A 71,043-nucleotide genomic window follows, 5' to 3' on the forward strand; every position below is an offset into this window, starting at 1 on the left:
GTACGCCGGTAATTACGTCGCAGAACTATTCACATGTGACCTTGCATCCATTTAGATGTTTTCCTTCTTCTTCCTCCCTCTTTCCTCTTCCTCCTCTTTCTCTTCTCTTGTTCTTGAGAAAAACATCAAATTTTTTCTCATAATTTCTTAAGTAGGTAGTTAGATCTAGTTAGATGATGCATTAATTAAGCTTGCTAGCCTTCACTCTCTCACTCACTAAGCTAGTTCTCTTCTTCACCCAGTCAAACACGTACACACACTTGCATTAAAATTTCCACCACACTCCATTAATGGCGCATCCAACTTAGGTACGGTTGGTCGACCCCCTCTCTCTCGCACCTTGGATGAGGTAAAATAGATTGAACTTCTCGTTAATTTATGTGCATATATATGATGCATGCGCATATGGATGGATTTGTGTGTGTGTGTGTGTGTGTGTGTGTGTGTGTGTGTCATTAGTTGTCTCGTGCAATGTTTCATATTGCATGCAATGTCTAGAGAGTTGCTAATGTCCTGGCGAAACGTTGACTCATTTCCGTTTCGTAAAATTTCTGGCACTCAATATGTCACTTTTTTAGCATTGGTCATGCCGAATTTTTTTATGTCGTCATTGGTACTATATTTAATTTATTTTTTACTTTTACCTTTGTAACATGGATCAAAATGTGATGGGCTTTCTTAATTTCGCGGTGGCAAATATGATACAAAAGGGTGAAGTGCAGATATTATGTCCATGTTTGAGATGCGAAAATGGTGTTTTTCCACAACCCGTTCGAAGGCAGCGTGCTGGCGCACTTGCTCTGTCGAGATTTTGTTGCAGGTTATACATAGTGGACAATGCATGGTGAGGAGGATGTTAGCGATGATGAAGGAGGAAACAATGATGCGGAAAACTCTGGCGATGAAGCAGAGCCGCCAAAAGGAGGAAACAATGAACATGCGCATGAAGAAAATGATGAAATGCCACCGGAACATGAAGAGGATCATGAGACTGTCACGCAGGATATGTCGTTGGCTACAATGCTACAAGATCCTCATGTCAAATATCTGCTTCGGAAGAAGACGACAACCGAGAGAGATGCTATTAAAGAGGCTCTAAAGTTGGCGCAATTGGAATTAGATGCAAAAATTCCACTGTATGAAGGCTGCGATCCCGAGCACACCCACGTGCACGTCACGCTCAAACTTCTGGACATCAAGGCAAGTTTCAAGAGCACAGATGCAAGTCTGGATGCTATGGAATATTTACACAAAGTTTTGCCCAAGGGGAATTTGTTGCCTCGTAGTGTTGATGAGGCGAAGAAGATCGTGTGCCCGCTTGATTTACCGCATGTAAGATATCATGCATGCATAAATGATTGCATCTTATATCGGAATGAGTATGAGAATAAAACAGTGTCCAACTTGCAACGAACCCTGATACAAGCCTGGGAACAAGGAACCTCGAAAGGTTGTATGGTATCTTCCATTGATTCCTCGCTTGCAGCGTTATTTCGCTGACCCGAAGAAGCAAAGAACATGACTTGGTACAAGACTAGAACATCAAAAGGTGATGGCATTCTGAGACATATTGCAGATGGTTGTCAGTGGAAAGCACTGGATAGTTTAGAACCAAAATTCGCAACAGAACCAAGAAACCCCAGGTTGGGTGTCAGTAGTGATGAACTAAATCCATTTGGCAACCAGAGGAGCACACATAGTACATAGATCGCATTTGTATGAATGTATAACCTCCCTCCCTGGCTCTGCATAAAACAAAAGTACATACACATGATTATGCTAATCAAGGGCCAGTCCAGCCTGACAATGATATCAACACATATGTAGAGTTGTTGAAGGAGGAGTTAGAAATATTATGAAGGCCTGAAGGGGTCAAAACAATGTGTATTCATGCAAATATCTTATCAAAATCAATGTGGGACAAAAACGTGTTTATATAAATTGATAATATATTCCGATTTTCTGTTGCTGTGGCAGCAATTTTTTACTGCTTTTCAAAACACTAGTAATGGCGTTCGGACAATGCGCAACGCCAGTGAAGATTTATCTTAGTACTGTCGTAACACCATGTCACAACCCCATAGCTATATGTGATATTGGCGTCGTGTAGCTAAATCCAATGTCATAGGTATCTAAAATAGTGTTGGTGTAGGCTCCAACGCCACCACTATATTTTAACAATGACGCCACAATAGTGACGTCGTTCGTCCACGCCAGCAAAGCCCTTTGGCACGGCATAGCTATGATTTTCTGCACTAGTGTGGGCACCACCTCCCAGTTTCGGAGGTGGGCGACAACCTCGATGCTGAGGGAGCCCAAGCTTGGGGATGGCCTGTTGCGGGTAGGGTGGGCGGTCGGCAAGGGCCTGGTTGCCTTTTCCTATTCTAATTGAAGGGTGCCTATGCAAAAATACCAGGGACTATTTGGTAATTTCATATCACACTTTGTCTAGTGCCTTCTGGGACCAACAGTTAGGCCACGTCAGCTTTTGCGGGACCCACCTATCATAATCAAGGTCAAAATGCCCAAAGAGACCGATCAGTGTCTTTTCGGCAAAAGATTAGGCCAAGAATCAATGCTTTCCAGCAAAAATCCGTAAACCAATGTCATCTGCAAATGTAGGCGTCAATGTGTGGTTTTCTGCAATTAACTCCGGCTACAGAGACCATGGATGCCGAGGACAGTGAAGGCGCCTCCATGGAGGTCGATCAAGAAATGACTGACCAGCCGCTCTAGACGCACCAATGGTTTTTGCTTGCGCCGCTGCACTTTATTGCCTTGCTCCACCTGCAAAAAAAGTCAGATCGGTGGCAGGACAAGGGCAAAATGAAGAAAACTGACCTCGAGGCGTAACTATTTCACAAACTAAACTATAGATGAAACAAATGCACCTGACTAACCATTTTGTGTAGCGTTCGACTGGTCGGCACTGCACTACACTGAGTAGCGTCTGACTGACAGGCGACACACTCATCGCCATCGTGGCAACCTGGGGCCATACAGGGCCCCACCCCTGGTTTGGTCTGCAGCGATGTACAACCAGGAGGACAAGAGGTGAAAGAACCTGCAGCGCTGCACAACCAAATGTTGGGAATCGTAGCATAATTTAAAATTTTCCTACGCTCACCAAGATGCATCTATGGAGTATACTAGCAACGAGGGGAAGGGAGTGCATCTACATACCCTTGTAGATCGCGAGCGGAAGCGTTCCAATGAACGTGGATGACGGAGTCGTACTCGCCGTGATCCAAATCACCGATGACCGAGTGCCGAACGGACGGCACCTCCGCGTTCAACACACGTACGGTGCAGCGACGTCTCCTCCTTCTTGATCCAGCAAGGGGGGAGGAGAGGTTGATGGAGATCCAACAGCACGACGGCGTGGTGGTGGATGTAGCGGGTCTCGGCAGGGCTTTGCCAAGCTTCTGCGAGAGAGAGAGAGAGAGAGGTGTTGCAGGGGAGGAGGGAGGCGCCCAAGGCTGTGTTTTGCTGCCCTCCCTCCCCCCCCCCACTATTTATAGGACCCCTGGGGGGGCGCCAGCCCTTGGGAGAACAGATCTCCAAGGGGGGCGGCGGCCAAGTGGCGGGAAGGGGTGCCTTGCCCCCCAAGGCAAGGGGGAAGCTCCCCCCCCCCTAGGGTTCCCAACCCTAGGCGCATGGGGGGAGGCCCAAGGGGGGCGCCCCAGCCCACTAAGGGCTGGTTCCCTTCCACTTTCAGCCCACGGGGCCCTCCGGGATAGGTGGCCCCACCCGGTGGACCCCCGGGACCCTTCCGGTGGTCCCGGTACAATACCGGTAACCCCCGAAACTTTCCCGGTGGCCGAAACTTGACTTCCTATATATAATTCTTCACCTTCGGACCATTCCGAAGCCTCTCGTGACGTCCGGGATCTCATCCGGGACTCCGAACAACTTTCGGGTTTCCGCATACATATATCTCTACAACCCTAGCGTCACCGAACCTTAAGTGTGTAGACCCTACGGGTTCGGGAGACATGCAGACATGACCGAGACGCCTCTCCGGTCAATAACCAACAGCGGGATCTGGATACCCATGTTGGCTCCCACATGTTCCACGATGATCTCATCGGATGAACCACGGTGTCGAGGATTCAATCAATCCGTATGCAATTCCCTTTGTCAATCGGTATGTTACTTGCCCGAGATTCGATCGTCGGTATCCCAATACCTTGTTCAATATCGTTACCGGCAAGTCTCTTTACTCGTACCGCAATGCATGATCCCGTGACTAACGCCTTAGTCACATTGAGCTCATTATGATGATGCATTACCGAGTGGGCCCAGAGATACCTCTCCGTCACACGGAGTGACAAATCCCAGTCTCGATCCGTGCCAACCCAACAGACACTTTCGGAGATACCCGTAGTGCACCTTTATAGTCACCCAGTTACGTTGTGACGTTTGGCACACCCAAAGCACTCCTACGGTATCCGGGAGTTGCACGATCTCATGGTCTAAGGAAAAGATACTTAACATTGGAAAAGCTCTAGCAAACGAAACTACACGATCTTTTATGCTATGCTTAGGATTGGGTCTTGTCCATCACATCATTCTCCTAATGATGTGATCCCGTTATCAATGACATCCAATGTCCATAGTCAAGAAACCATGACTATCTGTTGATCAACGAGCTAGTCAACTAGAGGCTTACTAGGGACACGTTGTGGTCTATGTATTCACACATGTATTACGATTTCCGGACAATACAATTATAGCATGAATAATAGACAATTACCATGAACAAAGAAATATAATAATAACCATTTATTATTGCCTCTAGGGCATATTTCCAACAGTCTCCCACTTGCACTAGAGTCAATAATCTAGTTACATTGTGATGAATCGAACACCCATTGCGTCCTGGTGTTGATCATGTTTTGCCCTAGGGAGAGGTTTAGTCAACGGATCTGCTACATTCAGGTCCGTATGTACTTTACAAATATCTATGTCTCCATTTTGAACACTTTCACGAATGGAGTTGAAGCGACGCTTGATATGCCTGGTCTTCCTGTGAAACCTGGGCTCCTTCACAAGGGCAATAGCTCCAGTGTTGTCACAGAAGAGAGCCATCGGGCCCGACGCATTGGGAATCACCCCTAGGTTGGTAATGAACTCCTTCATCCAGACTGCTTCCTGTGCTGCCTCCGAGGCTGCCATGTACTCCGCTTCACATGTAGATCCCGCCACGACGCTTTGCTTGCAACTGCACCAGCTTACTGCTCCTCCATTCAAAATATACACGTATCCGGTTTGTGACTTCGAGTCATCCAGATCTGTGTCGAAGCTAGCGCCGACGTAACCCTTTACGACGAGCTCTTCGTCACCTCCATAAACGAGAAACATATCCTTAGTCCTCTTCAGGTACTTCAGGATATTCTTGACCATTGTCCAGTGTTCCATGCCGGGATTACTTTGGTACCTTCCTACCAAACTTACGGCAAGGTTTACATCAGGTCTGGTACACAGCATGGCATACATAATAGACCCTATGGCCGAGGCATAGGGGATGACACTCATCTTTTCTATATCTTCTGCCGTGGTCGGGCATTGAGAATTGCTCAATTGCACACCTTGCAATACAGGCAAGAACCCCTTCTTGGACTAATCCATACTGAACTTCTTCAATATCTTGTCAAGGTATGTACTCTGTGAAAGACCAATGAGGCGTCTTGATCTATCTCTATAGATCTTGATGCCTAATATATAAGCAGCTTCTCCAAGGTCCTTCATTGAAAAACACTTACTCAAATAGGCCTTTATACTTTCCAAGAATTCTATATCATCTCCCATCAACAGTATGTCATCCACATATAATATGAGAAATGCTACAGAGCTCCCACTCACTTTCTTGTAAACACAGGCTTCTCCATAAGTCTGTGTGAACCCAAACGCTTTGATCATCTCATCAAAGCGAATGTTCCAACTCCGAGATGCTTGCACCAGCCCATAGATTGAGCGCTGGAGCTTGCATACTTTGTTAGCATTCTTAGGATCGACAAAACCTTCCGGCTGCATCATATACAACTCTTCCTTAAGGAAGCCATTAAGGAATGCCGTTTTGACGTCCATCTGCCATATCTCATAATCATAGTATGCGGCAATTGCTAACATGATTCGGACGGACTTCAGCTTCGCTACGGGTGAGAAAGTCTCATCGTAGTCAACCCCTTGAACTTGTCGATAACCCTTAGCGACAAGTCGAGCTTTGTAGATGGTCACATTACCATCTGCGTCCGTCTTCTTCTTAAAGATCCATTTGTTTTCTATGGCTCGCCGCTCATCGGGCAAGTCAGTCAAAGTCCATACTTTGTTTTCATACATGGATTCTATCTCGGATTTCATGGCTTCTAGCCATTTGTCGGAATCCGGGCCCGCCATCGCTTCTTCATAGTTCGAAGGTTCACCGTTGTCTAACAACATGATTTCCAGGACAGGGTTGCCGTACCACTCTGGTGTGGAACGTGTCCTTGTGGACCTACGAAGTTCAGTAACTTGATCCGAAGCTTCATGATCATCATCATTAACTTCCTCCCCAGTCGGTGTAGGCACCACAGGAACATTTTCCCGCGCTGCGCTACTTTCCGGTTCGGAAGGGGTGACTATCACCTCATCAAGTTCCACTTTCCTCCCACTAAATTCTTTCGAGAGAAACTCCTTCTCTAGAAAGGACCCGTTCTTGGCAACGAAGATCTTGCCCTCGGATCTGAGGTAGAAGGTATACCCAATAGTTTCCTTAGGGTATCCTATGAAGACGCATTTTTCCGACTTGGGTTCGAGCTTTTCAGGTTGAAGTTTCTTGACATAAGCATCGCATCCCCAAACTTTTAGAAACGACAGCTTAGGTTTCTTCCCAAACCATAATTCATACGGTGTCGTCTCAACGGATTTCGACGGAGCCCTATTTAAAGTGAATGCAGCAGTCTCTAAAGCATAGCCCCAAAATGAGAGCGGTAAATCGGTAAGAGACATCATAGATCGCACCATATCCAATAGAGTGCAATTACGACGTTCGGACACACCGTTTCTCTGAGGTGTTCCAGGCGGCGTGAGTTGTGAAACTATTCCACATTTCCTTAAGTGTGTACCAAATTCGTGACTTAAATATTCTCCACCACGATCTGATCGTAAGAATTTTATTTTCCTGTCACGTTGATTCTCGACTTCACTCTGAAATTCCTTGAACTTTTCAAAGGTTTCAGACTTGTGTTTCATTAGGTAGACATACCCATATCTACTTAAATCATCAGTGAGAGTGAGAACATAACGATATCCTCCGCGAGCCTCAACACTCATTGGACCGCACACATCGATATGTATGATTTCCAATAAGTTGGTTGCTCGCTCCATTGTTCCGGAGAACGGAGTCTTGGTCATCTTACCCATGAGGCATGGTTCGCACGTGTCAAATGATTCGTAATCAAGAGACTCCAAAAGTCCATCTGCATGGAGCTTCTTCATGCGCTTGACACCAATGTGACCAAGGCGGCAGTGCCACAAGTATGTGGGACTATCGTTATCAACTTTACATCTTTTGGTATTCACACTATGAACATGTGTAACATCACGTTCGAGATTTATCAAAAATAAACCATTGACCAGCGGGGCATGACCATAAAACATATCTCTCAAATAAATAGAACAACCATTATTCTCGGATTTAAATGAGTAGCCATCTCGAATTAAACGAGATCCAGATACAATGTTCATGCTCAAAGCTGGCACTAAATAACAATTATTGAGGTTTAAAACTAATCCCGTAGGTAGATGCAGAGGTAGCGTGCCGACGGCGATCACATCGACCTTGGAACCATTCCCGACGCGCATCGTCACCTCGTCCTTTGCCAGTCTCCGTTTATTCCGTAGTTCCTGCTTTGAGTTACAAATATGAGCAACCGCACCGGTATAAAATACCCAGGAGCTACTACGAGTACTGGTAAGGTACACATCAGTCTCGGGCTTGGGTCCATTCTTTGACTTCTTCCCGGTAACTGGTTTACCGGGCGCGGCAACTCCCTTGCCGTCCTTCTTGAAGTTCTTCTTACCCTTGCCCTTCTTGAACTTAGTGGTTTTATTCACCATCAACACTTGATGTTCTTTTCTGATCTCTACCTCAGCTGATTTCAGCATTGAATATACCTCAGGAATGGTCTTTTCCATCCCCTGCATATTGAAGTTCATCACAAAGCTCTTGTAGCTTGGTGGAAGCGACTGGAGGATTCTGTCAATGACCGCGTCATCCGGGAGATTGACTCCCAGCTGAGACAAGCGGTTATGCAACCCAGACATTCTGAGTATGTGCTCACTAACAGAACTGTTCTCCTCCATTTTACAGCTGAAGAACTTGTCGGAGACATCATATCTCTCGACCCGGGCATGAGCTTGAAAAACCAGTTTCAGCTCCTCGAACATCTCGTATGCTCCATGTTTCTCAAAACGCTTTTGGAGACCCGGTTCTAAGCTGTAAAGCATGCCGCACTGAACGAGGGAGTAATCATCAGCACGTGATTGCCAAGCGTTCATAACGTCTTGGTTCTCTGGGATTGGTGCTTCATCTAGCGGTGCTTCTAAGACATAATCTTTCTTGGCTACTATGAGAATGATCCTCAGGTTCCGGACCCAGTCCGTATAGTTGCTGCCATCATCTTTCAGCTTGGTTTTCTCTAGGAACGCGTTGAAATTGAGGACAACGTTGGCCATTAGATCTACAAGACATAGTGTAAAGATTTTAGACTAAGTTCATGATAATTAAGTTCATCTAATCAAATTATTTAATGAACTCCCACTCAGATAGACATCCCTCTCGTCATCTAAGCAAAACATGATCCGAGTTTAACTAGGCCGTGTCCGATCATCACGTGAGACGGACTAGTCAAGATCGGTGAACATCTCCATGTTGATCGTATCTTCTATACGACTCATGCTCGACCTTTCGGTCCTCCGTGTTCCGAGGCCATGTCTGTACATGCTAGGCTCGTCAAGTCAACCTAAGTGTATTGCGTGTGTTCCGAGGCCATGTCTGTACATGCTAGGCTCGTCAACACCCGTTGTATTCGAACGTTAGAATCTATCACACCCGATCATCACGTGGTGCTTCGAAACAATGAACCTTCGCAACGGTGCACAGTTAGGGTGAACACTTTCTTGAAATTATTATAAGGGATCATCCTACTTGCTACCGTCGTTCTAAGCAAATAAGATGCAAAAACATGCAATCAAATAGTGACATGATATGGCCAATATCATCATGCTCCTTTGATCTCCATCTTCGAGGCACCATGATCATCTTCGTCACCGGCATGACACCATGATCTCCATCATCATGATCTCCATCATTGTGTCTTCATGAAGTCGTCACGCCAACGATTACTTCTACTTGTATGGCTAACACGTTTAGCAACAAAGTAAAGTAAATTACATGGCGTTATTCAATGACACGCAGGTCATGCAAAATAATAAAGACAACTCCTATGGATCCTGCCGGTTGTCATACTCATCGACATGCAAGTCGTGATTCCTATTACAAGAATATGATCAATCTCATACATCACATATATCATTCATCACATCTTCTGGCCATATCACATCACATAGCACTTGCTGCAAAAACAAGTTAGACGTCCTCTAATTGTTGTTGCATGTTTTTACGTGGTTTGTAGGTTTCTAGCAAGAACGTTTTCTTACCTACGTATGACCACAACGTGATTTGCCAATTTCTATTTACCCTTCATAAGGACCCTTTTCATCGAATCCGTTCCGACTAAAGTAGGAGAGACAGACACCCGCTAGCCACCTTATGCAACTAGTGCATGTCAATCGGTGGAACCTGTCTCACGTAAACGCACGTGTAAGGTTGGTCCGGGCCGCTTCATCCTACAATGCCGCCGAAACAAGAAACGACTAGTAGCGGCAAGAAGAATTGGCAAACTCAACGCCCACAACTGCTTTGTGTTCTACTCGTGCATAGTAACTACGCATAGGCCTGGCTCATGATGCCACTGTTGGGAATCGTAGCATAATTTAAAATTTTCCTACGCTCACCAAGATGCATCTATGGAGTATACTAGCAACGAGGGGAAGGGAGTGCATCTACATACCCTTGTAGATCGCGAGCGGAAGCGTTCCAATGAACGTGGATGACGGAGTCGTACTCGCCGTGATCCAAATCACCGATGACCGAGTGCCGAACGGACGGCACCTCCGCGTTCAACACACGTACGGTGCAGCGACGTCTCCTCCTTCTTGATCCAGCAAGGGGGGAGAAGAGGTTGATGGAGATCCAACAGCACGACGGCGTGGTGGTGGATGTAGCGGGTCTTGGCAGGGCTTTGCCAAGCTTCTGCGAGAGAGAGAGAGAGGTGTTGCAGGGGAGGAGGGAGGCGCCCAAGGCTGTGTTTTGCTGCCCTCCCTCCCCCCCACTATTTATAGGACCCCTGGGGGGGCGCCAGCCCTTGGGAGAACAGATCTCCAAGGGGGGCGACGGCCAAGTGGGGGGAAGGGGTGCCTTGCCCCCCAAGGCAAGGGGGAAGCTCCCCCCCCCCCCCCTAGGGTTCCCAACCCTAGGCGCATGGGGGGAGGCCCAAGGGGGGCGCCCCAGCCCACTAAGGGCTGGTTCCCTTCCACTTTCAGCCCACGGGGCCCTCCGGGATAGGTGGCCCCACCCGGTGGACCCCCGGGACCCTTCCGGTGGTCCCGGTACAATACCGGTAACCCCCGAAACTTTCCCGGTGGCCGAAACTTGACTTCCTATATATAATTCTTCACCTCCGGACCATTCCGGAGCCTCTCGTGACGTCCGGGATCTCATCCGGGACTCCGAACAACTTTCGGGTTTCCGCATACATATATCTCTACAACCCTAGCGTCACTGAACCTTAAGTGTGTAGACCCTACGGGTTCGGGAGACATGCAGACATGACCGAGACGCCTCTCCGGTCAATAACCAACAGCGGGATCTGGATACCCATGTTGGCTCCCACATGTTCCACGATGATCTCATCGGATGAACCACGGTGTCGAGGATTCAATCAATCCGTATGCAATTCCCTTTGTCAATCGGTATGTTACTTGCCCGAGATTCGATCGTCGGTATCCCAATACCTTGTTCAATCTCGTTACCGGAAAGTCTCTTTACTCGTACCGCAATGCATGATCCCGTGACTAACGCCTTAGTCACATTGAGCTCATTATGATGATGCATTACCGAGTGGGCCCAGAGATACCTCTCCGTCACACGGAGTGACAAATCCCAGTCTCGATCCGTGCCAACCCAACAGACACTTTCGGAGATACCCGTAGTGCACCTTTATAGTCACCCAGTTACGTTGTGACGTTTGGCACACCCAAAGCACTCCTACGGTATCCGGGAGTTGCACGATCTCATGGTCTAAGGAAAAGATACTTAACATTGGAAAAGCTCTAGCAAACGAAACTACACGATCTTTTATGCTATGCTTAGGATTGGGTCTTGTCCATCACATCATTCTCCTAATGATGTGATCCCGTTATCAATGACATCCAATGTCCATAGTCAAGAAACCATGACTATCTGTTGATCAACGAGCTAGTCAACTAGAGGCTTACTAGGGACACGTTGTGGTCTATGTATTCACACATGTATTACGATTTCCGGACAATACAATTATAGCATGAATAATAGACAATTACCATGAACAAAGAAATATAATAATAACTATTTATTATTGCCTCTAGGGCATATTTCTAACACCAAAAGTGGGGCCCGGTTTGGCCCCAGGGTGCCACGTTGATCAGGAATATAGCGCATGTCAGTCATGTGCTAGTGGAGCGCTCAAAAGGGTTAGCTGGGTAAATTTGTTTCGCCTACAATTTAGTTTGTGAAATAGTTACGCCTTGAGGTCAGTTTGTCCATTTTGCCCCGGATAAGGTTGTACGCCAGTCAACCACATAGCACGGGTTTGAGAAGCAACACCAGCACACAAAAGATGTAAGAGTATGAGAAGGTACAATCGCAAGGACAGAACTCGATTTGAGCTACAATGAATTAGCCAAGAGGAAAAACTTCGGATGCTTGAACTTTAATGATCTCAAAGGCGTACAACCCATGCCGACAGAAAGCACCATCTGCTTCGTAAATAGTATAGCGTAAGATTTATTTTACCTTGTTTTATGCTTCAATTTGATCATGTACTGTTCATGAGGCTCAAGCAATATAACAATTATCGATTTCATCGATTTTTTCTCTATTCTCTCTACATGGTATCAGCCTAACCCCGATCCAAATCATAGCCGCCGTCGCTTCCGCACTGCACCGTCCCGGGGGCAGTCAATCCCCATGATCGCCACCGAGGGCAGTGTCATCCGTACCTCAGGTTCGTCCGCTGGTTGTGTTGATCGACTGCCCTAGAGAGTCTTTTTTCCGATCCATTGATCCGAATTTTCTCTCACGCGTTGGTCGTTTTCATCACCGTTTTCAATTTTGTTTTTGATCTAAGATAGGTTTAAGTCGCCCACCTCCGCCCGTCGACCCCCACGCGCCTCTATTCCAACACTGGCCCGACTATCCGGCCTCTTAGCCGAATAGGCGACCTCGCGCGGCGTGGTGGCCCGCGACCATCGCCGCACATCCGTCCGCCCATCGTTCTGCGCCATCCGTCATTGCCTTCATCCAATCAGGATCCTGCACAAACCACGCCTCCATCCCGCTCAACCGTATCAGGCCGCTAGGCCATAGCGCCGCCATGCACGCGATGCGTCGACCGGTTGCATTGTGTTGCCTCGCTCCGCGCCCGGTCGGACGTGGGTCGTGCGCGCACGCATTGGTTGTACGCACGTTCGTTCGGGCATCGCCTCGGCCGCCCAACTCCTTCATCACCAAGAGGCATCCCCGACCTCGCAAGCGATCAGATTGATCACCGCCTGCCCACGCTCTGGCCCATCCGTGTCGGGCGACCGACCTAGCCAGTCGCTTGCGCGCTCCTCCGCAGGTCTCGTGAAGATCATTCCCAAGTACAACGCGCCTCTCCACTGATCAAGCAACGGGTTGGCACTGTGTCGTCTCGCCGGTCCGCAGCGCCACTGCCCCGTGGTTGAACCGACTCGCGCGCCGTCGTTGCGTCGCCCCTTTGGACAATAGCATTGTGGCACACGGTCCACGCCGCCGCCCCGAGGGTGTCCCCAAAGTGCACTGACCCGTGTGCTGCTGTTGCATCACCCCTTCGGGGCATAACGCAGCGGCCCGCGGTCCATGCTGCCACCCTGGCCGTCCCCACGGCTGCACCGGCCTGTGCGTTGTCGCTGTGTCGCCCCTTCAGACTTATCGAGGACATCAGACTTACTTCTAATACTTATTTCTTCTTATCTTTCATTAATACGAGTAATTGTTAAGAATTAGCCCCACTTTTTCCTTCCTTTTACTCATTGGTACTTCTTACTTTCTTTGATTTAAGTTTTCGCTGTGCTCTCAAAAAAGGGGAAAATCGTGATTTTTTTTGCATGTTTTTATTTGCTTCCACAGGAATATGTGCTTCTAAAGGAGGCACAGGTTTGCTTCCATGAGAAGCATAATGCTTCTCAGAAAGGGAAATTTTTCTTTAAAAAATCTTTTTTGCACAAGTTGTGCGTCTCGGAAAAGGGGAAAATCATGATTTTTTGTGTGCTTCCATTAGAAGCACAGAATTGCATGTTTTGGAGACATAGATATGTGCTTCTCAAAAAGGGAGAAAAAGGTGGGAAAAACAGTGCTTCCGGCTACGGCTTTTTTCTTCCGGTTTTTTTTCATAAAAAATTAATCCAAAACCTATTAACATGGGATGTACTTTCGAAGATCTTGATGCAAGAAATCCAATGGTTTAAATGGTTCGGTATTTGGATGTATGGTTCCAGAGATAAAATACTTTCAAAGCAGCAAATACAAGACTTTTTCTTGGTTTAGCGATGAATCGCTATTTGTAGACCGCGGGTGGATTGTACGGAGTATTAGGGGAGTTTTCTGCAAAATTACTGGACGGGCCAGCTGGAAAAAGTTGCTTGAATAGTTGGAGGTTCACTAGTAGAAAAGGAGGCTTTTGTCCCGGTTGGTAAGGGCCTTTAGTCCCGGTTTTTGAACCGGGACTAAAGGGTCGTTACTAACGCCTCCCCCCTTTAGTCCCGGTTCTTACACGAACCCCTTTAGTCCCGGTTGGGTGTTACCAACCGGGACTAAAGGAAATTTTATGATTTTTTTTTTGAATTTTTTTTTTGCGAATTTTTTTTATTTTTTTTTATTTTCAAATTTCTGAATTATTTTAACCTCTAATCTCTAATCACCACCCCTCATCACTGCTCAATTTATCCTCTAATCTCTAATCATCCCTCATCATTCCAAATCATCTAACTTCCCGGACGGTCACCCATCCTCTCACTACTCCAGCCTGAGCACGCTTAACTTCCGGGTTCTATTCTCCCTCGTTTCCAAGTCTGCACTTGTTGTTTTCCTGACAATAGTAAGATGTCAATTCTATTAACCCTCAGGAATTTAGCTTGAGCATGAAGTGACACATTTCACTGTTTGAGTTTGAAACTATTGTTTTAAAAAATAATAATTATTTAGTAACACTAATATTTCTGGAACAATTAGTTTGACCATTGTTTGACCACAGTTTGACCAGATTAGACCAAAATTCAAAAAAACTGAAATAATTATTTAGTAACACTAATATTCTAGAATAATTAGTTTGACCATTGTTTGACCATAGTTTGACCACAATTTGAATTTTTTAGAATTTTTTTGCCTCTCCAGATCTTAAAAGCCCCATATCTTTTTTCTGTTAGGTTTTTGAGGATTTTGAAAATGTTTAACGGGGTTCCCCAGTTAAATTCGGATGTAACTTTTCGAGTAGATGATTTTTCATATAAAAAACTTTTTCATCCGAGTTCGTATGCAAAAGTTATGCCCATTTTAAGAAATTCCAGAGAGATTTTGCAAATAAAGTCGAAATTCATATTTGTTAATTTTCTCAACAACTAGACCACATATCACATGGGAAACTTATTTTATTTTATTTTTTTGACATTTCCATCATTTTCTTTTGTTTTTTCTAAAACTGAAAAGGCGGTCCAGGGGGAGTTTGAAAATGGGACCTTTAGTACCGGTTCGTGCCATGAACCGGTACTAATGCCTCAAAGCCCATTAGTACTGGTTGGTGGCACCAACCGAGACTAAAGGACTAACCTTTAGTCCCGGTTGGCACCAACCGGGACTAATGGGCATCGCACCCTTTAGTCCCGGTTCGTGGCACCAACCGGGACTAAAGGCCCAGGTGAACCGGGACTAATGCCTTAGCCGCACGAACCGGGACCAATGCTCACATTAGTCCCGGTTCGTGACTGAACCGGGACTAATGTGAATATTGCCCTGTGACGAAAGCCCTGTTTTGTACTAGTGGTTCATTTGCAATGGCAAAGCAGAATTCTCAAGTTTCTGATACGCTTGTGGCCAGAGGAACAGAAGCACATAGACTATCCATATTGTCATCTTCTTTCATGCGTCTGCAGCTCATATCGTTATGTGCATGTCACACCCAGGTCAGAAAGTGACTATGTACTAAACAGCACAGATTATCCTTGTCACCAGCAGCTACTGGACTACAAAGGTCTCTTCTCGCCTGGACCAATTGCCACGTCCTTCACGGGTGAGGCCGGAGAGATAAAACTGATTAACCAAATCTACCAAATTTCCATAAAACAACTTCCGATGCCTTTCAAGCCTACACATTTTGTGTAAATATAGTAGACGTTTTCTGCTCTCTGGATATATGAAGTTATGGACCATCTATGTTCATCATTGCTAGAGAAAACTGGAACTGGGAGGCTCTGCGGAGACCAATATTTATCGATTAGGTATTTACTAGCACATATGCCCGTGCGTTGTAACGGGAGATAATTTTTTTGCAACACGCAGGAGGAGAGATAATTGATGTGTTCATCAAAAATTGTCTCCACGGCGGTGGGTGACAAAGCGAGGAGCTGCGGTCTTATCACATGTCATGTTTGGCCCATGAGATCTTGATAGTGGTGGGGTTGGTCAGCGTAACGGCGACCACCCGACTGGTACCTTTTTTCCTACGGGTTCACCTCCGTCTCGGAGTTGTGATTGCGTCCTCATTTGGTTGTTGTGCGACGACCTTCGAGGCACAGTTGCTTCGACCACCTTCTCCTACAAGGACCTAATCGGATGGATTACTAATTGCAGCGCATAAATTATGTTTCATGTATAATCAGCACATAACCAGGCATGAATGTCCCTTCATTTTCAGGGTTTATTCTCTTCAACTATTTTTGCGCTCACGTGCCCATAAATTTTATTAATTAGAGCAAAACCAGCATATTCTTTTTTATTAGCACATTCCCACAATTGTTTTCCATTATAGCCAACCAGCATATTGTCTTTTATTGGCACTTGCAAGTTACCTCTGGCAATAATTTGTGGAGTCCCTCGTTCCACTCATAATTCTCAAGATAACTTCCTTATTGTCACACAACCTCTTTATTTGCAGACAACTTAGGGAAATATAATAACTTGTGTGATTTAGTATAAAATGCCAAGATGAGACTGTTTGTATCATAATTGCAAGATAGCTGAGTTGCTTTTATCCGTCGGCACAATAGGAAAGGCCATAGTTCAATCCCCTGGCGCCCTTCACTCTTTGTTGCTCGCATGTCCGACAGAAAAAGAAATACGTGGTAGGTCCAGTTTGGCCCACCCAGCGATAACCGAAAAAAATTGGAGAGCTACGTGTTGAATGGACAGAACAAAATCTATACATATTTTTCTTTTCTTTTCTTAGGGCACCTGCGTGGGAGCTACTATAACGCTAGTTGCGTCAAATAGCGCGTCGGACGCACAACAGTTCGCGTCTGGGTCAGCCCACTGGCAGGCACCGAAATAACCTATGTTTGCAAGGAACGAGTAATAATCCAAAAAAACGACGTGTTCAACGATCGAACACATGACCTTAAAGACCCGACCACGTACCGCTAGCCATGGCTACAAACGCCTACTGCTAACCAATGGCCAGCGCGAATATTTAAGAACATAGTGCAACGTCAGATTTAAAACATTTTTTGAACTTAAAAAAATGAATTGCCGAATAATCTTAGAAACGTGAATATTTTTTGAAATTACGAACAATGTTTTTAATATTCCGTTCATTTTGGAACAAACATGAACAAAACTTGAAACAACATCATTCTTTTAAGACATGAACCTTTTATCAAAACCCAAACATTTTTTTAATTTGTGACCGACTTTTGAAAACAGACATGTTTTGAACATTCAGAACAATTTTATATAATGTGTTTTTAAACGCGGACATTATTTTGAGTCTATATACATTCTACTAAATCAAGAATATATTTCAAATTTCGAATATTTTTTTAAAATACATGTTTTTAAATCACAAAAAAAATTGGAATATTTCTGAATTTGAAAAAAAATTGGAATGAGAAAATAAATCATTTTCCAAACATTTTGAAAGTGGAGGACAATATTGTAATTTGAACATTTGATGAAAATATTTAAAAAAAATTCAAATTCTTAATTTTTTTAAAAATGGAATTACGAAATAGGGTAAAAATAAAAATAAATTAGGACGGAAAAATAAAACGTGCCGGCCCAGTCTTGGGCGCTCTGTGGGATGTCGTACTATCTGCCGCACAGGGCGAGAAGTAGGATTTTTGTAGCTACATGGGCAGGCAAATAAATGGGCTGGCTTCACTGGGCCACAGCGTGTGAGGGCCTAGTACGAAATTCTGGATTGATAAAAATACAGACAGACGCATACAAATTCAGTACCACCTCGGATAGAAAAATATATTTCGATGGTGAACGGATGAAAAAAAATCGAAGAAACGCACCTTGCTTTATTAGTAAGTATAGATATAGATGACATGAAGGTGTGTTGTTGGCCCACTGCATCACATGGCTCGTGTCCGCTTCTAGTACCATATTAGCTCATGGGATGCCCTTCTCTAATCAGCTTTGATTTTCTACTTTTACCTTTATGTGTGATAAAACCATATATCAACTTGGCCATATATATTCTCTCATCGGTTGCACGCCTTCCAACTAATGCTGAGGCTGGGCGTAATTGATATCTTCGCGATATTAATATATTTCCTTTTTCAAAAAGAAAACGCCTTCCAACCATAGCCAGACACAACCGGGAAGCTAGACCAAACATCTGAAATCTTAGTCTTTACATCACACACATTAAAAACTCTTATTAGAAATTCCACCATGCACGCACGCACGTCCACGTGCAGACCATCTGGTACCAAACCTCTTAGCGCGACTTCTTTTCTATCTCTATTCAAAATTGCAGATAGTGCATAACCTAGTAGGTTTGAAAGCAGTTTTTTAATGCAAAATTTCTGGAAGTTTGAAGTTCAGCTTAATTGAGCAAGTCTGCATAATCACAAGAAATTTGCCTCCCCCTTCCTCCTTTTCTTCCACACTGTTATTTCAACTACTCAGACAAGTGTGCTCTTTGAGTTTGTATCCACTTGATACACCTTTTTGGGCCAATAAATAAAATCCATCCTATGTTGAAAAAAGATATTATGCGTTAAGAAGACTATGACCATTACCCCCCCCCCCCCCCCCCCCCCCCCTCCCAAGAAATGACTATGACCATTAGGGCATCTCAAACGCCGACCCGCAAATTTCCTCCTGCATTCATCCGCGGACAGCGGGACCAGTCCACAGATACGGATACGGGAGGCGACTATTCAACGCTGCTCGCATACATCTTCCAGCTTTCCTTTATATGTTGATCGTTTCTTAGCTACACTTGCCTAATTAGAACTTGCTCAAGTTTGGATTACTCCAACATGATTCGTAGTGCCACGTGATGAACAGTCCCTATCCGATAGCTCATCCGCTGATTTCTATAGCTAGCTTTAAAGCAAAGATCCAAGAAGCATCACGCACTGTCACACAATCATTCTCCGTCGTTCCTTGAGAAGCGAACCCGACGGGTTGGAGCAACGGCTCAGAGCAGCAGCAGATGATGGACGTCACCAAGGTGGACCTTCGCGGGCTGGAGTCCGTAGAGCAAGGCTGGGAGCAAGCCTGGGACACGGCGAGTGTGTCCGTGGCGGTGCGCGACGTGCTCCGCTGGTAATCAACCAAGGCTACCCTCTGTTGGCCATAATAATCCGCGGCGACGATCAGGCGCAGCAGAGCGCGTGTGCGGGCGCGCGCTGGCCGCGTCGGGTGCGTCGGGCCCGTAGCAAGTGCGTGCGTGTGTGTGTGCATGGGTGCGCGTGTGTGCGCGCGGTAGCCATGCCGTAGACGTAGGTGGCCGTTGGCGAGCAGGGCGGTGTGATCGGGTCAGACTAGTGGGCGCAGCCGAAGCGGGCCAGGTCGTGGCCAGGCTGGGCGGGGGACGTGCGGGTCATGCCCGGCGTGTGCCCAGGGTATAAGAGCACCTGCGGGCTCGTTGTAATGGCCGTGGGTTATTGAGTTCGAGCTCAAGGAAAGCGTTCGTGCGCTGAAAACCTCCCCGTGTCCTTCTTCTTCCTTCTGTCTTCGTCCTCCTCGTGTCGTTCGAGCGCAGCAGAGAGGGAGAGCGAGGTAGAAGAGCGGCGTCGCGCGAGGCGGCGCCAACACCATCCATTGTGGCTTCCTTGCCGTGGTTGTGTCCGTCCGTATATGTGCAGCGACACGATCGTGCCGGCGGCCATGGACGCCTTCACTTACGGTGGAGAGGGATGGTGCTCAAGGGCCTCGGCGTCCAGGAGGAGCGCATCAACGCACACCTGGGCGCGCTCGCCGACGCCGTCCAACGGCGTGCCGCGGGACGCAGAGACCGTCGTGTGTGTCCATGCAGGCGCGCTGCGACGACAGTGTGATCACCATGATTGTCCAGCACGAGATGGAGGGGCTCGAGGTGCACGCCTCGAACGGGAGTTGGCTCGCAGTGCCACCCGATCCGGCGGCCTTCACATTCGTGGCCGGCAAGAAGTTCAGTGTAAAACAAGTGCCATCTCTCTGACGGTGCTACTGTTAGAATGATCAGAGGAGAGAGCCTACATAGGGTTACATCTCAGTTGGCGTATGTACATTTCAAGTTGTTGGAAACTGTAGCAGCAGTAAAATTCTGATACCCACCAAGTGCAGCCAAAATAAATACTTTACCAATCAGAGGTTCAAACTCATGTCCGGATGTGACTATATCAGGGTTCAGGTCACAGAGTACACGACAAGAGAACCATGCGGGGAATGTACTCGTCTCCCGAGGCTGCTGGCCGCCAAAGGTCTCTTCCCGTCCAGGCCGAACACCATCCGGCCTGGTCGGGAAGAGACCTACACAATTCTTCGTGGTTGTACCGATGCATCAGATTAGCTGGCTCCGTCCGGCTGCCGAAAAATTGTTCCCGATGCCTTTCAAACCTACACAATTCAATTTGTATAAATTTGGCAAACACTTTTCACTCTCTGGATATATGGACGGATCTCTGTCCGTCGACCCTTGCTAGGGGGAATTGGAATTAGAACTGAGAGGCTCTGGAGAGATCGATATTTATTGGCTGGGGAGACATGAAGGTGTAGCACATGGGGTACTCTTCTCTAGCAGATTTTCATATGCTATGTTCACCTTTATGCGTAGTAAAACCATATATTGACTATGTCATAGGGGATCCAGACGGAACTAGCAAAGGTAATAATACAGGTGTCACCTATTCTTGTATTGTAGCCTCCTGTTTCCCCCTCGGTGCTTAGTCTCACATGTCCTGTGTCTTCTGCCCATAGATGGGAACAACTGTGGATGAAGGCTAGGAGTACATCATCATCACGCCACTGGAGAAGCTGAGCGTGACAGCCATCGACGCCTACGACAACCACCAGATGGCGATGGCCTTCTTCCTGGCCACCTGCGCCGAGGTACCAGCCACCATCGAGGACCCCGGGTGCACCCACATGATCTTCCCCAACAACTTGGACATGCTAAGCACCTTCGTCTTCTTGCGAGATGATGTATGAGCCTATAATATTAGTTTTATAGCATGGGGTGGGACTTGAGGTAAAATGAGTTGTAGTGCACCCTGTATTCATTTTTTGAATAAGAAATAAATGACCAGCCAGTTAGTTACCCAGATGTAATGCTGCTCAAGGAGGATCTTCAACATGCAAGCTAGGGGAGGAGGCAACATCCCCACGCTCCCAAGTAACCAAGGATTCAGCAAATGGTGCCCAAGTAGTACAGCTTGCACAAAGAGTAGCACAACTCTCAACTGCTTGAACATGTAATGCTCAACCGAAACGAAACAATTCAAGTAAACATCTCAATGCGAGATCCTACAGAGCGAGTGTGTGCCACCTGCATAGGAGATCGATGCTCATTGTTATTGCATTATGCGTGAAGCATGCTATGGAAGCTTAATTAATGCGACTTTGTAACATGTACTACTACTTTTTAAGAATCACATGTACTCCCTCCGTAAACTAATATAAGAGTGTTTAGATCACTATTTTAGTTATCTAAACACTCTTATATTAGTTTACAGAGGGAGTACATACTAATGTGTACTAGGAGAAACAGTTGGCGTAAACAAGTGAACCTTGGGACACCTAGGAGCAGCCTAATGTGTACTTCAGCATTCCACGGGGACTGTACAACTTGTTTCCCGCGATGGCTGGCCCGCAAAAGGTCCCTTCCATTCCAGGCCGATCGCCATCTTCTCTACTTGGTTAGCCTGGAGAAATAAAGTGGTTAACAGACTTTGCCTCATCATCATAAAATTGTTCCTGGTTCCTTTTAAGCCCACACAATTCATAATTGATGCTTTTCAATCTCTAGATATACGGATGATTTTCTCATTGTTAGAGGAAATATGAATTGGAACTGAGGGGCACGAGGGAGATTGATCTCCATCCAACGTTGCTAGAGAATATTGGTACTGGGTATGGTGACATGAAGGTGCCACCACTTGCCCACCGCATTGCATATATTTTGTGTGCTTGTGGTACTATTTTAGCTCATGGGTTACACTTCTATAGTTAGCTTTAATTTGCTATCTTCACCTTTATGTAGTAAAATCATATATTGACCATGTCATAGGCTCTCATCGGGTACGCGTCTCCATAGCTAAATCACTGGTCATCCTACAAAATTCGGTATGAATGGCAAACACATAGCATGGCTTCCATGGTCGACACCAGCACAACAAAGAGGCAAGAGCATGAGCAGGTTTATTACAGTCATAATGATTACAATCATAATGAGAACTCACCCTAATGGTTCCATTGATTTCAATGGTTTGATCTGTTGTACCCTTGTAGGAATCCTCATCTGATGTATGGATCCCCCGAAGGAAGTAGGGAAACAAATCCAGTTATTTCATTTTGATAGTGGTGATAATATCGAGGGAAAGATTATACCTTCACCAATGAAGTTAATACAAGTGAGGATTGATTTTTGTTATTCATATAATTCAAAATAGGAAGATTGTCTCGATGAAGACTGGCCTTCTCACTCTCAGCACATCTATGTCTAGATTCTTCCCTGGGTTCTTGAATTGAGATGCCGACAACTCTTTCCTAGGGAATCATGCCATCTGTTTGCTATGAAAAATCAGACTATGACAGATCATATAGATAAAAATGAATGGAGTTTTATTAGCTCACTGTACACATCCAGTATAACGTCTTCCTGAGCCCCTATTTAAAGAGGTGTCATGTTCTGTTTTACCATGGGGATGATCATCCAATACATTGCTTGTTTGTTAAGAACGTAAGAAATCGATACTAGAATAGGTGTTTATCCAACAGAGGTTCGACTTGAGCTTCAATAAAACTAGTTGAGAGGATAAACTTCACTGCTTGAAATTTAATTCCAATGGCATGTAATTCTTGCTAGGAGAAAGCATTGCTTGCTTCAGTGTCATGCAAGCTAGGTAAGGGACACAACAGCTCTCAACTAAGTGCTTTAAATATAATGCTCAACCTAAATGAAACACGAGATCCTATGGAGGGAGAGCCCACCACCAACATAGAAGATCGATGCCCATTATTGTTGCGTTATGCGTTATGCGTTAAGCACGCTGTGGGCACTTAATTAGTGTGACCTTTTAGTAGACACAATTGGGCAGACATTTAGCATAAGCAAGTGGCCCAATTCGTTTTTAGAAAAAACAAGAGCGTCACATGGCAATCCATATTCTACACAATCAAAAAAATACTCTAATGAGAAGAGGTGTGACCTCAGGTCGAGAGATGCCTAAATGTCAGGTCAGAGTGTCAATGCACCTTGTCGCAGGGATTGTACATGTCTCCTATAGTTGCTAGCCTGCTAAGGTCTCTTCCCATCGGGGCCTATCACCAAGTCCTCTATCAGATGAGGTTGGGGAAATAAATTATTGTAACAAATGGAGCCTTGTTTTCGTAAAACTGTTCCCGGTGGTTTCGTACACTTATTACAATCATGAGGAGAACGTTAACTCACCCTAATGGTTTCACTTATTTGAATGGATTGATCTGTCCTACCATAGTAGGAATCCTCATTCAATTTATTAATCCCCTCGAGAAAGTGGGGAAGCAAATCTAATTATTTTGTTTTGATACGAGTAGTTACAGTTTCAAGGAAAGTGTATCTCTTCATTCATGAAGGTAATAAAAGTGAGGATTGACTCTGTTATCCATATAATTCGAAAGAGGAAGCCTGACCTTCTCGCTCTCGGCACATCCGAGTATTTTGTTCAGATATTTTTTACTATTTTTAAATTGTTTTTTCTAAGCGGGTGTGCCTAGACCCGGGTTCCAAAAATCCACATCCGACTCGATGGTAGATGAATAAATTTGTTTTATAAATAAACAATTTATGATACGTGGAGTATTGGTGAAGTCTAGTATCCACTTGGGAAATTTAAAACCGCTCGGAATGAGCGGGTAGCTATCTGAAAAGAAAAAAAAAGACAATCAACACTCGAGAGATTTATTTAAAGAAAGCAAATAAGCGGGGGGGTGCTTTGGTAGACGGCCCAGATACTTTCCCCCACCCGGAACCCCCCATCGATTCTCGTCTCCCTCCGACCCCAGCGGCGGCGCACGTCTGGGGCTCCGCCGGCGGCCGGACTAAATGAGTGAGTCCCTCGGTTTCTCTTCCCCCTCCCTCCGTCCCTCCGTTCTTCTCTCCGCACACACACAGGGCGAGAGCCAGAGCAAGCGCGAGCTTGGCCGGCAGCGCGCGGTAGCGGGGCTGCTGCTGCTTGCCGGTGGTGTGGCAGTAGCAGGGGTAGGTTCTTGTCGTTTGTCATTTCTTTAGGTGCGCTTCCTGCTGCAGGAGCAGTTGCAGGAGCTTCAGGGACGGCGACACGAGGCTGACGCGCGCATGAGCTTCACGGCAGCACCTTGATTTCCTCCCCAGATCCCAGGTTATTTGGCCCGCCCCTAAATCCTAATGTTCCTCTTAGTACTAGTGCTTTGCAGAGAATCTCCATGCTGTTGACTTGTCATCTAAATATTGCCGAATTGCCAGCATAGAATGTCCATGGTTTTACAACGAGACAAATATGTTAATTTATACTCCCTCCGTCCCAAAAAGCTTGTTCCTCAAATGGATGTATCTAGCACCAAGTTAGTGCTAGATACATCAATTTGAGGGACAAATTTTTCCGGACGGAGGGAGTATTCAACAAAAATGTGTGAACATGCCTAGGCTTGGAGGAGCACCTTCCTTCCTTCCGATTTTGACAACTCTTTGGGGACCGAAAGTTGCTTGTTTGCCCATGGAGTAGCAAGTAGCTAGCTACGTACGTGTTTGCGCACCGTTGGACACAAAATTAGGATGGGGCAATCGGAGGCGATTTTTGGTACATCTAGTGAAGTTTGTTCGCCCGTATTGAGAGAGAATTTTCGTCGATACACAAGGGCACCTGAGCGGGAGAAAGGGAACTGCTGAACAACTTACCTGTCCCATCTTGGCAACCTTGTATGCCCACGCTTCGCGCACTCCTTGATAATTGGAAACTATAGCCTGTACATATGATCATTTTCCAATCAAGGTTGCAAGTTATTTGGAATTCTAGGAGCATCGTGTGTACAAATAAACTGAGGAAATACAGGAACACAGAATTATTACAGAAGCCAGTCAAACAGAATAACATTGTCTTCATCAGAAATGCAAGTATTGTGCTCCTGTTTTCGTTTTTAATCCTTTTTTGGCTTTTTTTTACCTTTCATTTAATTAATCATAGCTGTATTACATCCAGTCTATCTTGTAACTATTGCAACTTTACTCAACAATTCTTTGTCTTGCCCCCTTTGTTACTTATAGAACATAATGGCGGATATCCCGTTAGGCTGTTACACTATAAAGTCCCATGGAGCCCAAATTGCAAGACTCCACATGTATGACTGGATAATACTTGTCCTCCTTGCTGTCATAGATGGATTGTTGAATATAATTGAGCCTTTTCACCGTTTCGTTGGGAAGGACATGATGACTGACTTGAGATACCCCTTACAGGGCAATACTGTGCCCTTTTGGGCTGTTCCGGTGTGTTCTTGTGCTGCTAATTTTGGACTTCCCATTGTTTACATCATTTTTGTGCCATTCAATAAGATAGTTCCACTTTTGTAACTCACATGATTTGCAGGTCATTGGAATCGTCTTACCCTGTGCCATCTTTGGTGGAATTTACTTCAAGAAGAAGAATTTCTATGATTTGCACCATGGCATACTGGGTATCTACATATTCTTAGGCATATGAATATGTTGACATTGTATGTACAAGAAATAATTCGAAACACGTGTTTTTGTAGGTATTCTTTATTCGGTGCTCATAACTGCGGTGATTACTGATGCAATTAAGGATGGGGTTGGCCGACCGCGTCCTGATTTCTTCTGGCGCTGTTTCCCAGATGGAAAGGATGTAAGATTACTAGCCAAGAACTTCACTTTTTCCAGTCACAAGTTCATCTTTGTTGACCTGCCCATTGTTCAGTTCTTATCATCTATGGAGCCCATATTGACCAAAACTCATCGAAGGACTCTTTTTCAGCTTTATGACAATGTCACTACTGGCGTTCTGTGCCATGGGGAGAAGAGTGTCATCAAGGAAGGTCACAAGAGCTTCCCAAGTGGACATGCATCATGTAAGTCATTTAATATACCTAATGTTTCCTTTGGAAATACTGGTGTCAGGCATTTGGTCAGCTATGCCTATGGAATTCTTTAAAACTCAGTTACATACTTGAAGTTGTTTTTTACACCCTTGTGATAATCCTTTTTGACACAAACCATGCTGGGACCTGGGAATAAGTGATGGTACCTGTATTTTTGCGGTTGGTTGGGCTGCTTGTGTTAGCTGGCTTAGGAGGCCTTAGTGGCAGTCATTGAACCAGGGGAAGTCTGATGGGTGGCTAGGCCACAATTGGGCACGAGACAGCCTGGTGCGTTGGCTACATTGGTGCGATGTGGCAGCGAACCAGGAAGTGCCCCATTTCAGTTTAGATGCTTTGGTTGCTGCTTGGTGTAGTAGTTGTGTGGTAACTAGTTCTGGAACTACTCCACAGCATAAAAACATTGGGTTTGTCATGTGTACCATTTTGTGGAGGTATATATATACATCTTATAATGGACAATGCCACATAGGTCATGTGTTTGATTAGAGACCCCACAAAATTGGCCTAGCCTTACAATTGGGTCAGTCTTTTATTACCCACATGTACAATCTATTTATGTTGTAGTTCTGTTACAATTGCGTCAAATAGGTCATGGCTAGATCACCTAACTAGACCATCGATAAAATAACCTGTTTTCTTTCACCTTGTGCTAATAATCAATCTATTCCAGGGTCTTTCGCCGGCCTGGGCTTCCTCACGTGGTACTTAACTGGGAAAATCGCGGTTTTTGACCGTAAAGGCCATATCGCAAAGCTGTGCATCATTGTTCTGCCTCTGCTTACAGCTGCGCTCGTTGCCGTTTCTCGTGTGGACGACTACTGGCATCACTGGCAAGATGTGTTTGCAGGAGCTATCATAGGTTCGTTTGCCATCTGTCGTAGTTGCGTAAATTAGTTATACAGGTGACCTTCTAGATGCGCATAATTGATTAATAAAAATAAATATACTCCTGTTGCCCTTTGCAGGTCTCACAGTGGCCTCATTCTGTTACCTGCAATTTTTCCCATATCCTTTCGACGCAGACGGTGCCTCCCCCTTTTACCAATTTACTTCTCAATGATAATACTTAGCAAGTAACGATTTCCCTTGCAGGATTGTGGCCTTACGCATACAACACCCTCCAGCTAGCCGAGGCGGGCATTGCAGCAAACTCCTTCAGCGTGCGGCCCACCGAGGAGATGGTAGAAGAAGGGCAAGGTGAGGGTGGGATCGCCCTGAGAGACGCCGTGCGGCCCATGGAGGAGACGGTAGAAGAAGGGCAAGGTCAGGGCAGGATCGCCCTGAGAGACGCCCTGAGATGTGAAGAAGACTAGGACTGGAAAGATCCGACGACACCCTAACTGCAATGATTTTCCTCAGGCTTATGTTTTCGGCGCACATCGCAGGCGGCTATCTGGGAGCTGTTTTTCTCATGCACAGTTTGGTTGCTTGGTTTTCACCGTTTGTTTGCTAGAGGTTGACTTGATTGGATAGTTTGGCCAGTGAGGATCTCGGCTGTATATTACAACCTAGTTAGTGTTAGTGTGGTGGGTGAGACATTGTGCATTAATTATTTCTTGGTCTTTCTGATGGCTGTTTTTTCAGAAAGCGGTATGTATGTATATATGATTTGCTTTGATTTTATCAAGTTTGATTGGGTTGCTCAACTTGGGTGAATTGCAACCAGAAAAATTGGTTTGAATGCAGGAATTCTCATACAGGTAAACTTTGCGCCCACTTCAGATCATCGGTTGTTTCTACTACTACCTCTGTCCGGATTTATTAGGCTCCCTCATATTTGGGTCAAAGTATAATGCTGGTTGTCTATTAGGCTCCCTCATATTTTGGGTCAAAGTATAATGCTGGTTGTCTTCCAAAGTGGTTTTCATTGGTATAATTTTTGTGAGATGTAAAAGAGGGCCTAATAAAACCTTGTGAAATGTTATTTGCAAGGAAACCTCATGATCTTGTTCCAAGGGAAATGGTTTGTTGAGCCTTTGTTGCTTTTGATACTATTTGCTCAAGGCAGCACCTTCCACTGCCAAACATAAATCAGCACTTAAAGATTCTTAAGATATGAAAGAAGCACTGTGAACTATGAAAATGCTACCAAATCTGACAGTAGGTCCAATAGTGAGCCATGTATAAACATCCATTCCAGCACACACAACAGGTCAACGAAATATGACGGAAGATAACTTAGGACGATAGGCACTTAGAATCACGAAGCAAAGAACCTAGTCATACAAAACCCAGTTCTCATACTACAGAAAGTTTCAAAAATATCTTGGTACGTTGGAGGTGTCTCTCCACCCTTGTAAAAAGATTTAAAGACACATATCATGGGGTAGCATAACTACTGGTCGCTGATGGTCACTTCGACCTCGACGCCGGGCTCGATGGTGATAGAGGTGATCTGCTTGACAACGTCTGGGGAGCTGACAAGGTCGATCACCCTCTTGTGCACCCGCATCTCAAACCGATCCCAGGTGTTGGTCCCTGTTTTACCACAACCGGATAACATTATTATACTCTGTTTACTTTCAAATCATCATAAGCAACTACAGCACAGCAAGAGTAACAGATGACAGATTTGTGATGGGCTGAGCATCAGGTTTAAAAAGCTCGATTTTGAAACATCAAGTGCATCAGAATAATAATCATATGAATCATCATTTGCTCAGCCCACATCAAGTGCAACTACTTCATCATTCTAGGTAAATTAAGATGTTGAATGACTAAAACTAGCATGCTATAATCATATGGTACTGGTTAAAAAAAATGTGAACAGAAGACTACACTTGAACGCATCACTTGCAATGCCTACTAGAAGGAGCAAGTGTATAGAAGAAAACAAACATTAGACAGGCTAGCCATCAGTCTTAAAAAGCTCGATTTTGTATTCCTCAAAGAAAACCTCGGGAATATGTTGTTTTAGCATCATCTGACCGGCCCATCATAAACACAACCCAAAAATTAACATCACATATGAGCAACTGCCATGGGTAAGACCTCTGATAGATTCATTGTGCTATGGATTTCAAATGACAAACAGAAGACACCTACGCAGGATGACCAACAACAACGGACTCTCACTAGATTAACCAAGCATCAGTTTTAAAAAGCTCGGTTTAAGATACATCAATGATGTGAAATCTCAGTAGCATCTCCTTGTAACATCATGTGCTCAGCTGACAAACGATTCAGATGCAACCCCTCTACATTATACACCACACCAACACACTGAGCTGCATATCTAGATACAAAAGAACAAGGCGGTATGCCGATGGCATGCTGGGCATCAGTTTTAAAAAGCTCGATTTTTAGATCATCAAGGACCGGAAAGGCCTCAGCGGTCTAAATGTTTCACATCCTCTGCTCAGCACACCATCATCATCACGGGAATTCTTTCCTACCGTCTAAACAGAGAGCTACCCACAAAAACATAGCGACCCACAAAGCAAATGGGATCAAGCAGAGATTGAGGTGGGTACCTTCTCCGCAGGGGGACTTCCTGGTGGTGATGTTGAGCACCTTGGTGGGCATCCTGACGGGGCCCTTGACCTTGAGCTGCTTCTCCTTGGCGCCCTTCACCAGATCCGAGCACACTGCAAGACAACACGCGTCAGATCGGAGACGCACAAAGCGGGAGCGAACGGGGAGGAAGAGGAGGGATCGGATGGGGCACAGACCCTTCTCGAGGTTCTTGACGGACTTGGAGGAGAGGGTGATGCGGATGCGGTGCTGCACCTCCTGGGTGCCCTCGAACCCGAGCTTGCCCGACTTCATGGGCGGCGCGTAGGCCAGCTCCGTCGCCATGGCTGCCGGTGGGGAGGATGGGAGGGAGGAGGCCGCGGCGCTGCGGGCGAGCTAGGGTTGAGGAGGCGGCGGCGGCGGCGCTGGGGGGTGGAGCTCGCTAGGTTTTGCTGGGCGCAGCGGGCGCTGCGCTTTATGTAGAGGAGGCTGTGCCTGTCTGTGGTGGGAGGAGGCATGGGCTTGGGCTTGGGCCTGGAATCTTGGCGGGCTTTCTGTGTTGGGCTGGGCCGCCCGTCGTAGAAGGAAAAGAGAGGTCGGGGAAAAAGACGCGGCCCAAGAAGCCGATCTTAATCTTCTTCTTCTTCTCCAGGAAACGCGCAGCCAGATCCTCAAAAACCAACAATAATTAAAAAAAAACAGTAGACTGACACAAGACTTTACAAAAGACAAATATGCTGGGTTGAGACTGACGCTCGCGAGATAAGTGCAGACAAATGGCTTATATTTATCCCCAAATTCTATTTATTCTGTCTGAGTTCATCGATTTGCATAGATCCATCTATTCTGCGAGTAGCTCAGCCAATTTGGGCCTCACAATTGAGTGACCGTATGAACTCCATTCGCAAAAAAAAAAAAAAAAAAAAGGTGACAGAGAAGTCCTGAATGGTGAAAGTTACCCTGCGAAAATGGGGCAGCGCCCCAGTGGTTGGTCATTGCCCCCCTGGATGATGATGATGATGAACAAAATAAACAACTAAAAGCATACATCCTAGAAATGCCACTGCTCGACTCTGAATTCTGAAAAAAAATCAGCAGCGCCTCCTCCAAGCAAAAAGGCATTCGGCCATTCGACCACCTGATATACATAGTTTCCCACGTTGCCAATCAATCAGATGATTCTAAGTCTCACCAAAACCGAAACCAAAATCTCACTGCAGGCAGGCCAGCAGAAATCAGTTTACGCAAATTTTACTTTTTTTTTAAACCACCGTAGAATGCATGCAAATTTTACACACAAAAAAAATTGGGATGAAACCTCGCAGATTCACACATCATAAACCAAATTTGCTATTCCATAACATCTGGTCATCATAACCATACACAGGTTCTGCACAACCAGTAAAAAGTCCACAGCAGCAGCAGAATGATTACATGATGAAACTCTTGTCGTGCAGCGCATTCATCCCAAGTTTTCGCTGAGCGAGAGGCCGTGCAGGACTCCAGTGCTACGGCAAGGCCTCTTCTACCTCTGGAACGGTATCGGTGCACGTCCTGGCCATGTTTCGATCTTCTCGAAGTACTTGATGGGGACAACGCCATCGAAGCCCTCTGTCAGGATCACCTTGTTGTCTGAGATGTATAGCTTCATCCCGTCTGGGAAAATAATTCAGAAATCAAATGTTAGCCTCTAGTCTAGAGAACCCAAATGATTTGCTGGTATTTACATGCGGCAGCCATGCCTTGCAGTGCCTTTCTGACATTCAAATATATCAATATGTTTGCGCCACTCCGCATACCTGAAGAAGGCAAACCGTTAGTCCATGACAAGGCAGGGGTGGAAGAAACATTAGACCACGAGCTGGGAATAAATAATGATGGGGTATGAGTTGACGATGCACCTAAATAATGGAGAACAGCAATAACTGGGAGCATATCAGATTTACATTGGAAAGATAAATACGGATAATTTCAGCATGATTTTACTTCGAAGAACAGCATTAGTCCTTCTATTTGTTTCCATAAGAATAAACTCAATAATAGTATGTTTGAAATGGAAAATCGTACCACTAATAACTCCTCCATCTGATGGTAAACCACTTGAGAAATGTACATGTAGCCTTGCCATACGTTTAAGCCCATGTTTCAATATTGAATCAACATTTTTCCTGTAAGTTCCATGGACACAGACTGTGGATAGAAAAAAATTAGAACAAATGCCAGCCATTCAGGAGAGGATGCAAACACGAGTGTTAAAATCAAATACCTGAGACTTCATCAGCCGATAGAATTGGTTTCAACAAGCTCTCTGATGTAACAGTCTGCAAGAGGTTTACTTGATTATTATAAAGGCAAACTTGATTCACTAATTCCACTAAGCAAATACAATTCACTTGATGCTAGAATAAGGTAGCAGATCACATGCCACAAACCACCTCAACATGGAAACACAACAGGAACTCTGCCCCCGGAAATATGCAAAAATAGGAATGAAGATACATTGGAATTATGTGTCTTCTGATTAGATTAGAGTATTTGGCATATGACCTCAAGAACTGTGATGGAACATGTAACAATAAAGACAAGTCGCTAAAAGATAAGTTGATTGTATTCTCTGACTTGAGATCAGATATGATTTCTTTCAAAACATACCCACAGGTTACAAAGCTACATTAGTACAATCCTGTAATAGCTGTATGCCTGTATAGCATATTGAAGAAGCCAGACCAGGATAAGTCCAAGCCATTATAAGCACGATGAATTGCAACTTCATTCCTAGTACGGGCCAACAAAGGACTGACGATATAATTCTTATGACTAGTTAATAATTGGAAAACTACCACCGAGATTATAATACTGTAAAAACATTCACATCTCGAGCTAAAGCACACAATGCCCCATATGGAATTGATTCAAAAAATAGTATGATATGAAAATCCCAAAGAGGGTGCATGCCACTATTAGGGCTCCTTTTATATATCTCTAATGTTCTCAGAAGTTACAGAAAAACAATGGTTACAAGGCAGATGATCATGAACATGATAAACAGACCATACTTGTAGGAAAAAGAATGCATTAGTGCAGGGGGGTTCAGGCAGAGAACATACTGTCACAGTGTGCCCCTGGTTAGCTCGAATCAGCAGGTCGCCATCCTCCTCCAACAGACCAAACCTCTGCTTGTTGTCTCGCCTGACCGCCTACAAGCAAAATTGCAGAATTTTACTCAAAGCAGCTTACGACTCACAACAAGTTCAATAGTAACCTGATTAATTTTACAACTTAGAGATATTTCCCAGTTTAAGCTCAAGGTGCTAGCTAACAAGATGAAAACAACATGTAGCAGACACAGGTACACCAGGGTGCTTAGAAAGATCATCTACTGTTAAGCAGGAAGATGAGGCATGAGCAATATTACCTCCCTGATTTCATCCACTGTGTGGGAGTTGAGCGGAACCTTGGCGAAGGTCTCCAGGTTGAGGCGGAGCAGGTCGCGGACCCGCACATACCCGTCGCTCCTCATGTTCAGCCTCAGCTCCGGCGCCATGTGCCGCAAGACCCTCGTCCTGAGAAGAGAAGCACAGAAGCACTAGTGAGTACCCGGCTAGCATCGGCACGATTGCAGAGAGGGGACCGGAGTTTTGTGCCGGTGTATTACAGGAGGCGGCCGAGGGCGTCGATGCGGTTTCCGCCGTCGCCGCCGCCACCACCGTCGCCGCCGCCACCCGGTCGCCTGCCACCGCCACGGCCGCCACGCGGCTGGTGCGTGGAGGCAAAGGCAGAGGCATTGGAGCGGTAGCCAGAGGAGGAGGAGGGGTTCATGGTGAGAGGGAGGCGGAGGGTTGAGGGGAAGGAGGGGTGGAGGAGGAGGGCGCGTATCGGGGAGGAGATTGTGGCGGCAGTGAGGGCTCTCATAAGCAGCGGAAGTGGCGGCGGTGACACGACCGGCGACGCGTGGTGGCGGCCGGACGACCCCTGCTGATGAAGACGGGTGAGCTTGGCCGGGTTGCTGCCTGGGCTTGCGCTATGATAACCTGGAAGATTGCAAACATAGAATGTTGTCAATTACAAAATTTCAAATTCCACCTACACTTTCAAATGCCAAAAAGAAAAAGTTATAAAAGTGAATAGCAACCAGCTTAGTGCTCGCAGCACAATTCTCTCTTTTATTTGTTAATTGCGTCAACTGAATCTTAACTTGAAACTTGTGACATAGTAAACAAACCATGTGAATCTACTTGATCTTTTTCTGTCAGATTTTTTATGACATTATGGTTGCAGTTACTACGTGGCCTGGAAATACAGAGGGCAAGAATGAGATAACACTATGGCACTTGGTACTGGTAGATGCATGTATGTTCATACTATATATGAGAATCAAGTCGCTCTTTCTTCAGAAACTAGTAGTAATACAAAAGAAAGAAAGCCAGGCAAAACTACCGTAGGCCTAGTGATTACCTTAGCAAGTAGCCATATAGTACTCCCTCCGTAAACTAATATAAGAGTGTTTAGATCACTACTCTCTTATATTAGTTTACAGAGGGAGTAACAAGTAAGACACAGATGAAATCCTAAACATCAAGCTTCTAATGTTGTAAGGAAGTGACAGTGCTAGATAACAGAGGCAGCGGGGTGGGGCATCAGGCTGAGGCGCTCGACCGAAGGGACGGCATGTGGTAAACTAACGAACAAATTATGCAGACAAGGCTCGCCAGATTCAGAAGTAGGAAGCGGCAGTAGGTAAGCTCGACGGACGCACCTCACGGGCTCCTCCCGGGCCTGGACGAACGAGGCCGCGGCGGCGGCGGAGGAGGAGGAGGAGTCGGGCACGCGCGGCGGAGGGGCAGCGGGGCGGCTGAGCGGGACACGCGCGGCATCCGACGGGACGGCGTGGGAGGCGTAGCAGGAGGAGGGCGCGCGCGGCGGAGGAGCGGCGTGCGGGAGGGTCGGCGGCGGAGCGAGAGGGTTGGGGGAGATGCGATGCGGGGGGAACAAATCCTGCGTGCCCGAGCCGCAATTTTTTTTTCTTCTCTCCTTTTTTTCTCGAAGTTTTTTCCGACCGAGCGAGCCCGAGGTGCGATTTTTTCTTCACTTTTTTTTTTGGAACTCACATTTTTCTATGGTGTATAATTAAAATTAATAGTTTTTTTTGACAAGCCTACGAGTTTGCTTTCTTCAAGTTCTTATATTGTTTGGGGTTACCAAGATGCTTTTCCGTTTATATTATATATATATATATATACGTATTCCTCCGCTCATGAAAGGATCATATCGATTCCCATTCACCCCGCCCTCGCCATCTTATTTAAGCTTTGGAGTCTGCCATCAATGGCGGCCACAAATAGTATTGCAGCCATCTTGCTTGTGTGGATGCAGCCTGCATTGCCGCCCATGATAATTCGGGTAAATTTATCAGTTATCTTGAAAAAATTATGTCAGTATTAGCAATCAAACGTGCGTCTGTGGATGGCACCGCGCCAACTCACGTGCGAGCACCCTGCCGCCAGGGAAAAGCGCTCCTACCCAGGCTCCACTAGGGTTTCTCCTGCCCCCCGCCGGCGCCGGTCTGTCTCGTCTCCTTTGGCCTTGAGGCCATGGAGGCGTGCTGGATCGCAACCCTTGCCGGCGGGAGGGCTTCGGTTTTGGATGCTTTTCTGAGTTTCTTTTAGGGTTTATGTCCTGCTCAGAGACAAGAGGCGGCAGTGGCTCTTTGAAGATGAAATAAGGTTCTCTCGCCTAGCCCACGTCCCAGTGGTGCTTCTAGGGTCATCAGAGGGTGTGTGGAGATTTGTCTCCGGCGGATCACGCGGGATTCAATCGGAATTTGTCTTCGGTGGATCCGGTCCTTGTTCGTGTGTGTTTGTGTGTCTACAGGTTGGATCGTTCCGATCTAAGCTTCCCTTCAACGACGGCGGTTGCTGTTCCGATGCGTTGGTCCTATAGGGGCTTAACACGACGACTTCCTGACTGTCTGCTAGAACAAGTTTTGCCTGGCTCTAGTGAGGGAGGGGCGATGACGATGGTCCGCCTTCGGCTCGCTTCAGTGCTTGTAGTTGTCGCTAGGTGTTCTAAGGATTTGGATGTAAGCTTTATTATTTCTGGTATTCGTTATACTATCATGATTAATGATGAATAGATTGAAAGTTTTTCAAATAAAAAAGAGAAAAATTTATCTCCTCTTATCAAGGTTGATTTGACATTTCCATTGTGTTCTAGATGCAGATCTTCTAACCCCATGTTTGGATGTATTGTGTCTACACCACTACACATTGAATCTTTGTGTTGGTTGTTCTTTGCGAATTAAGATGACTTCTTCATCTTCTGTATCATGACATTTTTGTATTTTTCTTTACTGATTATTACGGTTTTAAAATGTAATGAGAAAAAATAACAATCTTCAGTTTCCATTAAAAATATACTATGAGGTATAATATATTGCACAATATCTTTTCTTCTACTTACAAATGTTGGAGTTGGTGGTGAGTTCACTTGTAAGACCAACAATCTTCACCAATAAATAAATGCACCCTTACCCACATATGTGAACCAACTTTCCAAGAGACATAAATAAACAAATATGCTTTACTCACATGTGGGACCTAAAACAAATTAACAAGTACACTACTACTTTATGTGAGACCAACACTTGAAGAATACACAAATAACAAAATGCAAAAGTGTGAATCCAACTCAAAATTGTGCTATTAAGCTGTGAGCTTACTCCTCATATTTTAGTTTCATAGCAACGCGCGGGAATTGTGCTAGTACGTAGAAATATTTAGATATGTATCTCAAGTGTCCTCAACCATGGCGGGATATAAGTATACAATACAACCAGTTTTAGGAAAAACTTTGTGTGGGTAACGCTTCGTCTTAGCAAGGCCATTAAAAATGCTTATTCCAGCATAAACAAAAGGTTTTACTTTTTTTGCGAGAAACTTCCTATCTATTCATCTTCAATCATGGCAGTACAAAGAACAACAGAGGTAATAAAAATTACAATCATGTCTGTGGACCACCTAGGGCGACTACAAGCACTGGAGTGAGCCCAGATAGTTGTTCATTTCCATTTTTCAAAAGCAATCATATGGAACTTTTGAAGATCAAAATATTTCTATGTTTAGTTACTAAACAAATATCGATAAAAAATGACACTATGGAGATAGAAGTTGTCACTTTTGTAACTTTGAGTCATTTGACAATTTATTCTTGCACGTCGACTAGTAAAATATATTTGGAGAGATCTCCGATGTGCATATGGTTTACGTTATGTACATAGGAAACCTAGAGGAATTGTTTGGTTCGTGGATTATTTCTGTTCACCAAAAATGGGGGAAATTAGCAAAGTTAGGAATGACAGATGTAATACTGCCAAGATAGTGAAATTTCACCAATGCTTCCCCTCCAACATGGTCAGGAGCCGACATTTCTTAGCTGAAGTAGGCCTGACTCGTCATTTTTCTAATTCTTGAGTATATTAGATTCTGGGATTTCAGACTTCTCATGTGACTTGTGGGACTGATCGTTTATTGCGACCTACATTTGGTTTGGGGCAAATGAAAAAGTGGCGCAAAGACAAAGTTTTTGGTCAAATTGTGGAGAAAGAGGATTTCGACCTGACCGTGAAGGTTTCCATCCGATCACTAGCTCCTAATTAGATGAATGAGCCTCCAAAAACCTTTTTTGTTTCAACTTGAGGTGCATGAGCCATTCTTTTACGTATGCATCCTCTTGGAAGTGAGCTAGATGCTTTGTGCAACATCAACGTGTTGTACTTAATTAACATTTCCTTTAGTAGTATTTTCCTACTATACAAATAATATTTCTTCTATGTATCCTTCAATTGTATTAGCAAAAATGAAGTTTGTATTCTTTTTTGGTAGAAAGGCCCATATTAATTAGCATATATGTAATTAAAAGAAAAGAAGGGATAAACAGATGAATCAAATGATTTTGAATTCCCATTGTGATGCCATGTTAGATCCATACAATTTGAATTGGCGTGTTGTTGGCAAGATAGCATGGAACTTAGAGTTCCAACGATTCAAGGGATGTACCAATGTTTTGACAACCAAAATTCCCTTTCCCTTCACACAAGAGAGCGGTGGGAAATCTTGACTGAAAAAACTTCGTGAAGTGCCAAATGTTCATCCTATCTATATGGTGCAAGCTAGCACAAAAGGTTAGGGTTATATATATATATATATATATATATATATATATATATATATATATATATATATATATATATATATATATATAGGGATTGACTATTCATCACCCTGGGTGAGGAATAGTTATTCTTCACCCACCTTTATTTTAACATCTATGCACCGTAATTTTACGTTTTGTAAATTTTGTCTTATTTAAGACATAAAAAGAGAACGTAAGAAAACCTATAATCGTCTAAAAAATATTTTATGTTACGTATAATTACAAATGTAAAAACATAGTGTAAAATGTACATAAAATACAATTTTTGACCTATATTTTTTTTTTGTTATGTGAAATTGTATGCAGTAAATCAATATGAATGTAACTATGTGTGTATATATATATATTATTAGATGTACTATGAATTCAGTTTCTCTCTCAGTTTTTAAGATGATTTCTGCATTTGCATTTTTGCAGGAAAGGTTATGTATGCGCTGCATGTGAATATAGCTGATAACATAATAATGGAAGACCAGCTAGAGCGAAAGGTAATAATTTGATTGCAAAGTGAATTAAGAGCAAAAGTTTTGTTACTTATAACTTTGTCCTTATCAATCAAACACATGCAAAAATTTGTGTGGGGCAGTTGCTCAAGTGAAAGACATATATCTTCCAATCTCTTCAAAACTAAATTGTTTTGTCAGAACAGGAAGCATCATATTGCAGCCTTAAACAAGCATCGATCATGAAGTTGGAGCACTGAGTTGCAACTGAAAAACCACTGGAAAAACTTTGCAATTGCATGTTTGATTTTCCTTTGCACCGTTACCAAGCATCCACTCATTCAATTGCAAGTAGAGTACAATTATCATGTCATGTGAATTGAAGCTGGTAGGAAGGTGTTTAGCTCACAGTGAGATCATGATATTGATTGTGATGATGTTGTATCCTTGCATATGCATGTCAGAAATGATGCACGTCTGCTTGCCCCTGCTACACCTTCCACACACAAAAAGCTATTTTATAAGTGCATTAGTTTGTTTGGTCTGGCCAGTGAGAAGCAAAAATAATAATATTGTGTACATGAAGGGAGAACAATATTCTTTTGGCTTGGTACTTTGCTACATGTCGCTTTTATATATATGCTTGTTTGTCAGTTTACGTTCTTCTGAACATGGCACAGTTGTCTACAGGGCAGTCATTAGAACTTGCAAGCTGCAGTTTGTTCTGACTTTTGATGCTGATTTCTGGAGCGAACAAGTTCCAAAATTGTGAACTATACCTTTTTCACTTTTGTGGGCTTCAAGAGCATGCAGCAGCTTGACTATGAGACTAAAATATTCGTTTTTCTATTTTGTGTCAACAATGAACTATCATATCAAGTCTCTGACATTCTTTATATCCACTACATATATTTTGCCTGTTTAGTTTGTAGAGTAAAAAGGAAAACCATAGCAAAATTCGGCGGTCTATCCATAAAGCACACATATCCATCTTGTCCTTCTGCTTCCCTTCCCAACGAAGCAAGCTCGTCAGCGGTCATTGCACGGAGGGTGTCAAGCTCTTGACCGGACCTTTTCTATTGCTATAAATCCAAAATAACATTATAGTCGATTGTATACGGGACAAAAATCTGGTAGGACATACTACTGGTATTACATTTGGTTTCTGGCCGGGCATAATGGAAAATTGGATACGGATAGTCCTGGTGAGATCAGTGGCGAATCTTGGAAGAAAATGAAGGGGGCTCAAAGTTAACGGTGTGAAGAAAAAGTCACTAGCTCGCAGTTTTCAGTCCAAATAATGTTAAAATTTTGATATGAGGCTGGGCTAAATAGTTAGTATTTTTTTTTCAGTTTTTTGAGTGGGAGGGGGGGGGGGGGGGGGGGGGGGTGGGGGGCACAAAGTTTCCGGGCTTAGATTCACCACTGGGTGAGATGATGCATGCTTGGACAGTTAATTCATTTTTATCACGACAATTCTGAATATTTATATCTACGTCACTTGAAAAAAAGAGGACCTCTTGACGCTTCCTTGATTCTTTCATACATACATGAAAATAATAATGTACTACTTAGTCCGTAAACTAATATAAGATGTTGCAATGAGGCAGGGTTTGTTTTTTATCCAGAGTTTAGGGTGCACTAAAATTCATATTCAAACGGATAGCTTGATCGTGGCAGAAGCACTGAACAAGAATGAAGGCTACTCCTTAGTAGCAGCACCAATCCTCAATGAGCGAAGTCTACTGAAAGATTTCAGGAAGGTTTATATTGAACACTGTAATAGGGAGTCTAATACAGTTGCCCATGAGCTAGCTAGTTTTGGAAGGAATAATCCACCATCTGTTTGGTTGGATACCCCTCCTAGTTTTATTCTTAAGTTCCTAACGGATGATGTAAGTGTGATTTGATTTAATAAAGCTAGCCATGAAGGCCTTCCCGTAAAAAAAACTAATATAAGATATTTAAATATTTTAGTGATCTAAAACGTCTTATATATTGGTTTAGAGAGAAGTATACTACTCAGGATAGAAAAGCATGGAAGAACTATTTGTGCCGTTAATTCTAGGTAAGGTCACCTAGAAGGAAATCGTCATGTCCAAATCCCCTGGGCGGTGGTAGCCAGGATCATGTGCATATGCACAAGATAGGTTATGTCCAAGTCTCACTAAACTTACGAGTAAAATAGGGCATGTAACGTAGGTAATACCTCTCTGATTGCTTTTCAGTTTTCCAACGATCGGCCACCTTTTCCGATTCTGATCCAACAATTCATATCAATCTCTTAGACCGGCCGACGTTGCCCCCAAGTCAGACCGCCACCACCTACTGTCACCAACTTAGCCTTGTTGACCCGAGGGCGATACCGATGATTCCCTTCCGGCGGGCCTTTTTTTCCGCCTTTTCATCGTCCTCAAATCACTGAATCGCCCATCGACACTTAGTACTTTACTGTCTCTGGTGTCTGGTGTCTCCTCAAACCACTTCAATTGTTGCCTCCACCACCACCACCACCATCACCTCGGCACACGTAGATGGCTAGCCCGCTCCACCGTGGCTCACCATCGTTATTCGCCCTCCACCGTCGGGCACAAGGAAGAAGGGCCTTGAAAATGCAACCTTAAATTTTTTATGGGCGTGGCGATGCAAATCTTTGGTTTAGTCATATTGATCCAGCGCGTGCTGCGTGCCCCATTAGTTTACTAACTGCCTATGATCCTGCGACATGCTGATGATATATACAAATGCAAATACTAGTATATATACTACTGTACGAAGAGTATATGTCTACACGGCGTACACGCCAGGGTTCCTAAAAAGCTGCGTACCTCTATTTTCAGTAGACCCTTTCTGAAAGCTAGTACCTTATCATCATCTCTAGTCCACACCGCTAAAGAACTTCAAGTTACACCCTTCGTATAAGCAAAATGATGTCAATTGATGTCATGTTACCCCAACCCTTCTGTCTAGATGCAGCAGCCTTCACCATGAACTCTCTTTCACCACATCAGACACGCACCGGAGCTGAGGGTGAACCTGCAATGGTAAATACATGTTCGGTTACGCAAGAAGGTTGGGCAAACAACAGCAAACAGCAGTCTGAATTCCTTTCATAATTATGATCATCAGTGCTACCGGAAGAAAATATGCAAGCCAATGAAACAATAGTCATTGGCACGCACCCAAAGTTCCAGAAAACCAGAGCGATTCAATCAAAGAAGAACTGAAAAACAGAATGTATAATTGATAAATGCTATATAATCCTTCATTCCCACTTATATCCGAGGACATTGCTTAAATCGAATCATATAGTGAACTCCAACACCATTTACAACTATCAAAATGTGACATGCCTGCCAAGTCATCAATTTTGCCACCTCATCCTATACAAGAAAGCAGACTAACATATCTGGCATGGGAAGAAAAATGAAACAATCTCATCCACCCAACACTTCAGTGCCACCATTCCATCCATGCCAGTGATGACGATATGTCCTTCCACATCCCAACATAGCTGGACAGTTGGTGACAAAATCTAGCTCTTACGCCCACTGCTAGCAACAGATGTGGCCAGCGGATGCCCATCCATAGCCATTGAAGTATGTGCCTAGCTTGAAAGCAACCGAGGGTATTGAGTAGCAAAATGTTTTCTGGGTAAATATGGGGTCGGTATGGGAGGGGACAAAAAACAAAGGAAGGGAAGAAGGAGAGGAAGCCAGCTAGGATGACCCGGAGGACAATACAACTTCGAGTTGGGGCCAAGGGATACATTGCGCTGATTCTAGTTCTTCAACGCATGAGTTAAATGGCATTAGAGTTGCGATGAAAACTAAACTGAGAAAAACGTTCAACTACAAAAGTAGACGTTCTCCTCATAGACATTCGTCTTAAATCAAACGTTTTCCCATTTGCTCAATAATTCGGTTTGTAAGCAACAATTTGATGTTATTTATCCGGCACTTGGTGTGCGACAATTTGCTTAATAATTCAGTTTGTAAGCAACAATTTGATGTTATTTATCCGGCACTTGGTGTGCGACTTCATTATTTGTATTCATGAGTCTCTTTATGTTAACACGGTATCTTGTATTACTACTCATGTTTGGACACTGACCAAATATGCTACCAACATATCCAATACGTCAAGAAATGAAGGATTGTTTTCTGGCCTTGCAGTGAGCTACAAAATAATGGAGAAAACATATTTTCTAACATTGCAAGTTCTTATTTGTTAGAGACATTGAGCTACAAAAAAATGGACAAAACATGGTGTCTATCATGTACTCAACATCATAATATATTATCTGATTTCATCCATGCTAAAGAAATTACCAAAGATAATGAGAAGGGCTGGGTGATCTTACGAAAAAGCCATCATCTTGACAGAAAAATCCCCTTTCTACACGCTCCGGCGCCCCTAGATGGAGCAGCTGCTGGACGAGCGGAGGTTGAGGGGTGGAGCCAACTCCGGCGCACCACGATGGAGCAGCTGCACGACGAGCGGAGGTTGAGGGGTGGAGGGCAGCCGGTCGGCGCAGCCAGATTTGCTGCACGACGAGCGGAGGTTGAGGGGTGGAGGGCAGCCGGTCGGCGCAGCCAGATTTGGAGAAGGCGCCTCCGCCGGAGTTGGAGAAGACGGAGGCGTCCGCCGCCCTCCGCCGGAGATGGAGAAGGGGTGGAGACGAGGGGCCGCCGGAGATGGAGAAGGGGTGGAGACGAGGGGAGATGGAGAACCTCGCCAAATACGTCCGCCGTGGCTCTCGCCGGATTTGGAGAAGGCGCCTCCGCCGGAGTTGGAGAAGACGGAGGCGTCCGCCGCCCTCCGCCGGAGATGGAGAAGGGGTGGAGACGAGGGGCCGCCGGAGATGGAGAAGCGGTGGAGACGAGGGGAGATGGAGAACCTCGCCAAATACGTCCGCCGTGGCTCTTGCCGGATTTGGAGAAGGCGCCTCCGCCGGAGTTGGAGAAGACGGAGGCGTCCGCCGCCCTCCGCCGGAGATGGAGAAGGGGTGGAGACGAGGGGCCGCCGGAGATGGAGAAGGGGTGGAGACGAGGGGAGATGGAGAAGGGGCGCCGGATTTGGAGAAGGCGCCTCCGCCGGAGTTGGAGAAGACGGAGGCGTCCGCCGCCCTCCGCCGGAGATGGAGAAGGGGTGGAGACGAGGGGCCGCCGGAGAGAAGCGGTGGAGACGAGGGGAGATGGAGAAGGGGTGGAGACGAGGGGCGAGCGGGGTGGAGATGAGGGGCGAGCGTACGAACGGATTAGGGCGAAAGTTTAGGTTCGGTCCTATAAAAAAAAATTATAACCGGTGGTGATTACCCTTTTACCCCTGTCACGGAGGTACTCCATCTGTTTCCCGGTTAGTACTCCGTGGGACTGCTGCTGGAGTACCAGATCACACAGTCCGTTGGATTAAGTAAAATGAACGGTGCCTAATTATTTCGGGGTACAGTAAAGGAGCTCTTTTTTAGTGGAAGGCAGTGACATTCGGTATCGATGTCTGAGTGAATGTGGAGCTCGTTTCATATACAGTAATCACTCTGAACATCACTGGGGAATTCCATCCATTATTAAAGATATAACTTTTCCAGGAAAATTGACCAATTTGCGCATGACATTTCTAACTGGATAGATCAAGGAGTGTGGTTATCTTATAGGAGAAAATGCAGGGCAAAAGACAAGAAATATTGTTTAAGTTTTATCTGTCTATTTCATAGAACCTTGTGTGTACTAGGTGTTATTGTATTAAACTCAATAAACATATATCGAAAGTAGGCACAGTTATTCGCGATGAAGTCATGACATACCTACCAAATGCCTATATTTATATACTGCCTAGTAATAGAGATAGTGAAGTTTGAGATCCTTACATATCATTCTTGCTTATACCCATGCCATTGAACTATCGGTTTGCTATCCTTCCTACCTAAATAATGTGCCATATCTTGTCATCATTTGCTTTGCTCCTCAATTACTCATAGGCATTAGAGGTGTCGGGAAACACTGAACAACGCGTTGTCAAATACTGATAGAGATGTCATTGGGCTTAATAAAGAATAGCCCATGAGATTTCAGTAAGTATGTTTGCCCGATGATGTAACGAGGGAGTAGTTCTACAGCAAAGTTTCCAGACACCATCTCCAGCGCTACAGAACTTGGTTCAAAGAAATGTTCTAGAGGGTTGAATGAACTTCATGGTTCAATTCGGAGGGGAGCCATCGCCTTTGGTGGATGCCCTATTAAGAAGGCAAAGAAGAATTAGCAGGAAGAGATCCTTATAAAAAAATATGTTATTACTCAGTGGAGGAAATCATCGCCTTTGATGATTTTGCGTACACAGTTCATGTCCCCATGAACCTTTTATCCCTTTTCTCATCTCTAATCTCATTGGATGTCCACACCAATACCATCTCCAACAACAACAGTGCTACTCTCTATTGTCTCATGCTAGTGTTAAAGCTCGCACACAACTAACGAAAAGCAAGAGATGCTGAAAAGCAAGAGAAGCAAAGCATTTCAGATTGCTTGCTCCAGACACTGATGAAGGGAATCGGTGCAGTCTTCAAATCCAACGAATCGCTCTTATGTTACCGCAAAACAGATTTATACTGTCATACATACAAAAATCATGGAGCTTGAGTTCCTTGTAGTATTGAATACTCCCTCTGTAAAGAAATATAAGATCTTTTAGATCGCTACTTTACATATGGAGTACTTAACAGTACATGGAGCCTTTAGTCATTTAACAAAAATGAATGCTTAATCCAATGCAAAACTATGTTTTAGGATTCAGTTAGTCTTTGCACACAAATCGTGAGAATATATATACTTCCCAAGTGCTCACAAAATCATTATTATCTACTATACATGATCCCAACAGAACAGAGAGCAAAGCTTGATGGACTACAAAGGAGAGGTGATCCTGACCACAATAGACAGCTGCTATGCAGAGCAATAACCGACTACAAGAACTATGACATTCACAAGAATTTGAGAATAATACTATGACACTAGGATAAAATAACTGAACCTACAGCTATAGCTAAACAGCTAACCATCGACTACTCTGTTTTCAGTTGACACTGTCCAGAAGCTAGCACCGGATCATCTGTAGTCCATCGCTACAGAACTTTAAGTTACACCCTTCATATAAACAAAATCATATCGAATGATGTCGTGTTATCTCCACCCTTCCCTCTAAAAACAGAAGCCACTACAATGAACTATCTTTCACCACATCAGACTTCCAAGTGAACAGACTACCATGAACTCTCTTTCACCACATCAGACTTCCAAGTGAACAGACTACCATGAACTCTCTTTCACCACATCAGACTTCCAAGTGAACCTGCAGCCGTAAAAACATTGTTTGGTTAGCCAAGCAGATTGGACAAACAACAGCAGTCCGAATTCCAGTCATCAGTGTGATCCTCTGTGCTACCAGTGGAAAGCAAAGAGAATATGCAAGGCAATGATACAATGGTCGTTGGCAAGTACTCAAAATTCAAGAAAACCAGATCGATTTTATATCAATAAAAACAGATTGTGCAATTGACAAACGCCATGCAATGTTCCCCCTCTTAAATCCTAGGAATATTGCTTCTCGGAGTCAAATCATATCCTGAACTCCAATACCATTTAATTGTGCACACCCTCAACTATCCACATTGATGTTTGAGTCAGTGTGGGGCTTGTTTCATTACAATAATCACTCTGAACATCACTGAAGAATTCCATCCACTATTTAAGATGTCACTTTTCAAGAAAAATTGACCAATTTGAACAGGACGTTTCTAACTGGATAGATCAAGGGAAGTGGTTATTTTATTGGAGAAAATGTGCGGCAAAAGACAAGATACCTGCTATACATACTGCAGATGAAGATTTTGCTTTGTCTACAGAAGGGCTTCACATGTTGCCTTGTTGTGGCCTGCCTGCTTGCACCTGCTACAGAGCCGTATAAGAGTGGTTACCTTGTTGGGATTAAACCTCTTTCTTCTCGGTTTATCTGATGTGCGTGGCTTGGGAGGTGGGATCGTTGCCCCAGCACTAAAATCAAAGGTATCCATGTCAGGAATTGGGAGGATTGTTCCTGAGTATGCCATATGGTAGCTCTCTATTTTAAAAAACTTGGAACAGTAGTCGTAGAAAGATCGTCCAATCCTGTTAAACACAGCAACAGCATGCATACAAGGGAGGCCAGAAAGTTGCCACCTCCGACATGTGCATTCCCAATTTGCAAGATTAACAACAAAAATACCGCTGCCCCGCACTTCAAACACAGTCTCGGAAGAGCACAGCACGGTCAGCTTACTAGCCTTCGACATCTCACCCTGCGCTTTGAAATCCATGGAAGGTGTTAAAAGTCCCTTCCCATGACTTGCAGGCCTCACGCCTTGCTTCCATTATCTCCGCTATTTTTATTCTCAGAGAGTCTATCATCAGCACCATGGACCCCTCCTTCTTTGTTGGTATCCAGTTATTAAATGCATCAACAATGTTTGATGAGAAATGGTCATACCGGCAGCCTGTGAAGACAGCATCTGACCAATGCTCTGGCTTACTCGCAATGATCCAGTCGGCAGCTTCAGTGGATATATTCCTTATGCTCTCAATTGATGCATTAAACTCATCAATGCTGCATGCTTCGGCCGCACGAGTAAAATCCTCGACCATCGCATCTCTTATCTGTTGCGACCATGGTCCCTTCCTCAGTTCTCCTCTGAATTCCTCCATGATATGATGTAAACAGAAGGCATGGTGGCTATCTTCAAGCACATGTGGAACAGCAGCATCCAGACCCTTTTGTCCATTGGACAAGAATGTCATAGCATTGAATGGGTAGCTGTGATATTGGAGAGCAATCCTCAGCTGCATCAAGAACCAAACCCAGCTGTCATAACTTTCATCTTCAACCACATTAAATGCCACTGGAAAGACACCATCATCTGCATCAACTGCAGCCGCAACCAGCAACTTGTACTCATTTGTCGCCTTGAGCGGAACCTTGTCAAGAAAAAGGAGGGGCCTGCACCCATTTGCAAATCCGTGCAAAGAAGCATGGAATGCGATAAAAACACGGCGTGTATCCACTGTCTGAGACAATTCAAGTGAGCTCCCTGGGTTAGTCTGAAAAAGTCTGTCACGGTACCAGGGCAAATGGCCAAATGTCTCCCTCATAACATGAAACATCTCCTTCTGTGCCACTTCTCTACCTCGCCAAACCTGTGAATAGGTCAGCAGAACTCCATATTCTTCATATATTTCTTTGACAAGGTCCTTCGGCTTGAGTGATGCGTTCACACGCAGTTTCTCCTTAATGATGGTAGTCAGCCACTGCCTTGTTGCTCGCCGCTGACCCTCTCCACCTTCTCCTCCACATGTGTGCACATCAGTCATTTTCTTGATAACAAACTTCTTGCTACGAGATGACTCGGATGCATGCAATCTCCAGGTGCAGCCATCCCCAACACACTTCACAGTGACTCTGGTGGTTTCATTTTTTATGAACCGGTACGCAAATCCTTTCGCGATGGAATACTTGCACAACTGAGCTCGGAAATCCTTCACGTTATCAAATTCTTGACCAACACCTTTAATAATGTCATCCCAGAACATAGTGGGGTTACTGGTAAGTTCCTGGGGAGGATCTATTATGATCTCCGAACCATCATATGCATTGATTGAATCATCAAAAGGCCCAATTAGTTCCCTGCAAAAGCCATGCAAGCATCTTTGGAAATTACATTTTTACTAACTTTGTAAAGCACAAGACATAACTTGACTAGATAATTACCTTTGTGTGGTATCAACGAGAGCAAGCTTCTCCTGATTCATAACGTCTGGAGCAGAGGAAACAGCCTCAGCTGTGGTGGCAAAGGCAACATCACGTCCAAATTCTAGTTGAAAATCCCTAGTTTTATCAAGGACAACAAATTATTTGTTTCAAACAGCATCATATCACAAGTAAAATGATTGATCCTTACAATCTACAAGTAAAGTAACTGTGCATAACAGTCCAACCAATGGATAACATACGCGTAATCATGTGGCTGCAAGAGGGGCATCTATCTATGAAGAACTAACAGTTCACTAAGCATTAACTGATCACACTAAGTAGGGTTCATAAAAACAAATCTGTACTCCTTCAAATGAATGAGGAACAACAAAAGTAGCAGTAACAGCAAAATACAGAGACTGCAAAATAAATCACCTAAGGCACGCAATCAGAACATGAAACCATTCAAATAACAATGCGAACTACAGAAAGTGTCATACGGGAAACTAGGTAAAAGAAACGGCTATAGGGATAATAGTAGGTATGCATTAACAGTTGCCATAATTGAAAGGGAGGGCAGACAGAAATTAGTGAAGATATGATCTGTTTCATAGACAAAATGATGCTATAAACCAAGGTGCTGGCGAGATTTAACTAGAGATTTCACCAAACATGAATAAATGAAAATGATGGTATCGGTGGCAGAACTAAATACTCCAGCAAATAATGTAGGGTTTAATTTTCTATGATAACCACAACTTGACAATCTGCGCCTCTTTAAGTAGGCATATATTTAATTGACTGAAGAAAGGCTGCATTAAAAATAGGGATTCTGAATTTCCTGTTTCTGTTTTGAAGGGCACAATAGATTGTAACCAAGGTACATGTCATAAGGTAGCAACAAAGGCACAACAGAAATGCAAAGATGTAGCAATAGAAATGTACTCATTGTAATCATTTAAAGTCTCCACCGGTCTTGGCTGATTGAAATCATGGGTATTAGCTTCAACTGCAGCACCGGTAGCATTTGGGGTCTTCTTGTTACTTTTGGATGCCCTGAAGACACACACACACACACACACACACACACACACACACACACAGAGAGACCATTGAGCATAATGTGAAAGAGTAATGACTAATAACACTAGAAAAACAGAATCAGAACAGTAGCACCTACTTGTTTTTGGAAGCTGGCCTTTTCCTTTTGTCACCCTGTGCATTAGATCCAGCTTTAACAGTGGAAGCTCCAGTGTAAGTTACAACACTCCTAGTTACCCAGTATAACAAAAATGTCAGTCGCATCAGAGATGCTTGATATCGGCTCTTCTAGATGAACTATAAAAAGGCTACACAAAACAGTAGAACAAGACAAACCTGTTCTCCCCTGTACTAATGACAAAAACGTCTACTTGCGCGGCACTGGCAGTAAAATCAACCATCCGGTGCAAATCCCGATCACATGAGATTGTGATGAGCGTTCTGTTGTTGTTTGGCAGGAAGTATTTGAACGACATGTCAGTGACATCGACATGGAACACCTTGGACACCTCATCCTTGAAGCTGTCCAGTGGCATCTCCCGAGAGACGTCAACGGCGTGCGCTTCTCCCCCTTTGTAGACCAGATTCCCATTGGGGCCAGGAGTGAACTCCCCGCCGTGCTGGCAGATGGCCACCACAATACCACCCTCTGCCATGCTTCCTCTGTTGTTCCGCAATGACACTGCATTTTAGAAGAAGAAGAAAAATTACATTCTGGTACTGGAAAGTATATATACCATAAAGTTTATTTGTCCTTTTTACTTCATCGAATAATTATGCAAACAAGAGGCTCCAAGGATTTCTGGTTCAGAAGAACACGAACTCTAGAACAGAGGTTCGGTTGAAGATGAAATTTCAGACAATTCATCAATCGTATGACAAATTGGCATAGAATTTCTGACACGGGACCAATAGAGGGGCGCAATTACTTCTGATCTTTCAGGAGATACCAGCACGACCAGAAAAAGAAATCACCTTTAGGCTTCGCCGGGGAGGGGGGGCACGGATGGGACCGGCTCCGTTGGTCCTCGGGAGGCGCAGCGCTCTTCGGGGGGTCGGAGAGGCAGTTGGCGTCGCGCAGGGCTGGTCGGCGGGGAGGCGGCGCGGGCGGCGGCGCGGCGCAAACCCTAGGCCGCCGCTCCGTCGCGGATGGAGACGAGCCGGGAGAGGAGAGGAAAATCGAGGGAGGAAAGTGCGAATATACGCTCAGTGGCAGACTTTCCGTAATTTACTCTCGAGTCTAGGGGCATTTTTGAAATAATTGGAATCATAACCTGCGCACCCCCTCTCTTTAGAGCAAAATAATTTTTCAGGCTAACAAGAAAAAATATTTTTTTTTTGCCAATACTCTAAAGCAGCTTCCTTACATCAACATGGGATTGCAAAAGGGAGGGAATTGAAAAAGGCGACTCCTCCTTAGTAGGAAAAATATTTTTGTTTGCGGATGAAAAAGAAAATATGTTAGCTTAGGCATCTCCCAAGGGAAATTTCTAGGCCGGACATCGGTTTTTTCTTGCCTCCACAAAATATATTTTTAGATGAACAAGAAAACATAATGTTGAATTGTGTGCGCTCGATGAGAAACAACTTGCTATACTGTCCGGGTTGTATGTTGATCTTTTCTTTTAAACCAAACAACCATAGGCATTTTAAGTAAAAGTGAATTATGTGCACTCAATGAGAAACAACTTGCGCTTGTCATTTTGTAAGAACCCGAAGGCTTCTTTGATAAGGTGCACTCGTGCTACTATGAGATTTTCTGAGGATCTAAGAGCTTACTTAATATATTTTGTAATCTTATTGTGTGAGCAACTCCAATAGCTCCCCTATCCATAGAAAAACTGATGTTTACGAGAAGTTGGAGCAAACCTCTCTAACAGTTTCGTAAACCATCTACAACTATTTTAGGGGATCATATAAACCTCTCTAACGGCCACCGCACCGCCTCGCTAGCGGCGTCACATGTGCCACTGATTGGCGGGTCCTAGGCCATTATCTATTTTTTTCGTTTAATTAAAAAAGAACTTAGGGGAAGAAGTTTACGGGAACTGGCAAAAGTAGCTCTAAGACAACTTCCACTAAATTTATAAGTTTCTTATAAGTGAGCTGTTGGAGTTGCTCTTAGACTGTGAAATATGTGTTGTGCACTTGTGATTATTGGATATTGTTTGGATTGTTAGTCTCAAAATGGTCTATATTTTTTTCCTGTGGTATTGTCGAGAGGGCCTGATATGGACATTCATTGGGTTTGGTCATGGACATAAATTTTAGCCCGTAGGTTTTTCCTTGGGCGGGCAGAGAATGTCTTCATGGATTTGATAACGTTCATCCCGAGCTGAATCTGACCTATTGCCACTTTGTGTCATAAAAGTAGCATGCCTTGGTGCCAAAATTCCTCTCACATCCCATGAGCACCATCTTGGTGGTGCGTCGAAGCTTCGAGAAGTGTGGCTCTATGGTCCTTACACGAGCCGCACACAAACGTCTGTCGATGTAACACATTCGGCTTGCATACATATATTACTTCATACCGAGTTCTTGCCGGTCACTAGCTTCGTCAAAGCATGATATGTGCATTTTGCATCACAACTTCATTAAGATAAATTGCTCAATATGCATACTCAACTATAATTCTACAATTTCATCTCTACTTTCTCTCTTATTGCAAGGTTGCGCGAAGGGGGCTGAAACTCTATCAAAGCCGAAAAATGAAGGTTTCATGAAAAACATTTTTGAAGAGAGAAATAATAAAGCATAAAATACAACAGTCTTTTTTGAAGGAAAAGATCCGGAGACAAGATGGGCCAATATGGTGGCATGTGGGGCCCATGATTCGTGTGTACGATGTGCAATGCCCACATAGCTCCTCTGGTTGCCTCCTTTTACATGCCACCATCATATCAACTGCCCTAAAAACAACACCTGGCTTTCCCGTATTTTTTCACCACTTGGGCGGAACAAAGAACCATACTTTTCATCCTTAGAGGGGTTGATCCTACGGGTATGCTGCCTGTGGCCGATGGAGTTCAAAGCCATTGTCGCCAACTTAAAGACTGATTGGGAGTATATTCATCCACTTCATCATCACCAATTCCGTCCACAACACCAACCCATGTCTCGGTCTCCAACAACATCTCAACGATTGAACCGTTATCAAATGGTGTAGATGATGTCAATTTGCTCCATACAGATGTTGTTGTTATAAAGCCGTGAAATATAGCATACTCTGATCTGGTGAGTATATTGCATGTAAAGCACTCAAACAACATGGCCCCTTGCTCGCAAATATCAATTGTTGAATTGTTACCAAATATTGTCGAATCTTGAACATAGAGCTCTAGCTCGAGAAATTTCTTCATGCACCCCTCATGTGGTTACATGTGCATGTGTGATTGTGTGTAGATACCATGACACGTTATGTTTCCCGGATAACTTCGATTTTACCTTTTTTGTGTGAAGTAGCACCTTCCACCATAAGAAGAGTTGGGTCGTCTGATGTCTACTACACAACCTTTTTCTTGTAGACGTTATTGGGCCTCCAAGTGTAGAGGTTTGTAGGACAGTAGCAAATTTCCCTCAAGTGGATGACCTAAGGTTTATCAATCCGTGGGATGCGTAGGATGAAGATGGTCTCTCTCAAGCAATCCTGCAACCAAATAACAAAGAGTCTCTTGTGGCCCCAACACACCCAATACAATGGTAAATTGTATAGGTGCACTAGTTCGGCGAAGAGATGGTGATACAAGTGTAATATGGATGGTAGATACAGGTTTTTGTAATATGAAAATATAAAAACAGTAAGGTAACTAATGATAAAAGTGAGCACAAACGGTATTGCAATGCATTGAAATAAGGCATAGGGTTCATACTTTCACTAGTGCAAGTTCTCTCAACAATAATAACATAAATGGATCATATAACTATCCCTCAACATGCAACAAAGAGTCACTCCAAAGTCACTAATAGCGGAGAACAAACGAAGAGATTATTGTAGGGTACGAAACCACCTCAAAGTTATCATTTGTGATCAATCTATTCAAGAGTCCGTAGTAAAATAACATGAAGCTATTCTCTCCGTTCGATCTATCCTAGAGTTCGTACTAGAATAACACATTAAGACACAAATCAACCAAAACCCTAATGTCACCTAGATACTCCAATGTCACCTCAAGTATCCGTGGGTATGGTTATACGATATGCATCACACAATCTCAGATTCATCTATTCAACCAACACAAAGAACTTCAAAGAGTGCCCCAAAGTTTCTACCGGAGAGTCAAGACGAAAACGTGTGCCAACCCCTATGCATATGTTCACAATGTTACGGAACCCGCAAGTTGATCACCAAAACATACATCAAGTAGATCACGTGAATATCCCATTGTCACCACAGATAAGCACATGCATGACATACATCAAGTGTTCTCAAATCCTTAAAGACTCAATCCGATAAGATAACTTCAAAGGGAAAACTCAATCCATTACAAGAGAGTAGAGGGGGAGAAACATCATAAGATCCAACTATAATAGCAAAGCTCGCGATACATCAAGATCGTGCCAAATCAAGAACACGAGAGAGAGAGAGAGAGAGAGAGAGAGATCAAACACATAGCTACTGGTACATACCCTCAGCCCCGAGGGTGAACTACTCCCTTCTCGTCATGGAGAGCGCCGGGATGATGAAGATGGCCACCGGTGAGGGATCCCCCCCGGCAGGATGCCGGAACAGGGTCCCGATTGGTTTTTGGTGGCTACAGAGGCTTGCGGCGGCGGAACTCCCGATCTAGGTTATGTTCTGGGGTTTCTGTGTTTATAGGGATTTTTTGCGTCGGGAGCAAGTCAGGGGGGTCTCCGAGGCGGCCACGAGGTAGGGGGAGGCTTCTTGATTCGCCAAATTTTCCTTTATCTCAGGCTTGTTAGGCTACAAACATTCCTTCAGAAAGTAACACATCTGATGAAGCACTTGACCTTGGATAGATCAAAGTTATGAGATTTTCGTGCATTAGATTAACCGTCCTTACCACGACTTGCGGCCGGTGTATTCACCGTGCTTCGTCTAATTAGAGCTTTCGCTACCGTCGCACCTTCCTTTGTTACTTGGGGTCTCTCAGGTAACACACGAGTACAAGAGTTGGTCGCCTCATCCTCCCATGTTGGTGTTGCAGGTGAGTAGTTACCTTTGTTATGGTCATATATTCTTGATGTATTGGTAAGTTGCTCGAGCGGGCTGATGATATACGTGAATTGTCAATCTCCGAACGGAAAATTTTCTCCATGATCTCAACTTCCTTGAGGTTTCCACAAGAAATTTTGGTGGTGCACAACCCTTGCACCTCTTCATCGCTCTCCTTGGTTTATATACTAGGAGCTACTACCAACGCACGGAGACTTGCCCAACACAATAATTTGATACAAACACCGCATTCCGGTTTACAAGTCAGTGACTCACATGCCATGGCTTTTTTTTCAAGGGATACATCAAAGGTCAACGTATCGGGATCATAGATAGAAAGAGGACCAAGAAAGACCAGGGTTTTGTTACAACATCTCCACAGTTGTCAGAGCCCTAACTCCACATGTGGATTACTCGCCACTATCCAACCTATCTACCATACATGGAACGGAACCCTGCTCCCGAAGCAAGCCAGCCGCCCTCCAGTCATGGCTTTGATAAACAAAAATCTCGACAAACTCAATAATATACTACTTCCTCCTTTCACTTTTATAAGTCGTTTCAGACAACTAAAATTGAGCTGTTTTATACGCCGTCTGAAGTGTCTACAACACCTTATGAAAGTGAACAGAGGGAGTATCTTTCTTTTTTGTGAATGTGATAATAAACTATCTAGTACTGCTAAACATCCGAACACAACTAGGTTAACATCTTCGAAGAATCAAAGTCGCAGTATATAGCCACATCCACGCGATGCCCATCATCTATGACCACTGCACCACAATGGTCACCGTCAATGCAAAACTTATATGTCGTTTTTTTCTTTTTGGAGGAAAAAGAACTTATATGTGTTTCAGCAATATGTGCAACTGTAGCTCATGATAAATATTCCTCATATATTTTTCAATCTTTTCCTAATTTCCATTTTTCCTTTTTCTTTTAAACGGGAACATTTGAAAATATCCTACTGGGTAAATTTTGAGCTACAGATTGCTTTTCTTTCCGCTCTCGCAAGGCGACTATGGAAAGCCTTTCTCTCTTCGATCTCCAATGGCGAGCCTGTCGATTCCCCCCCCCCCCCCCCCCACACACACATCGGCCTGCCGCTCCGACGGCCGGTGGCGGTGAGGGGATTTCTGGTGCCCCGTCTCCGGCTAGCAGATAAGTAGGGGGTGAGTTCTCGCAAGGGCGGCGTTTGGAGGGAGGGCGGCGCTTCTTTTTCGGGTCAGTCTTCTGGGCTCCGATCATCCTCAAGTTCATCCGCTGGGACGGATTATACGGAGCTCCGGCATAGATTCCTGTCAGCTCCTTGGGACGGCGAGATTAGGGTTTTCTCATCGTGCATAGCAATGGCGATACTTGATGTCAAATTCTTCAGAATGATTCAAAAATTCAACGGCGACGAATGTGGCTCCTGGACGCTGGTTCCTTAGGGGCACATGTACGAAGACTTTCCGACTGTCATCGACAAGGTCAGACCGGCTCCAATATGGGAGCGGCGATAGTGGCGTGTCGGCAGCTCGTTCTGGCGGCGGCAATGGTCGTTTGGTGGTCCATGGACCTCGATAGAATTTTTATTATGTTTGAGGTGTTTTGTACTTCGGGTGAATCTTTATAATAGATCTGATCTTAAAAAAAAAGGTTTAAATAGCTCTTTTTACGGTACCCAGAATTTTACATGAGAGTATATTTACAGAGGCGATAGTTCGAGAGTCGCCTGTATGAAGCGTATGGAGCTGGAGAGATTGATCCTCAAGCGGAAATCAAACGCCAGCCGAGAACAAGAGTGGTCGATCATCGGTTGGACCCGCGCGCGGGCAAGCGGCGCCTCCTCGGCGATGCACGGGAAGATCTCCGTGAGGGTCTGCTCCCTCCCGGCGAGCAGCTCCCGCAGCCGGCACTGCAGGCAGTTGCCCCGGTCGGCGGACAAGATGGCGCAGCAGTGCACTAGGAGGCCTGGGATGCCGCCACCCGCCGCGAAGCTCGCAGGTCCTCCCCGCCGTCGGGTCGATGTAGCGGCAGCCGTCCGTCTGGCTGTCCACTGAGACCACCGCTGCCGCCAGCACCGCTGCCACCACCATGAGCGCCTGAGCTGCGCCGGTCACCGTCGCCAGCTTCGTGGTCGCAACGGCCATTGGTAGATAGACCCCTAGCTGCGGAGGAGATGCTGCTTCGAAGCCGTGTGCTGGATCAGTTTGCTTGCGTGTGGACTCTGGAGTCCGTTTTATAGATCACTTTTCAGAGTACATGTTACTACTTGCTTACTTAACTATAATTAGTTAGCTGGACGCACTGGCGGAGCCTTGCAAAACTTGGAAAATGAAATTACCACTAGTCGTGTGCCCAACAATAGACCATTCATCTCATCAGCCGAATGCACGATACGCAACTCTCTCACGCTTTTTCTTACTCTCCGGACTCAAGCGACTCGCATGTCCATGGTGATCTAGGTCTTCCCCAAATCCTAATTCCCGTTCCCGCCTCCCGGCTGCTATCGTGCTACATCAAGGCTTGGGTGCCCCACCGGCTGCGAATCGCCGCCTCACGCTGGCCCGCTGCGTCTGCTGCATCTAGTTTGCACGCCACCACTGCTGCATTACGCCCCTTCTCGCGATCGTGATGCATGACAGTATGACACTGCCGGCGCCAGCGCATAATGCGATGAGCGCCAATGAGCAGGCAAACGGAAACGGCTGGCTGCTGCCGAAGTAGCAAGCAATGTCAGTTTAGAAAATTGATAAAGTAATGTACTGATGTTCCGACGAGTTTTGTTCTGACTTCTCCAATTGTGTGTAGATTTTGATTGCCACGTGAACTTGATTCAGATCATTAGATGTTAACTCAGTCAACCATGCGTTTGAGTGCCATGTAAATTTCCATCGCCATGGGGTTAACCAGTTTGTACCAATTAAAGTAACTTGATTAAGATGTTATAAATCTGTAAGGCAGTCACAGTATTGGGCAGTGAGCCATGTTTTGATTCAGACAAGTAAACGCAGTGAGCCATGTAAATGACCCCCTCTTGGTTGATTGTCACGCTCCGCCACTGGCTGGACGGATCAAGAGATGAATCAAGTAAACGCACTACTATAAGCAAGCTGTATATTATTAGAGGTTTTTTACGGTACCCTGGTACTCCTTTTCCCTAGACGGAGTACCCGTCAAATCTAACCATTGGTTCAAAGGGGTAATTTTGGCTTTTGTCATTAGTAATTCCGCCGCCATCCCCGATCAGGTTCACATGAAGCCACCGTCGCCTGCACACCGGCCGCCGCCTCCGCAGCCTCCTGTCAAAACGATCAATGGAGATGGAGGCGCCGTTTGCAGCAGATCGTGCACTTGCAGTGGAGGATGCAACGCAGGCATAGATCCTTTGGGGACACCATCTCCATCACGGGGTCTCCCCCAGCACCAATGCCATGACTTCTGTCAGCGACCGGGAGATAGAGTGATCTCGTTTAATTGGACACCGCGCTTGTCGTCGGCGAGGCCACATCCGTCCCCATGGCCGACCGAATTAGCTCACGAAATTAGGGTCTCAAGCGCCCAAATCGTTGATTAGTCTACAGATTACAATATTACCCTTGAACTCAAGGTACTCTGTGCCTTTTGATGATGGTACTCCCTGCCACTTCGGCTGGAGTACCCACTAGGCTGAGCCATCAGATTAGAACAAATGGAAGGATCATATTTACTTCAGGGTACTGTAAAAGTGCTCTTAATTTACCGGTGCGGTGGTAATATTCTCATGTTATTGTGCTTGTCGTAGTTATTGTAGTTAGTCGTTACTCTGCATCTTATTTGATCTATTGGAGTATGTTGGTTGTGCTGCCTTGTTCTGCCCTTCACCTGTGCCTGGACAAAGTGTTGGTTCTCTTACTTGTGCCTACTAGTTTTGGCTCCAGCCCAAGAGAATGCAGAGTGGCGCCGTTGTCATTGGAGGTGGTGACGGTGGCAATGAACATGAATCACTAAATCCTATTGGACATCAGGTGACTATATTCCTTGACTACTTTGATAATGAGTGGTTTATCTCTTGCGAAGGAGTCTACATAGACTAGTTAGGAGCAAAAAATATCCGTAACTTATTTGAAAATAGGCTTAGGAGCAACATTATCCCTAACTTACTGGAGGAGATGGTCAGAGCACTATGGTAAAAACACCCTCATATAACGTGACCTGGAAAATGTACTTGATGAAATCCCATGGGTTCTTTAGTACCAAATCAACAACATATCTATGGCAACTTGTCAACGTGCAATTGAGAGCTTCCCAATACCTCCAATTCGTAGGAGTACTCAAGGAGCAAAGCAAATGATGACACGTTGTTGAGGTGGGAGCGAGAGTAAACCACTTGTTCAGCTGCACGCCTAAGAGTAAGGATGGTATATATGGAGCTCGGAATTGTACCATCTCCATTAATAGACAATAGTAGGCGAGTCATGACTTCAGCAAAAGTAGTCGCGTCCGGTTTCGATATGTGTTTATCAATTTTAATACGACAATTAGTTCAGCGAATAGTACGCGTATACAGTTGGTGCCAGCCCATGATTGCTAATTGTACATATGTTAAGCTACCATTATCATTCTAATGCAACAACTAGGTTTCACTGTACAACAAGTTGGTGCCTATGTATGGTAGTGATAGAGGAAGTAGATAGAGTAGTCGGCAAGAGACCCATGCCCTTGCACCGCCCTCCCTGGCGGCGTCGGAACCCTTAATCACGCCACCGCATCCCCCTCCCACACCCCCACCTTGCTGCCATTGAAGGAGAGGTTAGCAAAGCCCGTGCTAGTTCCTATAGTATGGTGGCTGCGGGGCACCTCGGCTGGCTCTGGTCCCCCTTTCATGAGGATATCCCTCCACGCCCATCGGCTTGCCGCCGGTCGATGCACCCAGTGCCGGTGCGGCTGATCCTCCTGTCCCCTACTTCCCGATCTCACCCACCTACTTGCCTCCGTCTGTCGGCTACGCCTGACGTCGACAAGGTCCCCCCTCCTCCCTCCCCCCCTCCCCCGATCCTCTGGTAGATTTGATGCTCGACGGCGTCTCCTACATTCGTCAGCGCAAGCTCTGAGGATGGTGCTGACGGGGGTTCCTTGGCCGGCTCTAGCCGCCTTTGGTGGCGCCGTGATGGCGTTCTTATTCCTCTTAATTATATGCAACCATTGCTCCGTGGCTATGGATATTGGTGGGTTTCTTGTGGTGTCTCCCTAGTGGCGGCTGCCCCTGGTGGCGTGTCGGGGTGTCATACAAAGAATGCGTCTGGCATCGCGATGGGCCTCCTGCTGATGTCACTCCGACCTAGGAGGCCATGGACCTGTGTTCTCTAGTGTCCATGGCTTACCGATGTGACAGAGCTAAATCCGGCAGATCTCGGGTTAGTGGACCCCGAACTAGACGATTAGACACCATGGTAGGTACATAAGGTTTACCCATGTTTGGGCTTTCCAGATAACACCCTACATCCTGCTTTTGTTTATTGCGATTTGTTGTCTGTCTTCTATGAGACATAATCCTAGGTTTATATATACAGAGGGGTCTAGGGTTACAACATCCTAATCGGCTACATATGAGGAGATCGAGTCACGACAAGCCTTCGAGAGTCTTCTGTTTATACATCATGGGCAACCCATCATGGCCCACTCCTGAACCAGACATGGGTTGTACTCAAACCGGCCCACCAGGTCAGGAGACAACTTGGTGAGAATGACAATGCATAATCCGACCATTATCCTTCGCAGGGTAGCGATCGTGGCCGCAAGTACCGGAATGAAGGTCGCGCAGGGGTTTTATCCAGGTCCAGGCATCCGGTGAGGAGTAATACACTATGTCGTGTTTTGTGTTGTTATTCATGGTGGGTGTACCATGTGCGAGGGTTACATGTGTACCTTGTCTTCATCTAAAGTATGTATAGTAGGTATATCTTGTCTTTTGCCCTGTATTTTCTCCAATAAAATAACCACTTTCCTTGGTCTATCCAGTGATGAACGTCATGTTCAAATTTGTCAATTTTGCTGGAAAAGTAACATATTGAATACTGGATGGAATTCCTCTCAGTGATGTTCATTACTGTATATGAAACAAGCCCCGTATTGACTCAAATCAATGTCAGATAGTTGAGGGTGCACACATTAAAATGCATTGGAGTTCAGGATATGATTTGACTCTCAGAAGCAATATTCCTAGGATTTAAGAGGGGCAAAACATTGCATAACATTTATCAATTGCACACACTGTTTTTCATTTGATAAAATCGATCTGGTTTTCTTGAATTTTGAGTGCTTGCTAACAACTATTGTATCATTGGCTTGCATATTTTCTCTAGGTAGAATCCTACTGCTGAACTAATTGCTTTCCACTGGTAGCAAGGAGCCAAGGAGGATCACATGGATGAAAGGAATTTGGACTTCTGTTGTTTGCCCAACCTGCTTGGCTAACCAAACACATATTTATCTTTGCAGGTTCACTTAGAGGTCTGATGTGGTGAAAGAGAATTTATGGTGGTGGCTGTTGTGTGTAGATGGAAGGACGGCGATAGTGAGACATCAGTTGATATCACTTTCTTTATATGAAGAGTGTAACTTGAAGTTCTGTAGGGATGGACTCGAGGTGGTGATAAGGTGCTAGCTTCTGATAGTGTCAGCTGAAAACAGAGTAGCCGATGGTTAGCTGTTTAGGGCATTTTTAACCGATCCCCTAAAAAGTTAGCTGAGTATATATCTTAATGGAGTATATATACTCCACTAAAATTTTGCCGCACCTAGCCGATCCCCTAAAGTTAGCGGAGTAAACTAAATTTGCACAAATTCAATCAAATTTGAATCGCAAGATGATGCATTTAAACATAAGTTCAACACATGAAGTTCTCGGTACCGAACATTAAATATAAATTTAAACTAAAACTAAACTTAAACTAGTTTCTGCTGAAGTGGAGGTCGAGCCAATCCTTCCGGGTGAGGCCACCCTCGGTGTGAGCTGGGTCCGGGCTGGTGCCATCCTCCTCCTCGTTGTCGTCGTCGTCGGGGAAGTCGCTCCGCCACTCCTCGACGTTGATCTCATTGTCGTCGCCCACCTCGCCGCCCGTGTAGACATCGTCATCGTCGGAGATGACGATAACTTCGCCATCATTGACGGCGAAGATCGCCTGCTCCGCCTCCACTAGCTCCGGATACTGCCGGCCGAGCTCATTCATGTAGGCCTCGGCGGCGGCCTCGGCCTCGAGGCCCTCCCTTGCCTCCCTGTCCTCCCGCGCCATCTGAGCGGTCACCACCCCCAGCTCCGGCGGGACGAGGTGGACCGGAGCCGTGCCGAATGGAAAGTTGAGCCGCGCGTTGCAGCCGTGGAACCGGACCTGCCACCAGTCGTATTCCATGGCAGCGAGCTCAGCAGTGTGGAACGAGCTGACCCACTTCTGCTTGTGGGTCTCGCAGTCTGTGATTTCGGCCACCCACGCCCCCCCACGACCACTGCCGGATGCCCATGTAGTTCCTTGTCGGCGGCTGTGGCAGTGGAAGGGCCGGGAAGTCCTCAAACTGCGTGAGGGGCCTGGCGGCGGGCAGATCGGCCGAATGGCGGCAGCTCGAGGAAGCAGCAGTGGACGACGACCCGCGGGTGTGGCGGCGCGGATCCGCGCTGCGGATCAGCGGTGGGCACCGATGGCCACCTCATCTGACCATCGGGAAGAGGGAGGGCGGCAGAACAGGGTGGGAGTCGCACCGGCGACGGGGCCAGGGGGAGAAGAGGAGCCGGGGGAGAGGAAGAGAGAGTAGGGAAATTTTACTCGGGCGCCGCGATCCGAGTAAATATAATGAGCAATGGGAATGGAGTAATTTTTTTACTCCACTAACCGTTATAAGGGATCGGCTAGGTGCGGTTTAGAGGAGAAAAAAGAGCCAAATTTACTCCCTTACGGCCGGATAAGGGATCAGTTAGAAATGCCCTTAGTGATAGCTGTAGATATTTCATCCTATTGTCATGGTATATTCTCAAATTGTTGTGTAGGTCAATTGTTGTGATAATTTTCCTTTTGTTGTCCATCAAACTCTGCTCTCTGTTCTATCGGGGTACACATGTAAATAACAACTTTCTTGATGTTAAATGAGTTTTTCAATACCGAGGAAAAATATACTCTCTTCGTCTGGAAATACTTGTCGAAGAAATGGTCAGTTTTAGATACATCCATTTTTATCCATTTATGCGACAAGTAATTCCGGATGGAGGGTATACATTACTGTGGTAATAGTTTTCTTGATGTTAAATGAGTATTTCTTGGTTCTCTTAGTTGCATCTGCGAATTTTCACCCACGATGGAGAGTGACAACATTGTTGTACAAAACAGAGATGGTGCTGACATCTGTTGAAATCTACGCTGAGCAGGAATTGCTAAATGAGGGAATGCAACAACTAGAAAAGAATAAAGAGTACAAAGGTTCATGGGAGAAATACAAACTTTGGATACAAAATCATCGAGGCAATGGTCTCGTTCGCAAATACTAACATCACACCAACATTGGCTTCTCACAGAAAATTGTACGAAGACAGAAAATGTAGATTATATTTTAATCAAGGAAATAAGCAGCAACTCTCTTTGATTGGGAAACACAATCACGTAGTATTACATAGTTGTTTGAGCCAAAGTCATTTGCAGAGGATACAGACAGGCCGATTCCTAGACTGTTATGAGAACTAATATCCACAGGCCATCTATATCTAGGCAGACAACGTTGATCAAACCTTCTAATCATCATATTAAACCATCACACAATGACACAACAATCACACCTGGAACAACAGAATACTTGCAGATAGTCATTATCTTGTGAAAATACATAAACAGTACGTGACGCTCCAAAATATGTCGCTCCAAAATAGGGATAGAGTAACAATATTCTCAACTTTTTTTGAAAGGTTTAAGTAGATGAGCTGCAGGAAAGATCCAATTTTAGATCTACCTTCTGATAAAGTGACCAGTTTAATGTACTTACTGAAATCTCATGGGATCTTCTGTATCAAACTCAATGACGTCTCTGTCACTGTTTGAAAGCATGATGTTGAGAGGTTCTCAACACCTCCGATGCCTATCAGCACTTGCAGAGCAAAGCAAAAGATGACAAACATGAAACATTATTTAGGTGGGAAGGAGAGCACACCGCTAGTTGAGTGGCACAGGTAAGAGCAAGGATGACATGTAAGGAGCTTAGAATTGTACCGTCTTCATGTACTAGGCAATATGTTGGTTAGGTATAGTAGGTGAGTCATGTATAGTTTTGATATATGTTTATTGATTTTACTAGAATAACTAGTCCACCCAAGAGTCAGTTGTTGCCTATGATCGTTAACTGTACGTATATTAAGCTATAATTATTATTTTTATAGCACAGCAACAACCGTGTTGCCTTGTGTTGATATTTAATTATAATAGATCGAGGAGTATGTGTGCTCATCCTGCAAAAAAATTCTGCAAGTCATTAGTGTCCTATTAATACAAAGGGAAACCTTTTCCCATTCTTTACTTAGTACTCCCTCTGTCCCATATTAAGTGTTGCTCAAACGGATGTATCTAGCACTGAAATACGGCTACATACATCCGTTTGGGCAACGGTTAATATGAGACGAGGGGAGTACCAAACATGACATATGTATATGAATTATTTAGATTATGACCGCCAATACTTGTTCATCAGTTTCATGTGATCATTTAATAGTGAAACCATGAACAATTAATTAATCCGAGAACCCAACACCATTTTTTTTAGTGAGGTGACTTGGAGAGACAAACCTTGGATATTTTTTTTGAGAATCAACCTTAGAATTAATGGATCAACGTCCTAGGAAACAAAGGTCCAATTTATCATTGTCATGCATCTTTGTTTTCTTGCGGTAGAATTCTACTACTGAAATAACTGCTTCCCATTGGTAGCATTGAAAGGAATTCAGACTGATGTTTAAACACGTTTTTACCATTGCAGGTTCAGAGGTATGATGTGCTGAAGAGGGTTTATGGTGGTGGCTGATGTATGTGGACGGAAGGGCGGAGATAATTAGACATCAATCAAATACCATTTTGTTTATATGAAGGGTGTAACTTGAAAAATCTTTAGTAGTGGATTAGAGATGATAATAAGGTGCTAGCTTTTGGATACTGTCAGCTGTTAACAGAGTAGGAGATGGTTAGCTGTTTATCCATAGTCGTAGGTACATTTATTTTATCGTAGTGTCATGGTAATATTCTCAAATTGCTATGTATGTCATAGCTATTGTAGTTCGTTGTCGGTCCTCATTGTATTTGATATATTAGAGTACACAAGTTCTGCTTCCTTGTATGCTCTTGTTTCGCACTGCGATCTTTGCGTTATATTTTTTATCGCGCAGAAATATGAACTATGTATTACTAAATCATCAAGGTTCATGGGAGAAATATGAACTATGTATTACTAAATCATCAAGGCAATGGTCTCGTTCACAAGTACTAACATTTACCGAGCACTAGTTTCACATTCCAATTTGCGAAAAGAGAAGGGTTCTTGAATTTAGTATAATCTCGAAAACTGAGATTATATTGTATACAAGTGATGCATGGGTAATCATGGTGGCCATAACCTTTTTATTCAAGGCAAATAAGCATCAAGTCTCTTTGGTTGGGAAACACAATCAAATACTACCTCTGTCCCAAAATATAAGACGTTTTTGTAAGATAGTATTACATAGTTGTTTGAAATAATGTTGTTTGCAAATGGTACATATGTATGCTTCGCTCACGCGTGAGAAGAGCGAGCTCGGGATCTCCTCCCATGGTCTGAGGTCCTCTGCATTATTTCAAGCTTTCTATGAGACTTAGTTGGCTACTGGCCCCCCGTTTGCTTCTTAAGAGTGGGCATAGCCACCCCTACGGATCGAGCCAAGAAGTTGGTTCAGTACAATGAATCTTTTCCTTGAGTTCAACTTCTTCAGTGTGTGGAATTGCATCAAACCTTGGTTAGAAGTGCTTTTGTACAACACTAGAAATGAGCCTGAGAGGCTTACCGTAGAATGACCCCCAAACTACATGATCGGGCACATGGACTTAACGAATTCTCATGGGTTCTTATGTATTAAGCCCAATGACATCTCTATCACTAGTTGACAAAGAGTTGCTCATTGTCTCCCGACACCTCCAATGCCTATGAGTACATGAGGAGCAGAGGAAATTATGACAAGATATGACACTTATTAGGTGGGCATGAGAGTAAACCGCTAGTTCAGTGGCACAGGTAACATCAAGCATGATATATGGAGCACAAATTATACCATCTCCATTACTAGGCAATATATAAGGTTGTTATGGTAGATGAGTCACGACTTCATCGAAAATAGTTGTGCATATACCTTTGTTAAGTTTAATAAAGCAACTAGTTCACCCAAGAGTGTACAATTGGTGCATATGATCATTAATTGCACATATACTAAGCGACAATTCTTCTTCTTATAAATGCCGTAACCAGGTTGCCTAGTTTCATTATTTACAATAGATCATGTCCAAGTTGTAAGTGCTTTCATCCTGGAATAATCTTTCTCCAGAGGTCAACAGTGTCCTATTCATAACACATAGGGCAGCGTTTTCATATTTTCTTTACGTCATAACAAACATAACTTATATACTCTCTCCGGTCAAATATTCCACCACTGTAAGTTTTCAGTGAGGTGACTTTGAGGGACAAACCTTAGAAACTAATGGACCAACGTGCTAAGTAACAAAGGTCAAAACAAGAAGATTTCTTTGAACTTGCTCGGAACAAAAATAATTTGACTAGGAAGAAGTGCGTCTTTCCACCTTCTTCAGGTTCTTCATGTGTTCTCCATGGGTATCAACATCTATAGCCTGCCAAATTTCATACAACATCTGCAAGTAAATACATAGATTATCTTCCTCCAACTGATCTAAAGAACCAAACAATCAATACTTTAGAAGTATGCATTTTTTAGAGAAAATGAAGAGTCCCGACTTTATAAATAAAGCCATAAAAGCAATGTACAATAAGTCCACAACCACATATGCATAAGTTTAGTAACCACTATAACAACAGAAAACAACAATGAAATAAAATATGTCCAGAGAGGCATGCAGGCTGGTGCAAATTGCGCAAACAAGAGTAGAACACTTCACAAACAAAAACTTGGTTACGACAAGGTCCAGGCGGCATCGGTTTAGATGAAAGAAATGAAATGGCAGTGGCGTGAACCTTGGCGATCATCTAATCAACAACATCAATGTCGCGGGCCTTAATGAGAGGCTTCTGGCTCTATAATAGGGCGATCATTTTAAATGAGCAACCCGGAGGTTTGTTAGGAAAAACATGCTCAACGGTAAACTTCTTACTATCTAAAGATCCCAGATTGAGCAATGAAAGCAAACTAAAAAAATGCAAAGGACTTGGTCCGAGAGATCAACAATATTACCAAAAAGGTCAGACAAGCTATTCGGGTTCAAGTTGACGTTTGACCATGATCAACACAACTCCAATTTTTTTTTGGCAAACACACATTGAAAAGAATATGTCTCGTATCCACGTTCTCCCCACAAAAGGAACACACCACAATTGCAATACCATGCCTTTTAATTATTTGGTTGCTATCCGGAAGACGAGCACATATAGCTCACCACATAAAACTTTTTATCTTAAGGGGAACACGAGCTTTCCACACACCCTTAAACCACCTTTAACAAAGACACCACCCCTAGGTCCCCCATTCGATTTCCCTTTGAGCAAATAACACACAAAGCAAAATGCTGCCTCGTATTTGACACTATATTCTAGCCATCTGTAGTTTTCAAACCAAACAAAAGTAGAAGTGTCAATTTTTACGGTAGATTTTCTTGACTTCAAAGTTGTGTGCAGATGGTTGAATTGCTGACTTTGCAATGCATCGTCTTCGAACTACATCTTGATCATCGACACCGTACGTACTCTGAAATAGGAATCAGTTCCCCTGGATTAGGTGGTTGCCTTTGAATATTATATGACCTTGCATGTGTATATTGGGGTGATGGCAGCCGTGTTGATTGATATTCAATATCAACTTCAATCTCTGCATCAGAATGGACAGGAGGTGGGGAATCAGAATAATGTATTCTAGTATCTTCAGGTTTAGGTTGCTCTTCAGTTGCAACCTTCCTTGTTTTAGCCTCACAATTCTGAAAAAATTGAGTTAATATCACCATTCCTCTTCATCTTCAGTTCAACAATTACAAAACAAAGCACAACAAAAATAAGCATGAATACACAGTAGTTGAGGAAGCATAAATGGATCAACTATATAGAGGTAGCTAGGCAAGCAGGCAACAAACCATTAAAAAAACTTACTACTGGACTACACAATGCCAAATTGCACCGACCACAATAGATATGATTCTTGGCCAAATTGCACTGACTATAGTCTATAGGTGATATGATTCTTGGCCAAATTGCAAGCAAAAATCATTAAAAAACTTACTATTGGACAACACAATGCCAAATAGATTGTCTACAATATATATAATTCTTGGCCAAATTGCAGTGACTACTATCTACTAGAGTACACAACAATGCCAAACTCCACTGACAGAAGAATTCACCCAACAATATTGAGGGCGTCGGGAACTCGGGACGAATCAGGGATTTAGAGATGGGATTGGGCAGTGGCTAGTGGGGAACTTGGGATGGGAGGTTGCTGGTAGCAAGAGCTCCTTGCCTCCTTCGGGATCCAAAGCGGTGGCCGGCGCCACGGTGGGCGTATGGTCTGAGACTTCGGGTTGGCATGTGCTTGCCACCTTGCTCCAGACGTCCGGCGATCGGCGGCTCATGGTGGAAGGAGATCTGGCAACCAGGCAACGCTCCTTCGAAGGAGAGCAAAGCGGCGGTTCGTCCTGGTGGAAGGAGCAGAGGGCGGCCGCGACGGCAGTAGTCACCGAGGGCCTGTTCTTTTGCTGGTTTCTAGAATATACTGGAATAAGCTGTCCCCTACCCAGCTTATTCTAGAATCCCAATCAATTTTTTAGAAGCTTAGTAGTTAAGACTTGACTAATAAGCTTCTAGAAATTTTGGTTGGGCTTCTAGAATAAGCGGGTATGGGGCAGCTTATTCTGGAAGCGCAAACAACCAGCAAAAAAAACTGGCCTTGAGCGACAGCCGAGCGGGATGTGGATTGCTGTATTAGGTCGCTTTGCGGGTTTTGGCTGTGCCTCTGCCTAGCTAGCCTACCCTGCTCGCTCGCTCAGGAGAAGATGGGCTGGGCTAATGTCGATTTGGGCCAAAAAATCATATATGGTAAAAAAACGTTTTGCAAATTTCTTCTCGGTGTGCCATGGCACACCGGGGCACACCGGGCACACCCACTAGGTGCGTCACAATTGTCTAAAAAAACTAGGTGCGTCACAAACTCACAGTCAGTATGCATGCGCCATCCATTAGCTTATTTATTTTTTTCTCATCGCTTAGATTAGTTTCATCATTAGCAAGGTGAGGCCGAAAAAGATGCTAAAGATTTTCACCTTCGTCAACATCACGCTTGGGGCAGCGCTAAGACAACATGGGACCTTCATGGCGTTGCAATACACCACACCAACCTTCTCCATCATGGCCTCATGCTGATTGGCGCGACTCATGGGATTTTGGTGGTGCCGGTGTCCTTCCTCCCCGACAAATACTTCGTCATGACTTGTCAGCCCGCCATCACGACCGTGCATGTATATACATTTGTTGGGATTATGGCAAGTGGAAGAGACAACATAGGATCACTTTGATTGGGTTGTCTCGACGTTCGAGGCGAAAGCCCTAGGTCTGATCCTTTGGTTATACCTGACAATGACGACATTCTCTGCATCATTATACCGATGAAGGCATTGCTCGGAGTTTCCTCGGACTTGATCTTCAAGGTGAAAATCCATGATCTAACCTTTGATGGTCGGATTGGGCGACGACGACGCTTGTATGTCATTCTTTTCCTGAAGGCGTCGCTTTTGGAGAACCTTCCTCATAGTCCTTTTGTTGTTAAGAGATGATTGATGCCAATGGTCACAGTCGTATGTCAACAAATTGTTTTCATCGTTTTTATAACTTCTTTCCCTCCTTCTGTGGCTTAGTTTCGGTCTTGAATGACTTTCCTATTTACGACATGATACTTTTGTGCATGTGCTAGTGTTGCATGTGTGCATCCTAAATCTGAGAAAAGAGTTCATTGATCTTGACAAAATCGCGAGTTTTAAAAAGTTTCATCGATTTTTAGAAAATATATTCACGTATTAATTTTTTTTCGATATGAAAAAAGTTCACGTATTTGAGGGAAAATGTTCACAAATTTGCAACAACTTCACCTATTCAAAGGAAAAATGTTCACAAAAATCCAATAAAAGTCATGGATTTGAGAAAAAAATATTTGAAAAAGTTCACATATTTAAAAAATAAAAAGGAAAGAAAACTCAACAAAATCAGTCGAAACAAACAAAAAATTGAAAAAACAATTCGTTGGAAGCTTCCAAAAGTTTCCAAAAACCGGCTTGGAAGCGTCTGAAAGCTTCCCAAAACCAGCGACCGAACTTCACTTGAATACTTTTACTTTTTAAAGGCCGGCCCAAAGTGAATCGATCGAGGGCGGTGGAGGAAGGGGGCCTAGGTTGCGTAACTCCTATTTAGTACATATTCTCCTTGTAGAGAGGAACTGGCCTGGCCAAAACAATGCTATCAGTCATACAAAGTTTTGGGCTTCTTTAATTCACTACATCAAGTACTGTGACTTATTCACGGATGGGCTAATGAAGGGACCTCCTATAGGGCACTTTGTGGGCCAGCCTAAGAAGACGTTGCGTTTTGAAAAGAACAGAAAAAATAGAAAAACATAAAAAAGTGAATTCAAAGATGTCCATGGATTTGAAAATAAAATGTTCACAAACTTCAAAAAAGTTCGCAAATTTGAAAAAAAGTTCATCGGTTTTGGAAAAAGTTCATTGAATTTGAATTTTATTTATCCAATTTGAAAAAAAGTTCATCAAATTTGAAGAAGTTCATCAAATCTGAAAAAAAACTCACCAAAACTGATTTTTTATTGATTTTGAAAAAAATCATCAATTTTTTTAAAAAATCATTGATTTTGAAAAAGTTTACGCATTTGATTAAAGAAAAAAGAAACAGGAAAAAAAAAGAAAACATAGAAAACAGAAGAGGCATTTCCTATACGTAGAAATGTAGAAAAAGAAGTAGGCATGCAAAGCGTCAAGATTGCCTAGTGGTCACTGCAGTTCCCCTAAAATGTAAGTGGGCCGGCCCAGGGCTGAGGGGGGGGGGGGGGGGGGGGGTGCGTGTGCTCCAATTTGCAGAATGAACTGCAACCGACGCCATATAGTATTTGGCCTAATGAAGTACCCCTCCGTCCCATATTAAGTGTCGCTCAAACGAATGTATCTACATCTAGATATATTCTTTTGAGTGACACTTAATATGAAAGTAGTAATTAATTGCTTGTTCTAAAGAAAAGGAATTAGTTGCTACCACTAGAGCATATACGTTATCCTACGTGCTAAAAATCGTTGAGGAGGTGAGCCATTGGTAGGGGTCTAGCTCATGTCAACCTCCTGTCCTCATACCCTCCTAAAACGTCTGGGCGGACAGTCCAGTTACTGTCCGAAAATGAGAGAGAAGAAAAAAAAATCACCCAATTGGACTCCTTGTTTTTTCTGGGAGTGTCCGAGCTGTCCACAAATCCTCATATAAAACCAATATACGGGGATGTCCGGGTGTGTTTGGGCAGTCCGCCATGTAGGATAAGG

The 71,043-nt window shown here is 44.4% G+C and overlaps 3 protein-coding genes, 3 non-coding genes and 2 pseudogenes across 13 annotated transcripts; 1 reads left to right on the forward strand and 7 right to left on the reverse strand.

Moving 5' to 3' along the window:
• Window positions 1-24,003: 24,003 nt before the first annotated feature.
• On the forward strand, window positions 24,004-27,810 carry LOC109764557 (lipid phosphate phosphatase 2). 6 transcript variants are annotated; one of them, XM_020323356.4, is made up of 9 exons: window positions 24,004-24,120; window positions 24,321-24,411; window positions 25,314-25,535; window positions 25,636-25,723; window positions 25,802-25,911; window positions 26,041-26,134; window positions 26,835-27,023; window positions 27,130-27,189; window positions 27,257-27,810. In XM_020323356.4, exons 3-9 carry the CDS (start codon window positions 25,320-25,322, stop codon window positions 27,475-27,477), a joined length of 978 nt encoding a protein of 325 aa, XP_020178945.1. In that variant the 5' UTR covers window positions 24,004-24,120; window positions 24,321-24,411; window positions 25,314-25,319; the 3' UTR covers window positions 27,478-27,810. The 6 variants fall into 6 exon arrangements, with proteins under 6 accessions (XP_020178945.1, XP_040250541.1, XP_073361931.1 ...); XM_040394607.3 differs by having other exon boundaries at window positions 26,949-27,023; XM_073505830.1 differs by having other exon boundaries at window positions 25,426-25,535.
• A 518-nt stretch (window positions 27,811-28,328) lies between these two features.
• On the reverse strand, window positions 28,329-30,095 carry LOC109764556 (small ribosomal subunit protein uS10). Its single transcript, XM_020323355.4, has 3 exons — window positions 29,836-30,095; window positions 29,638-29,751; window positions 28,329-28,642 (listed from the first exon to the last, which is right to left on the reverse strand). The coding sequence occupies exons 1-3, from the start codon at window positions 29,960-29,962 to the stop codon at window positions 28,500-28,502; spliced, it is 384 nt and encodes a 127-aa protein (XP_020178944.1). The 5' UTR covers window positions 29,963-30,095; the 3' UTR covers window positions 28,329-28,499.
• Window positions 28,748-28,825, reverse strand: LOC120970065 (small nucleolar RNA SNORD36). The gene has a single exon (XR_005764817.1). It is a non-coding gene; the product is annotated as a small nucleolar RNA SNORD36 (small nucleolar RNA).
• LOC120970067 (small nucleolar RNA SNORD36) lies at window positions 29,014-29,093 on the reverse strand. Its single transcript, XR_005764818.1, has one exon. It is a non-coding gene; the product is annotated as a small nucleolar RNA SNORD36 (small nucleolar RNA).
• On the reverse strand, window positions 29,249-29,332 carry LOC120970066 (small nucleolar RNA SNORD36; annotated as a pseudogene).
• On the reverse strand, window positions 29,439-29,524 carry LOC120970069 (small nucleolar RNA SNORD36; annotated as a pseudogene).
• Window positions 30,096-30,943: 848 nt separating the features above from the next.
• LOC109764554 (uncharacterized) lies at window positions 30,944-43,558 on the reverse strand. 3 transcript variants are annotated; one of them, XM_073502922.1, is made up of 10 exons: window positions 43,295-43,558; window positions 42,635-42,885; window positions 41,100-41,307; window positions 33,273-33,648; window positions 33,033-33,180; window positions 32,725-32,814; window positions 31,884-31,938; window positions 31,685-31,807; window positions 31,360-31,416; window positions 30,944-31,273 (listed from the first exon to the last, which is right to left on the reverse strand). In XM_073502922.1, the coding sequence occupies exons 4-10, from the start codon at window positions 33,527-33,529 to the stop codon at window positions 31,143-31,145; spliced, it is 861 nt and encodes a 286-aa protein (XP_073359023.1). In that variant the 5' UTR covers window positions 33,530-33,648; window positions 41,100-41,307; window positions 42,635-42,885; window positions 43,295-43,558; the 3' UTR covers window positions 30,944-31,142. The 3 variants fall into 3 exon arrangements, with proteins under 3 accessions (XP_073359023.1, XP_073359024.1, XP_020178942.1); XM_073502923.1 differs by lacking the exons at window positions 41,100-41,307; window positions 42,635-42,885; window positions 43,295-43,558 and adding an exon at window positions 40,481-40,871; XM_020323353.4 differs by lacking the exons at window positions 41,100-41,307; window positions 42,635-42,885; window positions 43,295-43,558 and adding an exon at window positions 34,374-35,778.
• Window positions 43,559-45,096: 1,538 nt separating this feature from the next.
• Window positions 45,097-50,308, reverse strand: LOC109764553 (uncharacterized). Its single transcript, XR_012190126.1, has 7 exons — window positions 50,065-50,308; window positions 49,426-49,771; window positions 49,229-49,318; window positions 48,994-49,104; window positions 48,067-48,183; window positions 46,130-47,982; window positions 45,097-45,618 (listed from the first exon to the last, which is right to left on the reverse strand). It is a non-coding gene; the product is annotated as an uncharacterized protein (transcript).
• Window positions 50,309-71,043: the final 20,735 nt, after the last annotated feature.

This window comes from Aegilops tauschii, chromosome 7 (genome assembly GCF_002575655.3).
Source record: "Aegilops tauschii subsp. strangulata cultivar AL8/78 chromosome 7, Aet v6.0, whole genome shotgun sequence".
NCBI classification, from domain to species: Eukaryota; Viridiplantae; Streptophyta; class Magnoliopsida; order Poales; family Poaceae; genus Aegilops; species Aegilops tauschii.

What these genes read in the sequence shown, in the direction of transcription:
- LOC109764557 (XM_020323356.4), top strand. Translation starts at nt 25,320, where the DNA reads ATGGCGGATATCCCGTTAGGCTGTTACACTATAAAGTCCCATGGAGCC. An exon ending in TTTGCACCATGGCATACTGG is followed by an intron (nt 25,724 to 25,801) that starts GTATCTACATAT and finishes GTGTTTTTGTAG; the next exon opens with GTATTCTTTATTCGGTGCTC. An exon ending in ATATCCTTTCGACGCAGACG is followed by an intron (nt 27,190 to 27,256) that starts GTGCCTCCCCCT and finishes TTTCCCTTGCAG; the next exon opens with GATTGTGGCCTTACGCATAC.
- LOC109764556 (XM_020323355.4), bottom strand. Translation starts at nt 29,962, where the DNA reads ATGGCGACGGAGCTGGCCTACGCGCCGCCCATGAAGTCGGGCAAGCTC. An exon ending in CGTCAAGAACCTCGAGAAGG is followed by an intron (nt 29,752 to 29,835) that starts GTCTGTGCCCCA and finishes GTTGTCTTGCAG; the next exon opens with TGTGCTCGGATCTGGTGAAG. An exon ending in GAAGTCCCCCTGCGGAGAAG is followed by an intron (nt 28,643 to 29,637) that starts GTACCCACCTCA and finishes GTGGTAAAACAG; the next exon opens with GGACCAACACCTGGGATCGG.
- LOC109764554 (XM_073502922.1), bottom strand. Translation starts at nt 33,529, where the DNA reads ATGAGAGCCCTCACTGCCGCCACAATCTCCTCCCCGATACGCGCCCTC. An exon ending in ATCGGCTGATGAAGTCTCAG is followed by an intron (nt 31,808 to 31,883) that starts GTATTTGATTTT and finishes TTCTATCCACAG; the next exon opens with TCTGTGTCCATGGAACTTAC. An exon ending in TGTCAGAAAGGCACTGCAAG is followed by an intron (nt 31,274 to 31,359) that starts GCATGGCTGCCG and finishes TTATTTTCCCAG; the next exon opens with ACGGGATGAAGCTATACATC.